The sequence below is a fragment of the Musca domestica genome, unplaced genomic scaffold (assembly GCF_030504385.1).
Source record: "Musca domestica strain aabys unplaced genomic scaffold, Musca_domestica.polishedcontigs.V.1.1 5, whole genome shotgun sequence".
Lineage (NCBI taxonomy): Eukaryota > Metazoa > Arthropoda > Insecta > Diptera > Muscidae > Musca > Musca domestica.
Window position 1 is genome coordinate 14,098,406 of NW_026712346.1, and position 72,089 is coordinate 14,170,494.

General features: G+C 32.7%; 1 protein-coding gene across 4 annotated transcripts; it reads left to right on the forward strand.

Annotated features, from left to right (window-relative positions):
- The first annotated feature begins 2,861 nt into the window (after positions 1–2,861).
- On the forward strand, positions 2,862–38,189 carry LOC101901406 (peroxisomal acyl-coenzyme A oxidase 3). Of its 4 annotated transcripts, none has more exons than XM_020035262.2 (6): positions 2,862–3,117; positions 33,153–33,331; positions 33,394–34,317; positions 34,382–34,507; positions 36,779–37,121; positions 37,181–38,189. In XM_020035262.2, exons 2-6 carry the CDS (start codon positions 33,197–33,199, stop codon positions 37,729–37,731), a joined length of 2,079 nt encoding a protein of 692 aa, XP_019890821.1. In that variant the 5' UTR covers positions 2,862–3,117; positions 33,153–33,196; the 3' UTR covers positions 37,732–38,189. The 4 variants fall into 4 exon arrangements, with proteins under 4 accessions (XP_019890821.1, XP_019890820.1, XP_005179163.1 ...); XM_020035261.2 differs by having other exon boundaries at positions 2,862–3,113; XM_005179106.4 differs by having other exon boundaries at positions 2,862–3,109.
- The last annotated feature ends 33,900 nt before the right edge of the window (positions 38,190–72,089 follow it).

Below are 72,089 nucleotides of genomic sequence, written 5' to 3' on the forward strand. Positions count from 1 at the left end.
CGTGGTTTTCCGTCAAGCAAAGGCGTCAGATGTTTTAAAAATGATTTTATCGCAATTTAACGATGTGTATTTCCTTTGGTTACATTGTAGCTACATTGTATTTTATAAAAAAAATATTCTATAGTCGCATTTTCCGCAAATCTAATCTTACATTTTTATGCATAAAAATAATTTTGATTAACTTATATTTCTTCGATTTAAATGGCGATAGCTGTGATCGAAAAAGCACGTATGTACTTTACTCATGTATTTCACAGCTTAAATGCCGTCCATGTATTACATCATATGTTCAACTTCTACATATAGAAAATTTGACCATAAAAATGTAAAAAAAAAAACATTGAGTCTGATAGAGCCTTAAATGATGATTTAATTATGATTAAGATTCACATTTAGCCCGCCAAATGTTATTTACTGCTTTAAGTTTTAGCTTGACAATTATCTGCTAATTTTTCACTGAATTAATCACCACATTTTCCTTAGAAGTACTGCAAGTTGTAAGCATGGCACAATTACAGAAATACAGTTTTTTCCCCTAAATACAGTTTTTTCTTTTGGTGCCCTTATTCTGTCAAAACATATAGACATTTTTATACCCTCCACCTTGGAAAGGAGGGTATATTAACTTTGTCATTCCGTTTGTAACATCCTTAAATATTCGTCGTAGACCCCATAAAGTATATATATTCATAATCAGCATAAAATTCTAAGTCGATTTAACCATGTCCGCCTGTCTGTTGAAATCACGATACAGCCCACATTATTTGACGTAGAGCGCCAAAATTTAGCAGAGCAATTGGTATTATGTCTAGGATGGTTGGTATTGAAAATGGAATATATCGGTCCACGTTCTGGTATAGTCCCCATATAACGGTATCTCCCGATATTCGGTATTTTGATGTTTTATGCCACATTTTTTCACGGATTTGTCTGAAAATTTGTATTTGTAGGTCATAACAGGTCCCTGTACGTGTGGAAAAACAATGCATGTATAGGTCCACGTTTTGGTATAGCCCCCATATAAAGGTACCTCCCGATATTCGGTATTTTGATTATTTTTGCCACATTTTTTTCACGGATTTCTCTAAAAATTGGTATTTGTTGGTCATAATGGGTTCCAGCTCCGGTAGCGAAACATTGCATTTATGGGTCTATGATTTGGTATAACCCCCATATAACGGTACCTCCCGATATTCGGTATTTTTATGGTTTTTGACACATTTTTTTCACGAATTTCTATGAAAATTGGTAGTTGTAGATCATAATGGGTCCCAGTTCACGTGGTGAGTCATTGTAATTATAGGTCTACGTTTTGGTATAGCCCCCATATAACTCCCGATATTCGGTAATTTGACGATTTTTGCCACATTTGCCACAAATTGGTATTTGTTGGTCGTAATGGGTTCTAGCTCCGTTGGCGAAACGTTGCATGTGTAGGTCCACGATTTGGTATAGCCCCCATATAACGATACCTCCCGATATTCGGCATTTTAATGGTTTTTGCCACATTTCTTCTAATGTTTCCTTTACCCTAAGGTGGAGGGTATTAAAAGTTTAGCCCGGCCGAACTTAATGTTTTTTAGTTGTTTATATGTGTGTGTATGGTTTGGAAAAAAAAAATACAATAATTTTAAATTATTTCAAATTGATTGACTGTTTTGTTAATCCATCCAAAATTCCATTCTTGTTTTGCCGGTTTTCCCCAATATACGAACTTTAAAAAAAACCCACTGTTTCATATTTAAAAGTCTATTTGACACTATAAGATTCCAGAACAGAGTTGCATTTTCTAGTTTCTTTGAAGTTGAGCAACCTTTCTTATTGAGCCTTGGTTGTATGTATTCTTTCCAAGTTCTACATGTTTCCTATAGCTTTTTTTTAGATGTGATATGTTTAAACTTGCATAACTTGGTGAGATTTTAGCTGAAACGTGCTGGTAACTTGCAATATTTGGGAAAGCTAGAAGAGTGTGCGATTCTCATTTACTTAAGAATACTCCTTACAAAAAAAAATTGTTTTTCACCAGTCGTATCGAAAGGTTGAAAACACCAAGTGATCCTCTCCTTCACCGGGATGATAACATGAGTTTGCTAACGATTTTTTGGTGCCTCTATTCTGTCAAAACATATTCACAGTTTGTTTTGAATAATAAAGAAAATAACGTGATAATTCTATTGCAACTAAAATTCAAATTTTCGACCTTACTGTGCGTGTGTTTTTTACCAATATAAGTAAAATTGTTAAATTGACAAAACCAATTGTTGCATGTTTTAATAGTCTTTTTGACGCAATGAGACTTCAGCACAGAGTTGAATTTTTCCTATTTCGTTTTGAAGTTGAACTACCTTTCTGGTTTTGCCATAAGTTAAATTCAGGCTAATTCATTCAGACAAGTATGAAAAACATAAAATACAGCGAATTTATTTCATATTCGAGTTAACATCCCCACTTTCATGTGTTCCAAGACGGCATAAATAGTTACCTTTAGTTTTAACATAGTAACATACATCGTCTCGTTCGTGCTAGAGGGCTTTCATAGACAAAACGTAAATTATAATGGAATAAATAATTTTCTTAGCGAAATTTTATAAAAAGATAGCTGACGTTGTATTAGAAGGTAATATAAATTTCTTTTTACAATAGTGCCAATATGAATTGTGCACCCACGCTATGTACATTATTTAAAAATTCTGCTTTGGACCACTGTACTTCGACTTGTTCCTGTGTTAGTTGCGTGAGAGTATCTGTGTACGATGTGCGGAAGGTTGATTGGCATTGAAACATCGTAGTTGTGAATGTGTGTATCTGTGTGGCGTTCTGCCGAAGGTAGTGTTTTGTATTCTTCCAAGTTTGTTTTCATATCGACAAACTTCAGTTGTCTCAAATACATGCCAGATGTTAGAAGCATTTGCCGGTCGTTTTATCCGAAACTAAGGGAGAAACAAAATTGTGAATAATTTACAGCCAGTAGTGTCGGGTTTTGTGCGGGTGAATTGTAAAGAAAGAAGTCTCAAAATCACATCGCAAAAATAAAAGTGCACGGAGCTTTAACTCAGTCTTCACACACCCAATACCCACAGCTGATAAAATTTATTTCGAAAAGAAAAACGTGAGTGAGTGAGTGATGTGATTAATTTTCCTTCCTTCCGGAAAGGTGACTAAAACAATTTCGTGTGGCCCAAAAATGGTGTTTTTCCATGAATTTTCCTAGCAAAAACACAAGTGTTCGGTTAATATTGATTTATGTGAATGTGAATTTGTAAATATTTATGTCATGAAGTGTAGCGCAGAGATTCGTCATAGACACGTTGAACTCCACAAGTGACGTAGGCAAACCGACACCGCGAGAGATTCTTTTAATTTGTGTTTTCGCAAAAATAATTTATCTGAAGTGGCTTCTTTTTCCCTCGTCCATTTCCTCATTACGCCACTACCCGTATGTTGTTGTTGTTATTGTGAGTTTTGTTCATTTGGCTAACACAAAATTGTGGAAGGCAAACACTGGAGGCTACGAAAAACACAGATCTGTCTCCATAATCATAAAAAGTAGCGTGAACATAAACATACGTGAACCGCACACACAAACAAGCCCAAAATTTTTACTCTCGGACCTGGCAGGCAGGCAGACAGGCACATCATGTGTTTATGTTGAATTCTTTTTTGGCCATTTATTTCTGCACGATTTTGTGTATCTATATACATACGACGATACACATGTGTAGTCTGTCCGGACGATACAGACGAGTGCTCTCGGCAAAAGATTTCTGAAACTGAGTAGCAGTAGAACGTTCAAAATCCACCACTGTGGGCATGTACAGATGTTTGTGTACAAACTACATCTGTATGTCAGTAGGCATGTACGTAACTACAGTTAGAAAGTATGTACTACATTCTTACAATGTGGGCATTGAGACAGAGACTTGTTGCAGCTTCTCTTACCAGCACAATTAATGTAGTTTACAAAATTACACAGGCACATAGATACATACGCGTGTGTGTGTATATGTATATAAATACTCAGTAGATACATTCATCAATGCAACAACTAAAGATAAATAAACGACTCGTGCACGAAAGATAACATGGATTACTTTAAGGTTGTTCGGTGAGCACAGGCGAATTTAAACAATAACACGACATCCTCACGTTCCCTCCACGCACCCCCATAACCATACTCGTCCCTTTGAAATCCTGTTTGTTATTCTTTGGTGTTGTGTTTTCATTTTTCAATGAAACGACGAAGGCGGTGGCATCATTCTCCGTGGAACATCTAGGTGACTGGGGGATTGTTTGATTGCCTTCCCATTGAAGCGTGGTGATGTAATTCAGTAAAATTACAACGGTAAATAGTGTTGTTGTCAACCGAGAATAACGAAGAGAATTCGCAAATGTTTTGATTTTGGGATTTGCAGAATTTAAAACCGTTTAAATGTAGGGGAGAATATTTTGTTTGAACATCATGTTTTGTTTCTAATTTCTAATTGTGTTGTGTTCAAATAACCAATTCAAACTGTGGTGGTTTAATAGTTAAGCAGATGTGGAACTTAGCTTCAGGCAGGATATAGCTGCTAATAAATGTCTAGAAATCATTAATGAGTTGTATGCATCCATGTGTAATTATGTGTGTAGGTATGTAAGTACACCTGTAAAAAATTTGTAAGCACATGTATCACCTTTGGCACTGCAAGTAATGACAACTATATACCCTTTGCTTCATCAATGAACTGAAATATAAAGGGCAAACAAGCCAAAAAACACGAACAGTTTATCTATATATATAAATGTAAGTTGTGTTAGTTACTACGCTTATAACTTAAGAACCGCTGGATTAATTTTAACGATTCACACAAATTCGGAGTTGTCTACTCTCCGAAAAGGATAATATCCAAAAAAATCGCGTAAAAATGTGATATATTAACAATTTATTTTGACTTTTGAAATGTACAATAGTAATGTTTTATTTTGCATGATTTTTTTCCATTTTGACTTACTTTTTTCTAATGTACATTTGTAGTGTTTTTTTATATTTTATTTTTGAATTCGAATATTTATACCAATTTATAATTGACTTGATTTCTTGAGAACTGAAATTGATGGCGGGTTACATGGAAGTGTAGTAGCGAATTATGTGGTGGCGAAACGGAATAGATGATATCGAAATAATTTAACGCGGTCACACCAAAGTTAAAAGATAATTACTTTTTCTAAATCGCTGAAAAATCATGAAAAAGAGATCTCATTGCAAAAATCAAAAAAAACATTTTCAATGGAATCGAATTTTAAAGTAATAGTACATTCTATTGACAAACTTTGTAAGGAAGGATCTTAAAACATTTGCTGTAAAAAATCAGCGAAAAAGTTGAAGACTTTTTCAATTTGTTATTCTTTTTTTTGTCAATTTTTTTTTTCAATTTGTATTATCATATTGAATTCAGTGGATTTTTTGTGAACAAAATAAAGAATAATTTTTCACTAAAAAAATGAAATAAGTGCGAAATAGGATGTTAACTGACATCTACCTTTCAACTCCAGGGCCTACATCGTGGGTTAGCTGAAAGATGCGAACACATTTAAACAAACAAAAATGACCGAAAAAGCTTAATGGGGCTCATTTCAAAGCGTGACAATGATCCGTCCAATGAGAGCTCAAAATGCAAAATTCTTTGGGAGAATAATAAGTAATATACCAATATTGAAATAAAAGGTGCAAAATAGTAGAGCGAATGGGACTTTTAGTAAGAAAAGGTTTTATATCCTTCCAGAAATTCTTCCCAAACATTCAAAATACCTAAAATCACTTTTGCAGGTCTTTATATCGATCATAACTCATGGATAAGGGAACAACCCGATTTCATATTTATATAACCATCTATGATTTAAGTTATTTTTGGGGTCTTGGCCGGCCACTTTTTTCATTTTTTGGCCCTTATTTGACATTTTTGTTTCTAAGGGGGTAGATAACCTCTTCGCATAAAATTTGAAATTTTCAGAGTAGGGCCCATATTGGTATTGACCAAATTCATCAATTGATTTGGCTAAAAAATTTTATTTATGCCACCCTGGGGTAGGGAACCATCATACAGATAATTGCCACATAGGAATTAATTTAAGTAAAGTCCCCACATTGGAGTATCCCCAAGTCCACTTTCACATCTAATGTGTGGTCAGAAAAGAAAATTTTGTATTCTATTCAATTTTTAACCCCCAAGAGAATATTGGTTGGGAACGTAGATTTGGGATGTGCATCCATATGAAATAAATTGTGGAAACATGAACAAATTACAAATATAAGAAAGTAGCACGGGACCGAATATTTGTTTAATCATCATTGAATTATCCTATGATGAAAATATGGACTTTAAGGGGTCTCCAACTTACAATTTAAATGACAAATAAAATTAATTCCCATCTTATCATTCTGCCCTCAATTATGAGGTGGATAAAACTATTTTTACTTATTTAAATCACGCGAAATGCTATGACATGCTATATTGTTCTGCTATATTTTTGATTTGGCCTCTATTTGTCATCTTGGATTATAAGGGGTAGAAGAAAGTTTTCAATGTAGGTCGATGTTTCGGAGTAGTGCCCATATAAAGAAGGTACCTCCTAATTTAACCACATTTCAAAGAATTTGGCTAATAATGCGTATTAGGGGGGTGAAAATCTTACACTAAAATTTCAACATATCTACAAATTTTAGAATTTTTATCCATGTTATAATACCCTCTCAAGTCCACCTTTTGGCGGACAAACAGACTGACATGGTTAGGGGGACTTATGAGGACTCTAATGCACAATCTAAGTCGCTAATGGGTTTAAAAAAGTAATTAACTTTGGCTATTCTTAAATCATTCAGCCCTCAATTATGTAGTATACAAAATACATCAAATTCCAAATTACTGCTCATTTGACTGGAAGATTTTGCTACGATTTTTACCATATTAAAAATAAATTTGATCCCTTATATGGCGATAAGATTGATATATACTTTTTAATAGATTTGTATAGCACATCCACACAGTTGAAGCCCACGGTTTAAATATTGAAGCCCACTGGTTAAAAATGGGTACAGGTATTTTAAAACACTTTAAATCGACCTGTACGTGAATAATTATGCTTGGGAATATATGCATAATAGACAAAAACTACGGGCCGGCAACGCGGACCGGGCCAGCTAGTATTATATATTTATTTTGTAAGAAGTAACAGGATACAACATGTACTTAAAACAAGTAAAAAACATCAAGCTCGGCCGGAACCAACTCTTAATAACCTCCACCATTCGGTAAAGAAAGCATTATCTAAAAGTATCTGAATTCAAACGTGTTCCACTTTAAACTAAATGTACCAATAAGACCGTTAGAATGAAATGTGTGAAAAAAATGTGGCAAAAATCATGAAAATACCGAATAGGTGGAGGTATTGTTATATGGGGGCTATACCAAAACGTGGACCAATATATCTCATTTTCAATACCAACCATCTTAGACACAATACAAATTGTTCTTCTAAATTTAGAAGCTCTACGTCACATACTGTATGGATTTAGAATTTTATGCTGATCATGAACATATATATTTACTTTACGGTGTCAACGACGAATATTTAGGGATGTTCCAAACGGTATGAGAAAGTTAATATATTTAAAAGGTGGAGGGTATAACAATACATAATTTAGTAATGGGCTTTTTGGTTGGATAGGCAAATATGGTGACATCATTTTAGGGCAAAACTAGTAACGAAAGACAAAAATCGGGCGGTGCCGACTTTTTGATACCCAACACGACTATGATTATTTAGAAGAGTAACCTTTGGAAAATAAACATTTAAACTAAAAATATAAGTATTAATTGCCTAGTAAGTAGGTGAGCGATCTATATTTGAATTCGGTTGATTATAAAAAATGAAATCTATACTCTCATCGATTTCCTCCAAACTTGAGCGAGTTAACTTTTTGTTGTATATGAACTCTCGAACCTCATCACTCATTTGGAAAGCATTATGCGGTCTATCACATACTCTCCGGTCTGCATCAATATCAACAGTTTGACCTTATATTTTGGTTTACAATCAACATAAACAAAAAGTACTAGTCATATGGATATGCGTAAGTACGGTTGGAGAGAATTTTTCATACCCTGAGCGTTTCTATTTAACCATTAAGTGCACCTTTTAACCATTGTTGGAAAGCTAGCTAAGTTTTGAAATAACAAAATGAAAAATGTGCTGAAAACCTTCTAGGCACCTACAATCAAGAGGTTCAATTATATGTAGGCCATATCAATAATAATTGGAATAATTGTACAAAAAATACAAAGTACATAAAAAAAAACATTTAAAAAATCCTGAAATAGGGCTTTCTTTTGTATTTATTTATGTTTTCATACGTTTAATCCACAACAGCATACATTTTGATAATACTGATGAAATCTTCTGGTCTTATCGGATGAAATAATAGATGGTACTAACATGATGCAACGGTGTAGATCAGACAAAATGTCAAAATTTACGTAATTTTTTTACCCTCCACCATAGTATGGAGGGTATATTAAGTTTGTCATTCCGTTTGTAACACCTTAAAATATACATTTTAGACCCCACAAAGTATATGTATTCTTTATCAGGATAAAATTCTATGTCGATGTCCGTCCGTCTATCAGTCTGTGGAATCACTCCAGCTTCCGAACGAATTGAAGTAGATTGATAAAATTTTACTCAAATGTATATTGTCTGCAGGACTTTTGGTATTGAAAATGAGACATGTAGGTCCACGTTTTGGTATAGCCCCCATATAATGGTACCTCCCGATATTCGGAATTGTTTCAAAATTGGCATTTGAAGTTCGAAATGGATACTACAGGCTAAAACAGAAAATTGTATGTGCAGGTCCACGTCTTCGTGTAGCCTCTGATACCTCCTGACATTCGGTATTTTGATGATTATAGCGACATTATTCACCGATTTTTTTAAGTTTCGCATTTGAATATTGCAATGGCTTATGACAAAAGTTACTATGTAGGTCGTATAGACCCTAATATAACAGCTACATTCGGTATTTTTAAGATTTTAACAGAATTTTTAACGGCACGGCAGAACTTACAGCTGTTTTACTTGTTCTATCTGTTTATTTACCTTTCTGTTTGACACACCATACACTCACATACTGCGCAGTGGTCCCAACTAGTATCAAAAATCGAAAGCAACAATTGCACTGTGTCACAACCGATAAATTTTGAGCATAATTTTTCACAATTAATATTTTTCTGCATATTAACAAGGTAAATTACAGAGAATACAGAGATGGACATATTTACTTGATGCTACAATGCTTCCATTCCTGCAGCTGTATTATTTGATACCGATTACTCTCGAAAGAAGTTTTAGATTTAATCCAAGACTTGTACATCGTAATATTCTTAGCAAAAAAAAGAAACAATTTTTTGCGAAAAATACAAATTTCATATTGAGCGATGTGAGTAACAGATATATTTCAAACTTGACTAATCGTAATATTTAGGTAATAAAACTAAGGTCAGGTGCGAAAACTGGCAATAATAATAATAAACCTCGTTAAATGTGTAATCAGTGCCTTATATTCGACATACTTGACACATCCAAATATTTCTGGCTATATTAAAGCAAGTTTGGTCTACCCTTTCTGGTACCTCTCATCTAGAAAGTTCAAAAATATGTCATAGATAAATCTCATATAGGATGATTTTAATACACGGTGTAGCCCAAACTTGATCCATGGTAATATTAATGTCAAACTTAGGTCAAAGCGATCATGGAAAATATTGGTTGTAAAAACAACCACTCCACTCGGAGACCTTTTGGTCCTTTGTGTTACCCAAAGGTAAACCCTATGTCTAAGATTAAAATCAATTTCCGATTTTCTTCAAATTTCGTCTACGCAATTATTTCTCGCGTGAATATAACAAATAATAATTATAACCTTCATAAAATGAGAACTTATTTCCCAGTTCTTAGTTCTAATGTAAGTTGGAATATTTAGATTTGATCTTTTGGTTCCTTCCCGAAAAGAGGTATGCATAAACAAGTGACCAAATGCTAAGCGCATATATCTGGCGAAACATCGACTGAAACTTTCTAAATTGTTTTATTACACATCCCCTGTTTTTACAGACGGTACCCCTTACCAAACAACACCAGCGGAGCTTTAATGTAAACTGTGTTTCAGTTTATTTTCATTTAATTATTTTTTATTAAATTAATCTTATGGTGTCCACTTGTTTTAATATTTATGAGGAATAATTTTTATTGATAAATAAAAAAAAATTGCAAAATACAGAAAACATATATTTTAAAACCCCTTTTTTTAGCAGTTCACCCCAATAAAAAATTTCGTTAAAAAGCCAGGGAAAACTGAAATATTAACTGGTTTTTTAGGGTTATAAAATTTATGAAAAACTTACTTATTGATTAAGGATAGAGGTTATACAATAAATTCATTTCCTATAATGTTTTAAAGTGTAGAAAAGCTCAGAAAACAAATTAGATTTGACCCAAAGCCAAACCATTTATGTTAAGAATATAATTAAATCGTGAATTTCAAAACTTATTCCCGATTAAATTATTTTAAATTCCGACTTTTTCAAATATTACTATCGTGTATACCAATTTCCTAGGAAGAGTTTATAATCGCAAGTTCATTACGATTTGTCGCCATATTATTGTTCCAACACCTCTGAGTTTCAGGTATTCGTTCATAGTACTTCATTCCGGAAGTACAGATAGATAACTTCCATGATAATTATATGCAACATTTTGTTCCGACAACGTAAGGCCAGACAAAGCGGTGGGCAATGAATTGAAATTCTCTTCAATTAAACAAACACCAAGAACAGCATTTAATTATGGGTGGGGTTTTTTTTTAATGAGCGGAGAGGGATTATGCAGTAAACCAAACAGAACGGCTTGCCACAGTACACCAGAATTTTTATTCAAACGCGTATGGAACTACTAGCACACATGTTGACCGTCACCAATACAATTAAAAGATCGCAATAATAATTTTAAAACAAATTACAAAAAAAAAACCCAGAAAACTTCTCAAAAACACGCACTTCCCCCACCAGCCAGTCGCACAATCACACATTTCATTTGACTGGAGTGTATATGTGTATAGTGCGCACATTCAAACAAACATATGTACCTATGTATATACAATGGATTTCATAATATGTAGGTATCCCTTTTTGGTTGTTGTTTCAATTTTTAATTCTATTAACATTCCACTCGTTTTGCCACAAACACACAGCCATACAAATAACGAACAGAACATGCCACATCCAAAGTGAGCGTCATCATTATAGGGTGTGCCGTACACTTCCCAATTAGTAATGGTCGTTGGAGTTGGGGTTTGTGACAAACATCCATGCAATTGTTGTACCCTACGCAACGGTATGGTGGTGGTAACGTTTGTAACTTCTCGAAATGGCACTTTAGAGTCCACAAATAATACATTTTTCAATCAGCATGGAAATCTAAGTCGTGGACGTCTATCTGTATGTCGTAGTAAATCTATCTTCCACGAATTTGAGAAATGAGGTTAATATGTTAAAGCAAGTCAAGTTCAGTATATCGCCCTCCATTATGGCAGCCTCCCAATCATAAGTATTTTGAAAGTTCTAACCACATATTGCAATTGAGTGAACTACAATTTAATTTTCCTACAGGTGTTGACATACATATGAACCAAATTTTGTAGAGTTTTATACAACAAATTTCAAAATAATTTAAGTTTAATGTCAAAATGTCTGTATTTGTTTTTTTATTTTTTGGGTGTAGGAAAACTGCTGGATCTATTGCTGTATAATATGCATAATTTAGAAAATAAACGTCTACCGCAACAGCATATCTTTAAAGCAACAACAATCGAGTGAACCATGAAGGCCGACTTTTGCCGAGTAGAGCCATCACTTGAATGAAAAAAACATTTTTTTTCATTTAACCACTTTTTTGGGATGTTTGCTTTGTGGATTTATTTCGCCATACAAGTTGTAGTTGTTGTTGCGTTCACATTTTTCAGTTTCATTATCGTCACAAATATTCTGATCATTTTGGACTCCCTATGAAGTCATAAGCTTATTTTTTCTCCATTTATGTCGACAGCGTAAAAGTGTTGCCAATGTTTGCAGCTCGCGCAATAATAGTTTTATTCGCCATTGACAAAAGCATTTCGAATGTTGGCATTTTTGTTGTATTTTGACGGTGTCGAAAAAGCAAGAGTATGATTATCTTGACTAAATAAATTTAAAGTTTAACCATGTTGTCGCTTAGTAAAGGGAAGATCGCGAACCAGTGTTCATAGTGAATTTGTATACCCTTCACTATAATGTGAAGGGGATTATTAAGTTTGGTATTTGTAGATCCGAGGAATTATTGGTATTGACAATGCGTCATATAAGTCTATATTTTTCAACCGAATTTACTGAAGACCTGCAGCTTGTGTCCCCAATGGGAACTTCCCAGTGAACGGAAAGCATCCTTGTGCATCCTTTCCCACGGAATAAAATTCTGCAGCGAAGTCTTATTTTGTCAAATAGAGGTTTAAAACATGCAACAATTGTTTTATTTTATTTTTTTTTCTGTTTTATTCTATACTAGCTGGCCCGGTCCGCGTTGCCGGCCCGTAGTTTTTGTCTATTATGCATATATTCCCAAGCATAATTATTCACAGATATGACTGATATAAGTGTTCACGTACAGGTCGATTTAAAGTGTTTTAAAATACCTGTACCCATTTTTAACCAGTGGGCTTCAATATTTAAACCGTGGGCTTCAACTGTGTGGATGTGCTATACAAATCTATTAAAAAGTATATATCAATCTTATCGCCATATAAGGGATCAAATTAATTTTTAATATGGTAAAAATCGTAGCAAAATCTTCCAGTCAAATGAGCAGTAATTTGGAATTTGCTGTATTTTGTATACTACATAATTGAGGGCTGAATGATTTAAGAATAGCCAAAGTTAATTACTTTTTTAAACCCATTAGCAACTTAGATTGTGCATTAGAGTCCTCATAAGTCCCCCTAACCATGTCAGTCTGTTTGTCCGCCAAAAGGTGGACTTGAGAGGGTATTATAACATGGATAAAAATTCTAAAATTTGTAGATATGTAGAAATTTTAGTGTAAGATTTTCACCCCCCTAATACGCATTATTAGCCAAATTCTTTGAAATGAGCCCCATTAAGCTTTTTCGGTCATTTTTCGGTCATGTGTTCGCATCTTTCAGCTAACCCACGATGTAGGCCCTGGAGTTGAAAGGTAGATGTCAGTTAACATCCTATTTCGCACTTATTTTATTTTTTTAGTGAAAAATTATTTTTTATTTTGTTCACAAAAAATCCACTGAATTCAATATGATAATACAAATTGAAAAAAAAAATTGACAAAAAAAAGAATAACAAATTGAAAAAGTCTTCAACTTTTTCGCTGATTTTTTACAGCAAATGTTTTAAGATCCTTCCTTACAAAGTTTGTCAATAGAATGTACTATTACTTTAAAATTCGATTCCACTGAAAATGTTTTTTTGATTTTTGCAATGAGATCTCTTTTTCATGATTTTTCAGCGATTTAGAAAAAGTAATTATCATTTAACTTTGGTGTGACCGCGTTAAATTATTTCGATATCATCTATTCCGTTTCGCCACCACATAATTCGCTACTACACTTCCATGTAACCCGCCATCAATTTCAGTTCTCAAGAAATCAAGTCAATTAAATAAATTGGTATAAATATTCGAATTCAAAAATAAAATATAAAAAAACACTACAAATGTACATTAGAAAAAAGTAAGTCAAAATGGAAAAAAATCATGCAAAATAAAACATTACTATTGTACATTTGAAAAGTCAAAATGAAAATGTTAACATATCACATTTTTACGCGATTTTTTTGGATATTATCCTTTTCGGAGAGTAGACAACTCCGAATTTGTGTGAATCGTTAAAATTAATCCAGCGGTTCTTAAGTTATAAGCGTAGTAACTAACACAACTTACATTTATATATGAAGGGCTCACAGCTATACCGAACTAAGTCATAAAAACATAATTCGAAGATATTTAGAGGTAAAGTAAATGCACTGCCATTAATTTCTAGAAGGAATATTTTAGTCTACCAAAAGAAAATCTAAAAGTCTATATTCAAAATTAACTAATGATACTAATTTAAAATAAAAATAATTTAAATATATAACTAAAAAAATATTCAAAAATAAAAAAATCTACTTTGGTTCATTATTACTCGGAATAAAATTTCATGGTTTCACAGCTAAAGCGAACCAAGTCAAAAAAATTAAATAAAATGTTCGTTATATGACTAAATATAGTTAACTTAAGCGATTAATTTCCCACTAGTTTCGGAGTTTTATTTTAAGTCATGTCTTGGTTTGGCGGCTGGCAGCTGCGGGTGCTTCTATTGTAATTGACAATCATTGTGATATTTAGGAAAATAAAATAAATTCATTTTTTTTTAAATAAATTAATGTTAACAGGGATAAAGGAAAATTTAAGGTTTCAACTATGGTAGAAATAAGAAGGTAAAGTCATGCAATTATATGTTTACATTTTTATACCCTTCACCATAGTATGGAGGGTATATTGAATTTGTAATTCCGTTTGCAACACCTCGAAATATACATTTTAGAACCCATAATATATTCTTGATCAGCATAAAATTCTGTGTCGATTTAGCGAGGTAAGTCAGGCTGTCCATCTGTTCGTCTGTGGAAATCACTCTAGCACCCGAACGAAATGAAGTAAGTTGATAAAAATTTACTCAAGTGTTTATTATGTCTGCAGAACTTTTGGTATTGAAAATGGGCCATTTAGGTCCACGACTTCGTATAGCCCAAATATAACGGTACCTCCCGATATGCGGTACTATTACCGGAACTATTTCAAATTTAGTATTTGAAGTTCGTAATGAATACTACAGCCTATGATTGCAAATTGTCTGTGCAGGTCCACGTCTTCGTATAGCCCCTAATATACGATATTTTTTTTACATTCGGTATTTTTAAGATTTTAACAGAATTTTTAATGGATTTTAATTTTTTGAAAATTGCCAAATTTGTACCAAATGGTGGAAGGTATTCAAAGCTCGGCCCGGCCTTACTTACAGCTTTTTTACTTTTTTTTTTTTTTTCAAAGTTATGCATTTGACAACATCTCATTGTCAAAATGTATATTTATAAATTCATTGTACGTACAAATCAGAGATGGGAACCTGCTTTCTAGGCGGGGAAATTTGACAGAGTAAATTACACAGAATGCAGAGATGGATATGCTTATTTGAAATGTCTTTACCTTCTTAATTTTACCATGGTTTCAACAAATATTTACACATAAAAAATTCGTCATTTCCGTCTTCATCATTTTTGGGGCTGGCAAATATTCCTCATCTTCATTGCTGGAAAAATCACAAGCACTGCTATTATTACTATCCATTTATAGAAAACACTGATTTTTTTTAATATTGCTGAAAACTTAACGACAATAAACACGTGCTCACTAATAGTACTGATTCAAAGTGAAACACACTGACTTGGTTCATTTTTGCTTTGAAAAAAGTCGAAAATGACAGTCGTTGACTTAGGTTTTTTACCGTCATCTTTGGAACGAAACACTTTTTGACATTGTGCTTTACAGGGTAAACAGAGTTTCCATATACGGGGACATTGGCACTAATTTCAGAATTTTTTATATTTCATGACTTGGTTCGGTATAGCAGTGAGCCGTCCATATATAGATTACAAAATTTATTCCCCATTAGAATATTGTAATTATTTTAAAATCAGAATCAAGTTCTAGGCCGATTTCAGAATTTGCCTGAATATTAAATGTCAGAATGAGTTCACATTTATTTATATAGAGTTTTTGGTTTGGTTTCGCCTCCATATAAACTCAAGTACTCAATTTTCGATTTTTTAACCAAGTGAATGGTTATATACCATGGAATTCGAAGATTTACTTTTAAGAACATATTTTTTCTAAACTTGAAATAACTATGGATATTCAAAAGTATTTTCATTTTTTTTGTTATAAAATTGGCAACACTTACAATATTTCTATAGAAGAAAATGACGTAAAACTGAATGTCAAGATCGATATAAATAGCTACATTATGGAGGCGTGTACACATCGGCTTCCCAGACACCATAGCTTTTCTTTTCATTCGATAATAAAACCAAAAGATTATTGTTTTGATGCTTTCGTTCTCTTTTATGCAGGCTGCGTATCCAATGTTTTGCATTGTTTATCTGTGTGCGGTTTGCTAAAAGTGTGACAAAAAAGCCGGTTTGCTTCTTTTTTCGACCTTGGCCATCTGTTGAGATACCGTTTTGTATATGAGTGTGTATTTTCGAAAGAGTGTGGCCTTAGGTTTACAGTGGGTATCAATGGGAAAATCATGTCATGTTAAGAAAAATATTATATATATATATATATATATATATATATATATATATATATATATATATATATATATATATATATATATATATATATATATATATATATATATATATATATAAGAAATTTCTTCATTGTTAAAGTCGAGAACATTTTCGAATTGCGGCAACGCATTGTAAATATCTACAATGTCCAAACTATGGGGGAGGAGGGGAAAACCGCAAAAGTTCACATTTATTCATGCATAAAAATAACGTTGAAATGTACAGAAATTTCTTCGCCATATTGAAATCTAAAAGATTTACAATAAAGTGTGTGCACTTTATCAAGTACTTAAAATGCATTGTTAATTTTATAAAAAAGTCCACTTGTAGGAAATTATTTAAAATTATCTTTATTTATTTATTCATTTTTTTATATCATTACGTCTGCACTCTTATAATATTTGCATGTTCAATCGAGATCTAATTAGACTACGGTCACAAAAAGCGGTACAAAAAAGCTATTTTTAATAGATTTAAGAAATTTAACAAAGAAATAATCTTCTCCACAAATTTAAGAGAAGGGGTCGAATAACTCTCGACGTTACTACACACACCTAATCTGTTACTTATTCTAGATTAAAAATATAAGAATAATATAAAATAATTAGTTGCTTAAAAAAATATTAGATTAAAATTGGCTTTAACAATATTCTTAATTTATGAATGTCGAAATTGACCCTCGTTAAAATCGTCAGACTGGTCGATTAAAAGTATGCGGAGAATTGAGTCAGACAATTTGCAATTTACGTATTATATAGATAATAGGACAATTATTGCTCTAAAAAGCTTGAAATGTTGAATAATCGCCAGTCCTTTAAAATCGTATTTTTCGATGATAATTTTTTTTCTTAAAATTTCTACAATGAAATGCTTAGGTCAATGCATACTCGAAACGATTTTATTAACAAATTCTTTTTTACAATAAATGTAATGCGAAAATGTTTAAAATCATAATTCTTACAAATTGACAATTTAAATAATGTTATTTTTATTATGTTATTTTATGTTATTTTATTTACTAGGGGATAATAAAAATCGTTTTTCCTAAATCAAACAAATGACTTAGATTAAAAGTCTAACACGTTGAAAATGGTTTTTATTATTACCTAGAAAGTCGTTTTTATTTTCCGCTCATGGGCCAGGAATGGGCCATGTAGACCGATTTGCCACAGTATCTGCTGTCACGATTCTAATTTTTAGTTCTCTCTTAATTTGTACGGACCCATCGGATATTGCTGAATCGACATAACTTTTTTCGTTAATTAAGACCACGCCGTGTGGTATCAAATGAATGATAAGGAATAACAAACGCAATATCCAATTAAATTTGCCCACTAAACTTTGGCGGAGGGCATTAAAAGAGACCAATTTTAATAATCTTCAAAATCATATAATTCAACATTTCGATTTTAAAGTTAAAAACTGTCTTAAGACATTTAAGAATTTGCAAGATGACTCAAATATTGAAAGTATTTTATTCAAATGCAAGCGTTCTGATATTGATCTTTCATTGAACATTGTGTTTTTTGTGATTGTAATTTTTAAACAAAAATATTTTGAACAAAATCGTGTTCACATTTTTTCTACGTACCTATGCATTTGTAATATTATTCCCACACGCTCTCAGATAATGTCGCAAAGCGTTGTATGACGAAAGAAATCCCCTACCAGTGTAAGTAAATAGAATGTTGGTTTTGTATTTGCCGTTCTCTTCGAATCTATGTCACATGAGTAATGACATGTTTTCAAGATAATTTAACACAAAAACCAAAAGTAGAGGATGAAAACGTATTATCTAGACAGATGCTATAAAAATATGGGCGTCTAAACCGACAAAATAAAAACGAGTGGAAACAAAAGCCACATTAGAAACCACCCTGCAATTTATCACAATTTAACATGCAATTTCGAATAATGCCAGACCATTAAATGGTTATGATTTTTACCTAACGCCATTTATAATCGCTTGAATTGTTCTTACATACGTGTCTGTGTGCCGCAGCAAAAAAGTTAAAAAATCTTAAAACAAGTGTCACGCATACATATCGTATGCAATGACAAAGAAGACGGATGTCTAATATACGTCATTAAAACGATATTTGTTGGGGTTAGAACTTTCTCAATTTGAGCACATCTTCTCATGTCATTTGCAATTACGATAGAGGCTGAAAGAAAGCGAGATCAACGTTGAGCTTAACCTATTGAGCGAAACCAAAGCTTGTTATAATGTTTCACAATGCTTCCCTCAAAATCCCTAAAATTTGCTTAAATTGGGGTACTGAATATTTTTGTCATGAGTTCTATGACAATTTAAAAATGTGATTAGGACCTTCAAACAGTAACAATAATTAGGGATAAATTTTATATGGATATGCGTTGAACAAAGGTAAGATGAAATTATGAAATTTCAGCCACTTCTGCTGAAAAATCAAAAGATCTTGAAAGTTCTTCAAAACCCTTAAGATCGGTTATTAACACTATATGAGTCTTATGTCAAAATGAGAAGCGATATTGAAAATGTCTCGTTGGTCGAAGGTCATTAAATGAGAACCGAGTTCACCAAATAATCATCAAATCTCTTGATAATTGAAATAATTGAAACCTAATAATTCGGAATACCAAATATCAAGAGATATCGCTACATTGGTCTGTACCGAATAAAGCTGGTCCGCGTTGCTGACCCGTACTTTTAGTATTTAAAGCATATTTTTGAAGCACAGATCTGACTATAAGTCACCATTTTATAATAAGTAATGACTCCATAGTAATTTCTAAATAGAAAAAATATTCAATGCAAAAATTATGATAGATGTTCGCCCATTCCTATATGATAGAGAACGTCTATAATAGGCACATTTAAATTAGCTGTAATTTGGAATTTGTATTTCCAACGTTTAAAATACCGTGCTGCGTGGTATTTACCTTTGTCCATGATTTCGGAATAGTCAAAGATAATTACTCTTTCACACCATTGCCGTAAGATGGGAATTAAATTTTTTGTCATTTAAATTGTGCGTTGGACACATGATTAAACAAATGTTCGGCTTCTGCCACAATTCCCGACTGAATGAGTCCCATCCCAAATCTACGTTCGCAACCAATATTCTCTTGGGAGTTACAAATTCAATAGGATACAAAATGTTCTTTGCAGACCATTCAATGGTTAGGAAAATGGACTTGGGTGTACACATAATGGGGATTATACTTTAATAAATGCCTACGTGGACAGTTATCTGTAAGATGGTTCTCTACCCCAGAATAGCTTAAATACAATGTTTTATCCAAATCAATTGATAAATGTAGTCAAAACCAAGATGGACCCTACTCCGAAAATTGAAAATTGTATGCGAAGAGGTTTTCGACCCCCTTAGAAACACAGATGCCAAATAAGGGCCAACTAATTTGTAAAAAAGTGGATAAGACCCCGAAAATAGCTTAAATCATATGATGGTTATACAAAACGTGATCAGTTTGCAAGGATGGTTTATTCCCAAATTATCAACATTTGCCGAAATTTGTATGAAAATATGGTTAAAACGTAAAATATACTTGAAATCGGATGGTACCCTTATACGGGGGTTATGACCCATATCATGACCTGCAAAAGCGATTTAAGGTATGTTGAAAGTTTAGGAAGAATTTCTGAAAGGATACAAATCATTTTCTTACTTCTGTTTTGCGCCCTTTATATCCGTATTTCACTGATTACAGTCTCAATGAATTTTGCATTTTGAGTTCTCTTTGGACGGATTATTGTCATGTAAAAGAAGTAGGTCCACGTTTTGAAATGAGCCCCATAACGCTTGCTCTTTTTGTCTGTTTAAATATCTTCGCATCTTTCAGCGGAAGAACGTGTGGATCCTGGAGTTGAAAGCTAAATGTCAGTTTTAGACATTAAAGATTGCCATTATTGATATTATTAATTCAGAATTCAAAATATTTAAAAAGGACACTTCTATATAGTTCGTAATTGAAAAAATTTAACTCCAAAAAGATTTTTTTAATACATATTTTTATATATGATAAGCTAAAAAGAAAACAATCGTTTATTATATAGAATTACCAGAAAGGAATAACAAAATGAGAAAAGAAAAAAAATCTCCAACTTGTTCGCCGATTTTTTTACAGCAAATTTTTTAAGGTTCTTACGAAGTTTGGTCTTTACTATTATTTTAAAATTCGATTCCATTGAAAAAAAATTCTCTCTTTGTTTCGATTTTAGAATTTTTGTAATGCGATTTTGAAAAAGTAGTTATCCTTTAACTTTGGTTTGACCGCGTTAAATTATTTTGACATCATCTATTCAGGTTGGCTACCCCATAATTGTCGTCGCTTCATAGTCCCCAAAAAGAATAACATTATATTAGAATTCAAAAAGAAAGAACACTACAAATGTACATTCGAAAATAGTAATGCAAGATGGAAAAAATCATGCGAAATAAAACATTACTATTGTACATTTCAAGAGTCAAAATGAAAAATTTGAAATCTTTAATTTGTACACTTTTTTTTTGGATTTTATCCTTTTGTGCCAAGAGACAATTCCGAATTTGTCTGAATCGTTAAAATCAGATCAGCGGTTAAAATCAGATCAGTAACTAACACAACTTCCTTTTATGTATATAGATAGATTTTGTTGAAAATTGTGGCTGAAGCATTCAATATTTTTTTTTTTTTTGTAAAATTTCAAATCTCAAAAATTTTAAATGACTGAAAAGTGAACATAGCTAAATCTAATACATATTTTATAACGACCAAGACGGTCAAAGAACATTTAGAATATTTCAAGGTGGTGCAAACGGAATGGCATTTAATATATGTGCAGGGTATAATAAGAGAGAGGATAAAAATGCTTCGTTTTTTGGTATTTTGATTTAATGAAGATTTAGAAGATTTTATGAATAACAGAAATATGAAATAGAAAATCTGTTATATTGACATCAAAATGTGGACATATTGAAACACTTATCATATTGATTCCACTCTACACTTATGTAGTTCTTTATAACCTCCATCATAGTATGGAGGGTATATTAAGTTTGTCATTCCTTTAGTAACACCTCGAAATATACATCTTAGACCCCACAAAGTATATAAATTCTTGACCAGCACAATATTCTATGTCGATTTAACGATGTCCGTCTGTCTTTGAAAATAACTCTAGCTTCCGAACGAAATGAAGTGGGTTGATAAAAATTACTTAGATGTATCTTATTTTTGCACGATTTTTGGTATTAAAAATGGGCTAAGTTGGTCCTCGTTTTGGTATAGCCCCTCTATAACTGTACCGCCAGATTTAAGGTGTTTTGGAATTTTAACTCCAATTTGCTGTAAATAAGCAGTGTGTATTCCCATCATTTAAGAAACTTCCTTGGACAGAACGATCTATGTAAGTCCAAGTTTTGGGTATAGTCCCCATAGGACTCTACCTCCCGATATTCAGTATTTCTATAATATTTGATAAATTTGTCAAAAGAATTATAATTAAACTTGGGGTTTGAATTTCGTAAAAAGAACCACCTTCTCTGGCAAAAAAAAAAATGGATGTAGAGGTCCCATTTTTATATAGCCCCGTATAACTGTAACACCTTAGAAGAATTTAGAATTTTCAAACATTAAGCGGAATTTTTAATAGATTTTTTAGTTGGTTAAGTTTTTTTCTACACCCTATATATATTTACTTTGTCATTCCGTTTGTAACAGCCCTAATTATTCGTTGTAGACCCCACATTTTTCCACGGATTTGTCTAAAAATTGGTATTTGTCGGTCATAGTGGGTTCTAGCTCGTGTGGCGGAATTAAAGTAACGGTATCTCCCGATATTCGGTATTTTGACAATCCTAGTCACATTTACCCACGAAATTGTTTCAAATTTGGTATTTAAGAAGATTTGGTAGATGCCAATACTTGAAGTGTAAAATTGTCTATAGAGGTTCCCGTTTTGGTATGGCCCCCATATAACGGCCTAACCCACATTATGGTTCTTAAAAGGTTTAACAGTATTATCCAAACGGTCTTACTGGTATTTGGAGTATAAAGTGGAACACTTTTGAAGTCAGATACTTTTATATAAAAAAACTTTTCTTTACCCAATGGTAGAGGGTATTAAATGTTTGTCTCGGCCGAACTTTTTTTACTTGTTTAACAATGTTTTTGAAATCAGTACATGGAGAAATACTCTCGACCTATTCGTCCCTAATCTCTTGGTACTTTACACACATACTCGTTCATAAGCGGAGGGCCCTTTTTGTCGAAATATTTAATCCTTTCTATGTCTATAAAGTCAGGGCGGTTAGGAGAGTTGCATTTGGATAAATGTCTGTTTTTAGTTAATAAACAAAATTAATTAAGACATCAACGTTAAATAAACACATTTATTACTGTGTTGTTAAAATACATAATTATTATACATGCTATTCGTTACTCATCTAGCTGCGTTCCAAGCGTCGGTAACTGTTGCCGTTTGACACATGACGTGATAACCGGTTGGTGTTTACACATCAAATTCTCGGATGTGTGCACAGAAGTTGCCATAAATTAACAGGTGGTAGATATACAAATGGGAGTCGTTTAATGTCAAATCGTATCGAATAAAATATACATGAAACGTTTTACACATTGAGAGCCAAATAACTGTTAAAAATTCAAGTAAAAATAATTGAAACGTGTGACGTTTAGTGAGTTCTGAATGACTATTAATTTTATTCAAAGTTGACTATTAATTTTATTCAATTTTTTATTATTTAAAAGAAGACACACACATAAGCAAATGAAGTTGACATATTAAGCCAGAAAAATAAAAAAATTAAATCATATGGTAGTTTTGCCCTACCTTGAATTCGTTGTACCATGGTACAATGAATTTAAGGTAGGGCAGAACTACCATATGATTTTAATTTTTATATTTTTCTGGCTTAATATGTCAACTTCATTTGTTTATGTGTGTGTATTCTTTTCAATAATAAAAAATGTTCAGAAAATATTCAAATTCGGGTGTTTTCAAAATGCTTATTGCGACTTATGCATCGACAAAATCTACAGTTTTTGTCGCGAAATAAACCATAAGAGATATATAGAACATGATTTTGAAAAGAAATTTTGACCTTTCATTCAGTTTTCGCTGTTTTGAATTATTTATTCAAAATCAATGCAACAAGTTGTTTGCTTTTTTATTGTTTTGATAGTAATTCTGACATACAAACCAAACAGGTAGACCTCTATACTTGTAATTTTTTCAAAGTTAGCCTACCTTGTATTCATTGTACCATGGTCTAGCCTATCGGAATGTGAGATTTTCGAATCTGTCAATCGAATTTCGAATCTACACTTCCTTTCCGATTATACATTAGTGGTAGGTACTTAATGTGCATGTCTACGTATAGAGTGGAAATAAATACCCATTTGATTTAGTTTTTTTTTTTTTAATTTTGCAATGAATTACATCCAGTCGTTGTAATGAATCACATTCCAAGAACTTTTTTTCAGCTTTGTCGCCATGTAAACGTGTCTGTAAAATATGAACACATTTATTGACAGAAATCCCCACAAGTGCCCACTTATTACGAAAAGAATACGTGAAATTATAAATAATTTCGTTTCAAGATTAGATATGAATGGGCGACGTTCTCTTATCAGCATTGTGACATTCATTGGTTACAGATGTCAGTTGCAGTGATGTGTAATTGCATAGAAATCGCGCAACGTGATGAAATAAGATAAATCAAAAGACTACATAAGGAAAATATCAAGTGTATTAGCACCTTTTATTTCCTTCACGCAACAAATTACATGAAATTTGTGTATTTTAAATGATTTTAATTGAGATGATAAGGATAAGACAGGGAAACCCATGGTTTGGAAAGGTTCAAATAGTTGCTTGTGTTGATATATTCAACCCAGGAGATACTGAAAAAACTTTAAGATTCCAATGCATTAAATTTAAGTCACTTCTGGGGACCTTTAAAATACCTGGAAACGGTCGATACCGGTATACCGCTCCTATGTCAAAATTTAGATCCATATTAGATATACTTATTGCTGGGCTGGGCAAATTTCTATCAACTCAAATTATTAGGAACTTGGATTTGGCTGAGATTTTCATTAGGCTTTACATCAGATTATACTGTCATAGGAGTTTTTTTGCCGTTATACATAGGATTAAAATCGATGTCTCCGTAAAATTGCAAGGCCCTAGCTTTAACATCGATTGATTTTCTCTCATATGATAGAATCTGCTTACACGTTCTACGAAGATTCGTTATTTGTTTGAGGTAAAATCAATGAAAACAAGACATGTTCGATGTAAATAAGGCTCAATGGTTATTAAAGTTAACCACATAGGTCCACGCTTTGTTATTGTAGGCACAAAAACTACTATACCCTCAGCATTGTGGTTGCGGAGGGTATTTGATAAGTCCTGGCACATTAAAAAAATTGACCTAAACTCTCTTTTGACGAAATTCGTGTCAGGACATTTTGGGAGTTGATCTTAAGTGCTCTAAAGTATTGAGGAGAAATCATTTATACATTTTGGATATTGTAATATTTTTACCTAACTTAGATCGAGTTCGAAGATGGTAATATCGGTCCACATCTTTTGGTACTACGTCCAAAAACGGCCAGAAGAATTAAACAAAACAAATAGGAGAGAAAAGGAAGAAGCATATGATTAATTTAACACACCGTACTTCGTAAAATTTTTATGAGACTTAGTTGAACAATATTGGACAACTATCTTGGGTACTTCTAATAAAATGAGAAATTGTTACTCGACAACAATTAAAAATAAGAAAAAGACAAGCAAAGGCTTTTCTTACTACTATATTTTAATTTGAAGCTCGCAAATCTGAATTAGAATGAAAGAACATCTCAGGTATGTCAAACATAAAATTGCTTTTGCTTTCATATGCATCGAGTTATCCCGGGTAATTGATTCAAGGCACGATTCCATAAAAAAAATTTGTATATATATGACCATACGCAATCAATGAGCAGAGAATATATTCGCATTTGAATGAAAATTTCTGAATTTTTCAAGTTATGATAGTCTTGTTCTCCGATCAAAACTCTAAGCTTTTACACAATGTCTTGCATATAGGTCCATAATTGTGACCTGTTGGGGCAAGAGCATGGTCCATTTAATCCCCCAATTTATTGGGATTATCTCCAAAATGTATAGACTTTAATTCTGACACTCAGTTTCTTGAAGATCAGGTCATAATTGCAAATATAATGGCGTTAAGATCAGCTGAGCCGAAGTGTCTATATCCTCCACGATAATGTAAAGAGAACCTTTAAAAATAAAAGCATCAGGATTGAATATTGGGTCTACTTCCAGTCTTCAAAATACCAATAAATTAGAGGTGAACAAAATCGTCAAAAAACCGAAAATCAGGAGGTAAAGTTATATGGGGGATATACAAAAACGCATAACCATTTACGAACTTAAACCGCCTACTTACAAAATGCACACATGTGCCCTCTATCTCAATTCGTCCGAAAGATAGCTTTATTACAACAGACAGACAGATTTAGAATTTTACGCTAATCAAAAATATATATAATTTATATATCAGGGGTAGTTCAATGAGTTACAAACGCAATGACAAAATTTATATATATGCAGCGTAGTTTGGTGGAGGGTATACAATTGAAATTGGAATACTACATGCAGGGTGTAGGGCCAATCTTTCGATGTTTTACAATGTGTTACAATTTATTCCAAACTTCGCACATCGTTATATTTGTATCACGCCAAGAAAACATGCGAAAATGGTCAATAGCAGTACATTCCTTCCTTTCGAAAAGTCATGGATCTGCTAAACTGCGGGCGGGCCTTTTACAATATAATCTATATATATAAAAGAAAGTTGTGTTAGTTAATACATTTATAACTCAACAACCGCTGGTCTGATTTTAACGATTCAGACAAATTCAGAATTGTCTCTTGGCATAAAAGGATAAAATCCAAAAAATCGCTTAGAAATGTAAAATTTGAACATTTTCATTGACTTTTGGAATGTACAATAATAATGTTTTATTTTGCATGATTTTTTAATTTTGACTTACTTTTTACTTTTTTTACGAATGTACGTTTGTAGTGTTTTTTGTTTTCTTTTGAATTCCAATATGATGTGTATTATTTTTGGGGAGTTAAAAGCCGCAACGGACAAAACTGGTATTTATAGATTTTATGTATTTTTGGGTAAGTGAAACCAAAGGCATATAATATAATAAGATGGGACATTACATTGTTACTTTTCTTCAATAGATGGCACTGGTAGTGGAATAAATATGTTATGTCACGATATCGTGACACAGCATTATGTTATACTTTAACAGAGCTGACACAACTAAAGTATATGGTAGAAAAATAAGATCAGCCTATTGAAATATGCAAATGGTGCCGCTTACATAAGTCAGATCTGTGATTTATTATGCTTTAAATTTTATTAAATGTTAATATGCATTAAAGATTAAAAGTACGGTCCGGCAACGCGGACCGGGCCAGCTAGTAATTATTATAAAGCTTAGATTGTACTCGTTGCTGGACTGCATTTGTTCTATCTTCTAAACGGTATAGGGTAAGTGCGCCTAAGTTCGGCATGTCCCAGTAGTCGGCAGTTTTCAAATGTAAACTTAAATAACTAAGAATAAAATTCACCAAATAATAAAACTAATTGCAAAAAAAAAAAAAAAACTTTAACAGTGTCCTCTGCTCTCTTTCTGTAAAAAAAAACAATGGGCTCAGATCATTTATTATGAGAGAATAACGGGTTTCGACGCGTGCGATAGTGCTTGTTTGTAAAGAAAAAAATAGTGGTGGCGTCAACTTAATAATCGACTTAAGTAAATTAAATTTAATACTTTTGGAATCAGAAATATTTTATAATAGTAAATAACAGTCCAAAGATCACTTTATAACTTAAAACACACACAAATCAAGCATTTTTCTGTTATATTATTTAATGCCGACATTAGGAACAGAAAAAAAGAGAATTGCCAGGGGATGCCGATTACTAGAAAAATATCATGTTTGATATTTTCAATTTCACCAAAACTTGAGAAAAGTATTAAAAAATAATCCAAAAACTACTCAAATAAAAAATGGTTTTGAGTCGGCAGTTGCTTTTATTTGTGCTTTTTGACCAACTTTTCTAAATTAAGTAGGTTTTTTAAATCAGTTATTTGACGTTTTACATAGCGGTGGCATTTTTGAATAAAAATGTTGGCTATCTAAAGGAGAAAGATTGATTCACAAATTCCAAATATGAGAAAGGCCCTTTTTTCTTTTTTTATTTAATCTCATCTTTATTTAAATTGAAAATCCATACGTTACTGAAGGTAACCGTACTATTCTTGATTTTCTACCTATATTTGGTTTAGAATGATAATTAAATAAAATGCCCGTGAAGATAAATTTTAAAATATAAATGCAATGTGTTGGTGCGCAAGGGGTTAATTGAAAAATAGTTTTTTTTAATATTAATGATTTTTACCATTTTTTTGGATAAATCAACGTATTTTTAAATTAATTTAAATTAAATTAATTAATTAAATTAATTTAACAGGAAAATGACACAATTTCCCGACGAGGACGAATAACCAGAGTGGTGTTGGCGGTAGGGAAACTGCATGGACAATGCTGAATTGCACAAAAACTATGCTAGCTGCGTCATTGAGGCGGGTCTTAAATGAAAGGTCTCGAGGAGTACTTTCTGGCTATATATGCCTTATATTCCCAACTGATTTCAGATAATCGATTTTTATCGATTTTCTAACCAAAGTGGCGGTTTCGGTAGGTATATATATATATATATATATATATATATATATATATATATATATATATATATATATATACAATTCAGCATTTTCCATGCAGTTTCCCTACCGCCAACACCACTCTGGTTATTCGTCCTCGTCGGGAAATTGTGTCATTTTCCTGTTAAATTAATTTAATTAATTAATTTAATTTAAATTAATTTAAAAATACGTTGATTTATCCAAAAAAAATGGTAAAAATCATTAATATGAAAAAAACTATTTTTCAATTAACCCCTTGCGCACCAACACATTGAATTTATATATTCTAAAATTTATCTTCACGGGCATTTAAATAAAACACTATTTAAAACGAAAATAATTTCAAATTCTGGATTAAACTGTGAATTCGTAATATAGCATTGTTTATACTATTTGAAATAAAAAAATATACAAAATAATATTTTTTTTACTGAAATACCATATGCCAACTACTGGCAAATAGACATGCCGAGCATTGGAAAATGGTGTCGACTACTGGAAAAAAAACTACTATTTTAGTAAAATTGCAAATTTAATAAAAATAAATTCAATTTTTGTTTATTATTTCGAAAACTAAACAAAAATTGGAATCTGAGCAACTTTATTTTTCTGCATTTGAAAGATTTCACTCAGAATGTTGAAAGATTGAAAAATCGAAAATCTTAAAAGTGCCGACTACTGGTACACTTCCGTATTGTTTTTATACTCTCCACCATACATAGTATGGAGGGTATATTAAGTTCGTCATTCCGTTTGTAACTAATCGAAATAATCATTTTATCATTCTAAGACGATTTAGCCCTGACCGTCCGTCTGTTGTAATCACGCTACAGTCTAAACAAATTAAGATAGGAAGCTAAAATTTTGCACAGATCTCTCTTTTGGCTGCAGGCAGGTCAAGTTGGGCTATATAATATAAGATGTGCTATATCGGTCCACGATATCGTATAGCCCCCATATAACGGTACCCTCCGATATTCGGTATTTTGAAGATTTTAGCCACATTTTTCAATGGAATTGTCTGAAAATTCACACAAGTAGTTCCTTGTGAATACTTTACCCCCTAAGAGAGAATTGTCTATATAGGTCCACGATATCGTATATCCCCCATATAACGGTATCCCCGATATTCGGTATTTTGATAACTTTTTCAACGGAATTGTCTGAAAATCCACACAAGGAGTTCCTTGTGGGTACTTTATACCTCGGCAGAGAATTATCTATATAGGCCCACGATATCGTATAGGCCCCATATAACGGACCCATGACTCTTTGGGCCCATTCCAATCGACGAGGCTTGTCCGCAAGCAACATTTTTGCGTCAATTGAATTTTGTACGGGAACAAATGCAAATCAATGCGAATAATCCGTTGTTAAGTGGACCGAGCCATGCCCAACTGCTGAGAACGGCGTTTTTGGGATGTTCTTGGGGACCTCTCAACACTGGCTCGTACGGCAGCGATATTCTTGGCCGATCGCCTTGGACGACTTTTATATGGCCTCTTCGGATTAGAAAGAGCCTTACCAGTCGAAAATTTTTCGTATAAACGTATAATGGTGTTCTTAGAAGGCGCACTTCTCACATTTTTTAATGTTTTAAAAGCACGTTGAGTTTTCACAATTGACTTCTTCTGTTGAATGTAAATTTCAACTATTTCTCGTGGCGTGTATTGGTTCATTGTAAAAATCTGCTTTCACGGTCGCTTCAAACGCGGTATGTCATTAAGCGATGTGACATCTCTGTCAAAAGTTATGGTAAAGAAATGAAGATAGAGAGAGAGAGAAACCCTATGTCAGAAGGATGTATCCACGAAGAATTTATCGTGTTGTCTTTGGCCACTTTAGTCATAGACAAATGAAAATATAGACAACGAAATGCTCTCACCGTTTATCTTCGAAAAAAATCGGAACAGCAGATGTCGTCCATATCGTTTCAGGGGTTTGAGTGGGAATTTTGAAGTCACTCAATTCAAAAATGTTAAAAATAACAAAAACTGTAGGATATTTGTCAGCTGAAAATTATTTCATAATAAAAGAAATGTGAAAAGTACGTGATGACATCGAAAAATATGGGAATATTCCAGTGAAATTCTTGAAAAACGATAAAATGTGTTTTCGAAGTCGAGTGGCTTGAACGCGTAAATCAGCATGTTGACTATGCAAAACATGATGAGAGCCATCTGGAAAAAAAGACAAAACTAACTTTTAGTTGTCTATATCTTCATTTGTCTATGCTTTAGTCTTCTACTTAACTGAAGAATTATTGACGGCTCAGTATTGGAGAGTGAAGACAGATTATGCAGAGTTTGCTTACCTGTGAGCCTCAGTCCGACTCTAAAAAGAGTTGGACTTTGACAAAGAAGGTGTTCCGTTTCTATCTCTTCCTCGTCTTGACAAAGCCTGCAATACTCAGTATCTTCACCCCCCACATGGAAGTCATGACCTAAATATTATAGTGACCTGTGATTAAGCCTACTACAAGTTTTCACGGTCCATCCAGTTCAACTGTTTGATTCATCAGCAATTCTACGGGTTTCCTAAGAGAAAAGATCTCTGCCTGGAATACTTTAAATCTTTATTGAGTTTGAATGAATTCCGGATATTCAGGCTTTCACAGAAAACACCTGCACCCGTTCCACTTTCCATTTTAGAGGCGTCGGTATAGATAGCTATACCGCTGAAAGGTAGAGTGTTCTGGGTCCAGTGTTTCGAAGTTTAGCGTAGGTGATATATAGTGACTAGTTAAAATCCGACTACCTAGGTTCTCCACATAATTCATAATGACCGAATGTCCGAAAGATTGACTGCGTCATTGATCAAGTTCCTTGAGTCTCATCTCGCCGCTTGTTTCTCTACAAATAAAATTAAGGGTTTCAAGTTGAGTAGGGTGTCGAAGAAGACTGAGGTGTGCTTCTGAGTGCGCCTGTAATTAATAGTGATGCTGCTCTTTGTACTTTGCCAATGTTTTTAATGAGGGAGAGTGCCACCAAACTAAAACACCATAAGTCAAGCGATTGACTCATATAACCATTTGATGATATACAGTTTCAGTTCCCAGCTTTTTCCTATGGAGTTTGTGCAGGAGTAGAGTTCTACCAAGCCTCGTTTAGCGCATTCCTCGATGTTTCTCGTCCAGTTCAGACGGTGGTTGAGGATCGTGCTGAGATACTTGGCTTCAGACGAAAGACTCAATGTGACGCCATCCAGCGATGGTGGTAAAAATTCCGTGAGCTTCCGCTTCCTCGTAAAGAGAACAAGTTCTGTTTTAGATGGGTTGACGCCAAGCCCATTGCAACGCGGCCATCTCGATAGTCTCACAAGAGCTCCCTGCATTAGGTCTGAAATTGTTTGCAGGAATTTCCCAGAAATCAACAGAAATACGTCGTCAGAATAAGCAAAGAATTCAGTTTCATTACGTTCCAGATCTATTAGTACATTATTTATGACCAGAAGCCATAGGAGTGATGATAAGACATCCTTGATGAGTGCACTGATTTCCTGACGAAGCACTCCCCTATGCTTGAGTTGATGATTAGGATATACATTCAATAATTTGTATAATCTTTATTTTGTATTCCTACTCTCTGGTCTATGGAACTATAAAGATTTTGCAAAATGCTTGAACAACATTGTATTCATCGCATAAATAGTAGGTGTAAAAAAGACACCTACAAACTTTTCTATGAAAATAATTATGGTACAGTTCTTGAATTGACTTTACAGAAAAAAGATTAAAGCAGAGGCATAATTAAAAATGAAACAGCATTTATTCGGAAAAGTAGTTACAACTAAAATAGAAAGTAGCCATTAGGCGGCATAAAACTAGTTATGAATTTAAAAATCGAGTAAAATTAAATAAAATGTAACAATCATTGTTGCTTAACAAGTCTTCCAAACCAATGACATTGAATTCTTTCTACAATAAGTTTGCGCAAGAAATCTATTGAAATTTATATTTTGATTTCAACATGATTTTTTCACCACAGTAAATTAGTGCCAAAAGAATTTTGACTTCAATTCTTTGAAGACAAAAAAAAATGATTGTCATAGGAGTTATTTTAAATAATTCCTATAGAGAATATCCCCAGACCAAAGCTAATAAATAAACGTTGTTTTTTATAGGGACAACAATTATGGGCTTATTCCTTTTGCAAATACAAAATAACTACGGTATCCGAAACTGTTCTGTTTAATACTAAAAAACATCATAAACTACATTTCCAAATAAAAGTAGGCATTTCCCATTTAATAAATACAACCGTGATATTTATTCAATAATTAAAGGCTGCCCCCAACACCCGCACTTTATTAAACATTCTATAGGCATGGCGAGCAGCGAAGTGAGACATTTGGAGTAGCACCGATAAGTTTATAACAGTTATAAAAATGACGTATAGCAGAGAACGTGTAATTAAATTTACGATGACAATGACAGCAATTAAGTGACGTTGCATTGTTTGTTTTGATTAAATCGGCACGGCATTAAATTAAACATTTACAAATGACAGAGAGAATCAGTAAACATTCAGTTGTTTGGCAATGTGTGATAAGCCTCCCACGAAGATTAGTTGCCAAGTAATGCAGTGTGGGGTCTATTAATAGTTAAAAAGGTACATTGTCATAAAGCTAATTTTATGTTCTTTTAACAATTAACTAGACTGGAACCAAAAACAAGTAAATGTTCAGCGAATTCAAGTCAATCAAAATATACGGAAGAAGTTATAAGGCTTCCCAAGAATGAGTACATCGACTTTGGTAGTCGAAGTTGTAGCATTACACATTGAGACGATTTCATTTGACCGCAATTCCAAGCGCACTAAAACTTATTTACACACATTTTTGTATTCTTTGCAGATTTAAAACACAACCACAGTGTCCGCAATTAGAAACTCAAGAAGATGACTCAAAGTGTGGATACATCATTTATACCAGACCTTCCCAAAGGGCCTTTGTGTATTTACCGGAAAAGGGCCAACTTTGATTGGAAACGTTTGAGGCTTATCTTTGAAAAGGAACAAGTTTTGCGGCTCAAGGTATGTTTTCGAAATTGCACACATGTGGTCGATTATTAAAAGATACATTTGTCTTTTTTCAGTACAAAGTCTGGAAAATACTGGAGAATGATCCCCTTTTTTCACAGCCCATATCAACACTACCCACCGATCAACAGAAACGCATTTGCGCAATGCAAATGAATCGCATGAAACAACTAGACTTAGTTCCTAAAGAGATCGAACAGCGTTCGTTCAGTGAGAAAACCAAATATTTAATGGGCATCAATGAGGCCCTGCATGCCTACTGTCCCAGTTTGTCGGTGAAGATTGCCTTGGGTGTGGGTCTATTCAATAACGCCATTCGGGCTATGGGCACTGAAAGACATATGAAATACTATGAGGCTGCCTGGAATCGTGAGATTGTCACATGTCTAGCCATTACGGAACTCTCGCATGGCAGCAACACAAAATGTATTCGCACAACGGCAACCTATGATCCGACTACGCAAGAATTCATCATCAACACACCAGACTTTGAAGCGGCAAAATGTTGGGTTGGCAATTTGGGCAAAACGGCCACCGTGGCCATGACCTTCGCCAACCTGTATACTCCGGATGGTGCAAATCAGGGTTTACATGGTTTCCTTATTCCCATCAGGGACCCAAAGACACTTCAAGCTTATCCTGGAGTTTTAGTTGGAGATATTGGCGAAAAGATAGGTTTAAATGGCATAGACAATGGATTTGTTATGTTTTCGAACTATCGTATACCCCGTGAGAATTTACTAAATCGCACAGGCGATGTAACTCCTGAAGGCGTGTACGAGAGTGTGTTTACAGAGCCGGGAAAAGTATTGGGATCTGCATTGGAATCATTTTCGGCTGGTCGAATTGGTATCATGCAGGAATCTGTGAATACATTGTCCACTGCTTCCATAATAGCTGTACGTTATGCTGCCTTGCGAAAACAATTCGGACCGGAAAAATCTGGACCTGAAGTAGCTATAATCGAATATCAACTCCATGTGAGTATTTTGTGTGTTTGAAACGACCAAATTCGAAGTAAACATATATGTTTTGTTTTTGTAGCAATGGAGAATATTCCCGTATTTGGCAGCTTCCTGCGTTTTGAAAATTGCTGTTATGGAACTAACAGATATCTATTTGGGTATTATTGAAAAATCACAGGCCGATTCGAATGGTTTTGAATTGCTGGTATGTAAAGGAAATATTATGCAGCTGAACAATTTAACTCTTTAATCCAATTTTGGTAGAACAGTTTTTTGGTTTTTATTTCACTGGACGAATGATAATATGCAATCTCTTTCTATGTTGTCTTCCAAGTGGTTGGGATTAAAGTCTGACATTGTTAGTTATGTTATTATTTTTATTTTTCTTCTTCCAATTAATATCTAATTCATAGAGCTTTAATAAGTTGGTGATCGTGGAACAGTGTTGCATTAAACTATACGGACAAGAATCACTAAACGATAGTAAAGTTTTCATTTTAAGCCAGAAGACTATGCCTAACTAGCTGACCCGGACTGCGTTGCTGGCTCATAGTTTTAGAGTTTAACGCTTCCTTTTAAGAACATGGTAATCAAGATATTAATTGTAAACTTATAGTTTTTCTATTTTAAAAAGCCTAAACTTTGCGGAAATATTGGCTTTCACCTGCAGTCAATCTACCAATCACATATTTTTTTTGTCATTTTCGTCCGCAGCAAAGACATAGAAGTATAAAGATAGGACAAGACAGAGTAAAATATGGCAACCCTGTGAAAAATACCTCTGTTGTTATGATATCGTAACAACATAGTTAGCAATGTTAAGCAATTTAAACCGCTAAGGCAGTATGCAATTATTTGGGAAGGTATATGGAATAAAATTTTGAATCCAATATTTTGGATTATCCAAACTTTTATTTTTCATTCTTTCCTATAATTGTGTTTTTTATATTAGCATGCCTTTGTCATATGCTGTTATTCAAAGTAGTATAGCCTCAAACCATTTGCTAAGAATGCATTTTGTCTAGTCATTACCATTTTAGGTCTTTGTCCGCAGAGTCGATAGTGATTTCTAATTCGAATTAAACACTTTCTACAAAAATGTCAATGTAACAGTGTTTTTAAGAGTTTGAAATGTTCTGTCCGCAAGGCTTTAATTTAACTATCAAAACCTAGGTATCAGTTAGGGAGCCTATAAATTATTTCCGTGAGCCCCTGTGTCCGTCATTTGCAATTACGATAGAGGTCGCAATATTTAAGATGTGTTTTTGAAACTGTACAGGTTTTTATATTATTGATTGATGATATTACATAAGGAATATATTGGTACTCATTCAGATATAGCTCCCATATAAAATTATCTCATAATGTTTATCGACCAAATATATCCTGATTTTACATTTGATGTTTTCATTATACTTAAATCTAGTCCTTGAAAACTGGTTCCTCCCATATAACTGACCGATTTGAGACATTTTGATGGTTTCAAACGTATTTCGAGGATATAAATCCTTTGTCACAAAATGAAAGTCACATCAATGAAAGTCCATTACAGGATTTATTCCCTACCTCTTGATATCCGTATATAATCTTAATTAATGACATGTTCAAACCTTAATCATTAGTATTGCAGTTCATCTGAATAAACCTAATACACCACAATAATTCATATTATTGTGATAATAGGGCTACCGGAAAATTTCTTTTATAATTCTTGACAGGCCATTTCAGACAATCATGACCATTTATCATTGTGTTTTATACATATCAATAAAAAGTAAAAAATGGAATATTAATTTGGTCATTTCCGCAATATATTCGTGAGATATACCGAAAATTCTTGAGCAAATCAAGCTTTGTGTCACATTTCGTCACAGAAATAGCTCTAATTTCCATTTCCGTTAAACACATTATTATTGTTAACGTATTTCGTATATTTATTTTTACGTTCATTTTGAAGGTCTCCTTTTCTTACCATTTTGAAGGTTTATTCAACAGTTTCCCAACAAATTGGCCGGCATTTCCGAACTTTTTCTGATTAGATCGAACTAAAGTGGTTGTACTTCTTGCAAAACAATTTAAAATTGAATAACTTGCATGTAACTTAATTTTCTTACTGAGAGGTCTATTATTGTGAGTTCGTAAAAAATAGTAGACTATCTCGCAATAATATTCAGGTTTTGATAGATCCTCCACATTACGGCAACTCTACGAATATAAGACACTTTGAATTCCTCATAAAACCGACTTGGCTCATGAAATAGGGTAGTGAAAACTCAGTCCCATCAAGTTGTTTTTTATATTTAATTTAATTAAATTTTTTATATAGATTAACAAACCAAAATTATTTTGATTGCGATTATTATGAATGCGATTTCCAAATATGTCCTTTATTTCTATAGATATTTTTATTTAATTTTTTTTTACAATAGAGAACATGATAATTTATAATTTACGTACTTCTTATTTTATGTGGCAGACTCAAGCCGTGTCGGAAATCCATGCTGTTATATCATCATCGAAGCCCATGATAACATGGACGGCACGAGACGCTATTCAAGAAGCTAGAGAGGCTTGTGGTGGCCATGGATATCTAAAAGCCTCCAAATTGGGTGATTTACGCAACGATCACGATCCTAGTCTTACATACGAGGGCGACAACAATGTTCTTGGACAACAAGCATCGAATTGGTTACTTCGTCAGTGGAATGAAGGCATAGAAAGTCCAGTGGGCACTGCGAATTTTTTGAAAGATAGAGACAATATTTTAAAACAAAATTGGGAATCGGTACTGAAACAAGCACCAATTGACTCCTTCGAATGTATGTTATCTTTAATGATTACCGTTTTAGAAATGTAAATGATCGATTTTTTATTTCAGTTGTCTTGAAATGTTACGAATGGATGCTGTGTCATTTACTAGAAGTCACATCATCGAAAATAACCAAAGACATGAATGGTGGCAGTCATAGATTTGATGCCCGCAATAATTCCCAAGTGTATGGAGCCCGTGAAATGTCCATTATATATTCAGAATATTTCTGTTTGTCACGTTTTATTGAGAGATTCAATCGGCCAGATGTAGCTGGAGAGTATTCCAAAGTTCTAAAGTTGGCGTTTGATATTTATGCGATGAGATGCTTCGATAGACACATGACTACCTTCTACGTTGGTGGCTTTGCTCATGGCTCCACATTTGCAGATCTGATTAGAACACGCCTTCTGCAGAAATGTGCAGAGTTTAAGGATTCCGCTGTTGCTGTTGCCGATGCGCTAGCACCTCCAGATTTCGCATTAAATTCGATCATAGGAAAATCTGATGGCTTGTTGTATGAAAATTTGCAGAACGAATTTATGACAAATCCAGGTGCCTTTGAAAGGCCACCATGGTGGCGTGATATCATCATTCCACAAGTGAAATCCAAACTCTAAATGAGATGCCTTTTTGAAAGAAAACAAACAAAAAACTAAGTTACCCCTCCAACGAGTTTCTTCTGTCAAAATCTAATTACCTAAGATGTAAATTACAACAACACAAGAGCAATCTTCTCCTCAATCTATTTACTTATTATTTACTCATATAGTAAAAAATCCTTAAACATTATATATACTAATATGTTGTAAGTTGATATTCATTGTGTATGTATTAGATTTCGAAAAAAATCCGAATCAGTACTGTTTTAAGAATTGTAATCTCTTAGATTGGTTCTTAACGTATCTTCTCGTATTTAACTTAATTTGTCGTAATCGATTGAAACATATATTTGTTAAATTGTTATTATTGCAGTTTTTTGTGCATTTTATAAGAACCAACAAATAATAGGTATTGAAGTATTTTTGTTAAATTAAGTGTCTAAAATTTCCATTAAAAATGTAACTTTTAAATGTGAGTGAAACACGTTGTAATTAATGGGGTGGGATTTGTTTTGATGCTAATGAATATTTTATTGGGAACGATTTTCAACGATTTAATCGATTGGCCTGTCAAATACTGTTCGATCCATACACCATGGTTGGACCAGAGACCAAATTTTCGAAAATAATTCAAATTTTCACACCACCAAAAGGACGTTTTGTATGGTACTCTCTTCTTCATTCACACATAATCTTCGGATCAGTATATTGGCTAAAATTCTCCCCCGACAGTTAATCAGCCATTTCATTCGCCGGTGATCCAACAAAACTTGATTTAGTATGGTAAATCACTAAAGTGAATCAAGTTTTGTTGGATCACCGGCGAATGAAATGGCTGATTAACTGTCGGGGGAGAATTTTAGCCAATATACTGATCCGAAGATTATGTGTGAATGAAGAAGAGAGTACCATACAGAACGTCCTTTTGGTGGTGTGAAAATTTGAATTATTTTCGAAAATTTGGTCTCTGGTCCAACCATGGTGTATGGATCGGATTCATATGGATTCAGTATGGTAAATCACTAAAGTGCCCTTCACGAATTGATGAAGATGTGCGTGACGCCTGCCCGGCGTGTGATACAGGCCCGCACAATACGCTACACCTTTTTAATTGCTCAGCCAAACCTACTCAACTCACTCCAGAGGATCTCTGGCTACAGCCCGTTAAAGTAGCCGAATTTCTAAACCTGGAGCTGGAACCAGATTAGCAGAACACAAACACACACATGTACTACTGCTACAACAACAACTAAAGTGCCCTTAGGCTCCTTGACTTTAGCCAAACATAGCAACAGGTCAATACTATTTACAACATCTTAAACCATTTCTTTACTCGTCGAATATCAGCTTTAAAACCAGACACCTTTATCTGTTCAAAAGGTGAAGAACGTCAGATCCAATTTAATCAGCTTTTAAAATTCTTCTGCACTTGCAGTAACTCAACTAGTTCTGTGTCATCAAACACTTTTCTGGGACATCATGTAACAAAGAAACTATTATCAAAATTGGTGCAAGCTCCATAAAATTGGTGCAAGCTCCATATTTTATTGCAAAGGGAGATATTTAAAATAGCTTTGTATCTAGTTAAGAGTTAGAGTATGAGCTTTATGATATAATATGGCATTTTCAGATTAAATGAAACCTTTTGCAATTGAAATGAAACTTTTTGCAGTGGAAATTAAACCTTTTGCAGTGGAAATGAAACCTTTTGCAGCGGAAATTAAACCTTTTGCAACCGAAATGAAACCATTTTTATAGAAGGAAAAAATATAAAATATTTTAATTTTTAGTAGGTTTCAAATTAAATCAACGAATTATAAATAATATATAGTTAAAGAAGCATTTTTATTGATTATTAATGTCTATGTTTTTATAATATTATTTCTTAAATTTTCAGCTTCCATAAAACGTAAGTGTAGATGCAGAATGATTAAAAAACGTTTTTTAAGGTCTTTTTTCCAAAAGACCCGAATTAGATACCTTTTTATAACTTCCTCCATGGAAAGGAGGGTATATTAAATTCGATTTGTAACACCTCCAAATATTCGTCGTACACCCTATAAAGTATATACAATCATGATTAAAGCGGATTTAATGATGTCCACCTGTCTGTCTGTCTATTGAAATCACGATATTAAGATAAATTTGATGAAGAGCTTTGAAATTTTGCACAACATTGTATTGTGTCTAGGATGTTTGGTATTGAAAATGATACCGGGATGTTTCAATAAGGCATTACATTGTGTATGCGATAGAGCAAACCATTCAATAGCCCAAATAGGAAGACTGCCCTTTCTGCATAATCAATAAAGTTGCGAAGCGGGAATCCTTTATTGGGTAAGATTAATATTAAACTATAACTATAAAACATTGTAGTAAAGTTTAATTTCACATTTCATTTCTGCCCATACCTATAAAGGCCAAAATTTGTTGAAATTTAAAATATATGGAAATATTTTATATCAATTCAATAAAGGACCATTTGCTATTACAATAATTTAAAATTTAAGAAATAACATAAAAATGTAGATATTAATAATCAAAAAAATTCTCTTTAACTATATATTAGTTATAATTAGTTGATTTAATTTTAAACCTGCTAAAAATAAAATTGTTTTGTTTTTTTTTCCATCTATAAATCTGAAAGTTTCATTTGATTTGCAAAAAGATTAATTTCGGTTGCAAAAAATTTCATTTCGGTTGTAAAAGGTTTCATTTTCGCTGCAAAGGTTTCATTTCCACTGCAAAAGGTTTCATTTCCGCTGCAAAAAGTTTCATTTCAATTGCAAAGGGTTTCATGAAAATGCTATACCTATCATAATCATGTTTTATTTTTTTTTTTGACTCATCTTATTCACTTATTACATAGACAAATGAAAATATAGACAACGAAATGCTCTCACCGTTTATCTTCGAAAAAATCGAATCAGCAGATGTCGTTCATATCGTTTCAGGGGTTTGAGTGGGAATATTGAAGTCACTCAATTCTAAAACGTTAAAAATAACAAAAACTGTAGGATATTTGTCAGTTGAAAATTGTTCCATAATAAAATAAATAAGAAAATTACGTGATGACATCGAAAAATATGGGAATATTCCAGTGAAATTCTTGAAAAAGGATAAAATGTGTTTTCGAAGTCGAGTGGCTTGAACGCGTAAATCAGCATGTTGACTATGCAAAACATGATGAGAGCCACCTGAAAAAAAAAGACAAAACTAACTTTTCGTTGTCTATATTTTCATTTGTCTATGCTTATTAGCGCAAGATCCGTAAAGTATGCTATACAGAATATCATTTTGTTAATGTCGATTAAGGCGAATTGAAGTGTTCCCACTTTGTATGCTCTTTCCCGTTATTAAACGAACGAAATAGTAATTTGTGATCTTGATCTGATTGATTGATCTGAATAAATGTCTAAGTCGATGTAATAATAATAATAATAATAATAATAATAATAATAATAATAATAATAATAATAATAATAATAATAATAATAATAATAATAATAATAATAATAATAATAATAATAATAATAATAATAATAATAATAATAATAATAATAATAATAATAATAATAATAATAATAATAATAATAATAATAATAATAATAATAATAATAATAATAATAATAATAATAATAATAATAATAATAATAATAATAATAATAATAATAATAATAATAATAATAATAATAATAATAATAATAATAATAATAATAATAATAATAATAATAATAATAATAATAATAATAATAATAATAATAATAATAATAATAATAATAATAATAATAATAATAGTAATAATAATAATAATAATAATAATAATAATAATAATAATAATAATAATAATAATAATAATAATAATAATAATAATAATAATAATAATAATAATAATAATAATAATAATAATAATAATAATAATAATAATAATAATAATAATAATAATAATAATAATAATAATAATAATAATAATAATAATTTGTAAACGTAAAGTTGACATTTTGAATATTTGTGTTTGCACTCAAAGATCTAATATGGGCAATATTGGTCCACGTTTACGTATATCTCCCATACAAATTGCCTCTCGATTTAAGAAATTAACATTTCAAGTTATTAGTGTGAACTAAACATTTTACAATATATATCTATATATATATATATATATATATATATATATATATATATATATAGATATATATATATATGTATATATATATATATATATATATATATATATATATATATATATATATATATATACATACATATATATATATATATATATATATATATATATATATATATATATATATATATATATATATATATATATATATACATATATATATATATCTATATATATATATATATATGTATATATATATATATATATATATATATATATATATATATATATATATATATATATATATATATATATATATATATACGATTACATGGAGAAAATCCTAAAATTTGTAGATATGTTGAAATCCAAGATGACAAATAGAGGCCAAATCAAAAATCTAGCAGAAAAACATAGCATTACACAGTAAAAAAAAGTAGAGTGATTTAAATAGCTTTATCCACCTCATAATTGAGGGCAGAATGATTTCAGAATTGTCAAATATAATAACTATTTTACACCCATTACCGTAAGATGGGAATTAAATTTATTTGCAATTTAAATTGTAAGTTGGAGACCCCATAAAGTCCATATTTTTCGTCATAGTATAAATCAATGACGATTCCACAAATATTCGGCCCCGTGCTACTTTCTTATATTTGTAATTTGTTCATGTTTCCACAATTTATTTCATGTACATCTACATCCCAAATCTACGTTCACAACCAATATTCTCTTGGGGGTTACAAATTAAATAGAATACAAAATTTTCTTTTCTGACCACACATTAGATGTGAATGTGGACTTGGGGATACTCCAATGTGGGGACGAATATTAATACAAATTTATTTAATTGACTTAATTTCTTGAGAACTGAAATTAATGGCGGGTTACATGGAAGTGTATTACCGAATTATGTGGTGGCGAAACGGAATAGATGATATCGAAATAATTTAATGCGGTCATCACAAAGTTAAAAGATAATTACTTTTTCAAAATCACTATAAAATCACGAAATGGGTGTAAAATAGTAATTATATTTGACTATTCTGAAATCATTCTGCCCTCAATTATGAGGTGGATAAAACTGTTTAGATCACGCGATTTTTTTCAGTTTGAAATGCTATGTTTTTCTGCTAAATTTTTGATTTGGCCTCTATTTGTCATCTTGGATTATAAGGGGTAGGAGAAAGTTTTCAATGTAGGTCAATTTTTCGGATTAGTGCTCATATAAAGGTATCTCCTGATTTTACCATTTCGAAGGCTACATTTTTGGCTAAAAATGTGTATTTAGGCTGCTTTGGGTTAAAAATCTTACTTACTAGGTACAAATTTTAAGTATTTTCACCATATAACAGTATCCTTTCCCAGTTCCACCGATCTATAACCCTTTGTCGAGCAAACAGACGGACATTGTTAGGGGAACTAATGGGGACTCCCTAACGCACAATTTGAGGTGCTATGGTATGGGTGTTAAAGGGTAATTAACCTTTGCTATTCTTAAATCATTCTGCCCCCAATGCTTATTTGACTGGTAAATTTTGCTAAGATTTTCACAATACTAAAATATAAGTTGAGACCTTACCTTAGGGGTGAAGTTTGATATATACTTTTTAATGGATTTGTATAGCACATCTACACATTTAGGGCCCTAACTCTAACATCGAAGCCTACAGCTTAAAACTATTTTGATTACTTTCGCCATATTTGTAACGGAAATGATTTTTCTCAGCATGTAAAGGGTGTCCCAACTAAAACGAAATTATTAAATTTGGCGTCATTCAAGGTGTCATTGTTTAATTTGAACAATTGTTATTGTTTGCCAGTAGAAGGTGATTTTGCGATAAAATCATCTTCAGTGACAAGGCCTATTTCAATCTTGATGCCTTCATCAAAATGCAGAATTGTATCATTTGGGGTGACGAAAATCCCCGAGTGATTCAGGAGAAGCAAATGCATCCTTATAGTGTCACTGAGTGGTGTGTTTTTTGGGCTGGAGGAATCATTGGATTTTTTTTTATAAAAATGAGGCAAGTCAAGCGCAAATAGTCAATTTTCTTCGGTATCGTGAAATGATAACCAGCTTCTTCTCGTCTAGAATTGAAGAAATTAATATGGAAGTCATGTGGTTTCAACAAGATGGCGGCACATGTCATATAGCCAGAGAAACAATTCAAGTGCTGCATTAGTCATTCCGGGTCGAGTTTTTTCGCGTTTCGTAGACCAGAATTGGCTGCCTAGATCGTGCGAGACTTTTTCTGTATGTTTTTTTTTAAGTCGGTGGTTTACGCAAATAAGCCAACGATGGATGACTCATGCCTTAAAAGAGCACATTCGACGCTGCAATAGTGAAATACTTACAAATAATTTCCTTTACAGATTTACCCAATTTTTTCTTAGTTTAAGTGCATTGGGATTATTATAGCTAATGAAGCCTACTACAGACAAAAGAGAAGACCACTAATTATTGAATTTGTAACAACTGATAACTTTTAATGTACCAACGCCGAAGGCGAATTAAAGAGTTTCTACTGTACATAAAACGAAACTATTAGCAAATTTTGAGGTAACGCAGCAACCAAATAAAATAGCTGTGCTGATTTACTCACTTGATTTTTAATATTATACAATTCGCCATAGCCGAAATCGGTCACCATTTCAAATTAAAATGCAGAGAACTTAATTAATGTTAATTTTTGAAAATGTATAATGTTTATACACACTCCACCATATTATGGAAAAAAATGTTGCAGATTTTACTTAGACGTGCTATTCAATGAAATGGTGACCATTGATTTTTTTCTGGTCGTTGGGTTTTCGACATTCATATTCGACATTCATATTGATTTTCTTAAATAACACTTCAGTCGAAAATGTATGAAAATTGATCAACAATTTAATCTTAACATACATTTACATTGCCAAAATAGCACAGTTTCATAAATTGAAGTTGGCTCTAGACAGATGAACAAGCCTTGACCAGGGCCTGGATTAATGTTCTATGAAAACCAAATGCCAATTTACTAGAAATGGTACATTCTTAATCATTTAATATACTTATATATGGAGGGCTCACTGCTATACCGAACCAAGTCATGAAAAATAAAAAATGCCGAAACTAGTGCCAATGTCCCCGCATATGGCAACTCTGTTTACTCTGTAAAGCACAATGTCAACCAGTAAAGAAAGTCCTAAAGTCAGGCGGGGCCGATTTTATGATACCCTACACCACTTTGCTAATTTAGTTGAGCTCCACTTAATAATTAAAAGTTTTTTTATGGGAGAATTCAATCATACACGCTTTGATTATAATTATAATTTAAAATTCAAAGGACTAAATATGCCGAACCATTTGTATCTTTTAAATTCGGACTTATATTGCCCATTTGGTGCCAAATTAATTTGAAATCAGATAAAGATATATATGGGAACTATATCCAAATCTGAACCGATCTCGATAAAATTTGGCAAAGATATTTCTGAGCTGTATTTGATATATTTCCCTGAATATCGTTGTTACGGAGTGCATATTACGGCTGTAGGTAACAAATACAACAAATCTTATGAACAATATATATGGGAGCTATAGCTATATCTGAACAGATTTCGATAAAATTTGGCATACTTATTTTCAGGCCTAATTTGGTTGTATGTGCAAAATTCCATACTATTCGGACTGATATTACACGTTTGGTGCACAATAAAATACAAATCGGACGAAGATATATATCTAAATTTTTACCGATTATCTCCAATTTCAATAGGGTTCGTCCTTGGGCCAAACAAATGTTGTTTGGAAAATTTCATCTCAATCGGATAATAAATGCAACCTGCATTTTGTTCACAAGAATACATGGACAGACGGACGGACGGACGGACAGACGGACTGACATGCATAAATCAACTCAGAAAGTGATTCTATGCAGAACATCAAAAGGAACTATGGATCTATCTCGTTTCCTTTTGCCTGTTTCAAACAAATGCACAAAGACATAATACCCTGACCACCTTGTGGTGTAGGGTATAAAAACCTAAGTCAACGACTGTCATTTTCATTTTTATTCAAAGCAAAAATGAACCAAGTCAGTGTGTTTCACTTTGAAAATAGCTGATTTAAAAAACATACTTTATTTAGAAAAGTTGGTCAAAAGGCACAAATAAAAATATCTGCCGACACAAAAATATTTTCTTATTTGGTAGTTTTTGGATAATTTTTTAATAGTTTTCTCAAGTTTTGGTGAAATGGGTCAAAAATAATATTTTTCTAGTAATCGGCACCCCCTGCCGACTACTGGCAAATCTCTTTTTTCTGTTCCTAATGTCGGCATTAAATAATATAACAGAAAAATGCTTGATTTGTAAATTTTTTAAGTTTTAAAATGATTGTTAGACTCTTATTTACTTTAATAACATATTTCTGATTCCAAAAGTATTAAATTTAATTTACTTAAATCGATTATTAAGTTGACACCACCACTAATTTTTTCTTTACAAACAAGCACTATCGCATGCGTTGGAAGACACTCACTGACGAAAACCGTTATTCTTCGGTTTCTGTTTTTTTACAGAAAGAGAGCAGAGAACACTGTTGACGTTTTTTTGCAATTATTTCATTATTTGGTCAATTCTATTGTTAGTTATTTAAGTTTAAATTTCAAAACTGCCGACTACTGGAACATGCCGACCTTAGGCGCACTTATCCTACACATACAATATTAGTATGGGCACAATTAAAAGAAAATCGTACATTATTCCTTATTCATCTCATGTTTCTGGTTGAGAGAAATATTTAGATATAGCAAGTTGTAAAGAATCACCGACTTGTTTTGCAAGTTATGACAGATAAAGGTATTGAAAATTGTGACCCCTTGTGGGTGATGTACCGGAAGGGGTTCGCAGATATATACCATTTTCACAACAAATATTGAGTTAGCGAAAATGTTTGTATGTGTGAAATCTAAAGAGAGTTGGATGATTATTTCGCTTTCTTTCAGTTTTGTTTTTCAAAATCTTGAACCCTGTGTGGGGAGGTACCAGAAGAAATGGTCCGATCTTTACCATATTTATAACAGATCTTGTGTTGAAGGAAATTTTGAAATGTACACAATCTGAATGGAATCGAATAATTTCGCGTCTTATGAGCTTCATGGATATTTATAATGTTGACCCTTTGTGGGGATGGTACCAGAGGTAGTTGAGCGATATATTCCATATTCACAGCAGAATATAAATATAAAATATAAATATAATAAAAATATTCTGATCTGTGTAATTTGAACAAAATCGCAAATTTTCATCACATTTTATACATTCAAAATTATAATTATCATAAAAATTATAATTATTCAAAATTTTTACCCTTTGTGGGGGAAATACTTGATGGAATGGACCACTGGAGCACTGATGCAAATATTAGCATGTTCAAAGTTGGAGCACAATCGCGTTGTCCACTTTCTTTCTGTGCAGTAAAATATTTTCTTTGGAAGACGAATGAACCCGGCAAAGTGGAAGCACAATGTGCGTAAGCTTCGCTGCAACAGTGGAAAAGCATACACAAATCAGAAGGGTCTTACGACTTCCGCAAAATGAAATTGAACTTACATTTTAAGTCTCCGAATAAGGATACCTTTCGAATATGTTATGAACTTAACATGAAAATAAAATTCGATGAAGCATTGCCTTTTCCAAAGCTATCAACATCAGTTGCTTATTACAAGCGGAACATCAACTATATTTAGTGATATAATGAACAATTTATTTATCTTTTTGACTTGGTTCGCTTTAGCTGTAAAACCTTCAAATTTTATTCAGAGTAATAATGAACCAAAGCAAGTTTTTTTGTTTTTGAATATTTTTTTTAGTAATATATTTAAATTATTTTTCTTTTAAATTTATATCATTAGTTAATTTTAAATATAGACTTTTATATTTTCTTTTGTTAGACTGAAATATTGCTTCCAGAAATTAATTGCAGTGCATTTACTTTACCTCTAAATATCTTGGAATTATGTTTTAGCTGTGAGCCCTTCATATAATATCGACCTAATTTGATATTAAAGGTAGATTGATGACCATTATGGAGGCTAGGAATAGGATATAGTGTCCTGCCGAAAACTATTTCTTTTATATAGAGATCAAACTTGAAATATTTCGGGAGAATGTCTTTACGTCATGAAAACACTTCCTACAATCCAAAAATATGAACATTTCTGTTGAAATTTGACAATATTTTTTATATTTTATGAGAATGTACTTTAAGGGACCAAATATGCTCTATATATAATAAATCCGGTCAACTTCAAGTCTTTATTCCACTTTAAACAAAAGCCAGGAATTTTTTAGCTTTTACTTATAACGGAAGGAAGTGGCAATTAAAATCCACTGGAATTATTACACGTAAACATGCTTATAAAAATATAAATAACATAAAGGGGAAAATTCATAAGAGAATTTTTTCTGACCCAAGCCACGTCGTACTTTTAATACTCTCCACCATTTGGAAAGAACTTCAAAATTGTAAAAAAATACAATTTAAATGAAACCTGTTATTCCTAACGGAGACAGAAACGAAATTTAAAACTTTCCGGTGAAAATGCGGTTTATATTATCAAAATAGCGAATAAAGGGAGGTACTGTTATATGTAGGCTATACGAAGTCGTGGACCTGCATAGACAATTTTCTGTCTAATGTTGAAGTATCCATTACGAACTTCAAATACAACATTTGAAACAATTCCTGTGAATAATGTCGCTGAAATCATAAACATAACGCGTGGATCTGCATAGACAATTTTTGCCATAGGCTGTAGTACCCATTACGAGCTTTAAATACCAAATTTCAGACAATATCTCTAAATCATAAAAATATCAAATATTGGAAGGTACCGTTATATAGGGGCTATATGCATAAGTATTTTTTTGTCAGAGGTAGGTAGTACCCATTAAGATTTTCAAATATGAAATTTTAAACAATTCCGGTAAATAATGTAGCTAAAAGCATAAAAATACGGAATATTGCGTTATATGTGGGATATACGAAAACGTGGACCTACTGGCAAAATACACATGTGTGTACAATTTTAGCCTTTTCTCTCAATTTGTTCAAAAGATAGCGCGAAAACAACAGATGGATGGTAGAGGGTATAAAAATGAGCACATTTTGAAGTACGTCACCCTAAATTTCTTTATTTTTACCACCAGAAAAATTTGTCCATTTTTACTTCATTTCTTTCAAAGTAAATATATTTTAATTCTGTTCTTATTTTATTTGAAGTTAAAAATATTAGCAGCAAATTTGCACCTTTTGCAACTTTGAGTTGAGTTTTGCTTTGCTTCTAATAATTTTTGTTATAGCTCGTTTAGATTAAACCACATTATCATTATTTATTTCTTAATACGGATTTATTTAACCAGGTTTACCATACAAAAATAGCTCTTCTCACGACCGGATTTATGTATTATAAATCCGGTGCGGTACATACTATAATAATACATAGGAAGATGCATAATTTTCCTTGCAGGCGGTCACAAATGTTATAAATATTTATTTTTTTTTAAGATCAATTGTCTCCATATCAGCTTTTTCGCTGCATAATTTTTGGCATTTACTTTTGGTTGTGTATGTATACGTAAACAAACTTCAGCTGAGCGCATGGTTGAAGAACACAGGTAGATGCATTAACACTTGGTAGCATTGATATGTCAAATTTTTTTGATGTTTCTTCAAAAATACGTAGAGGAGGTTGTTATGATATGCATGTTTAACCATTTTTACAAATTAAATTAATTTTTCATTCAAAAATTTATATTCCAAAATTGGTTTGACAGTTCATTGCTCCAGCAGCTGTGTCGATGCGACTACCTGTATTCTTCTACCATGGCTGAGCGGCAGGATAAGCCACTAGGTTAATCTTCAATAGTATTAACGCGCTTTAAATACTTTGGTTCGGAGTGGTGTCCAAATTTGACTCAAACGGAGAGTAATTGTATGTACAGTTACAAAGACTTTCGTCCAATCTCAAAGCAACACAAGATCACAAATTGTTTGCAGAAAATAGATTGAAAGAAGTGTTCGACTTGCTTGAAGCTTGAATTATGTTTGCAATCCCTATGAAAAATTTGACGGGTTTATCGACGGGTTTTTTTGTGAAATCAGGTTTTATTTTTGACAAATTAAATACGATTAACAAACAATATTGTTTGGAATATTTCCAATAATGTTATTTTAATAGTATGACTGTCGTTATTGATTCGGTTTGATTTGATCAAAGTAAAATATAGAAATTTAAAAGCAGAACTCTTTAAGGCGTAATTTGCAATGAACAATTAATAGATTGTTATGGTGGAATTGTATGATGACAAGCTTTTTGGCTCTGGAACGTAAAAAATGGTGCACACTTCGTCGAAAGTATTTAAAAATAAAAATGTTTTTGTGAAACTTTTGTTTTATGGCCTTTACCATTAAACGGAAAATATTTTCGTTTTGCCATTCCGTTGGGAACAATTAAACATTCTCATGAGAACTAATATAATGCATTCATTGTTGACAAGCTTTTGAATTTGATGCCGTTTTTTAGAAGCTCTGCCGAATACCCGTAGATTGGCACACAATTTGTTAGTAGAAAACACATAAAAAGGATATACTCAGAAAGTGCGAAAAGAGTAGATAATTTGGCAGAATAAAACTACACCACTATGCTTATTTAGTAGAGCTCCCGTAACAAAAGAATTTATTTGAAGTAGATCTTACCACCTACCAACATTTGGCTTTAGAGCAGTTATACTTTGGTTTCAGACGGAGCTAACATAGTGGAAGCATATCCAATTCTAAATCAATTTTCACTAAATTTGACGGAGTACATTATATCACTTCGAGAAGGATTATATTAAAAAAATATATATCGGAGCCCAGTTCCACAAAATGGAAACGTACGTCCAAAAATTCACTCTATTTGGGCTGATACTAGCCATTATTTGCACAACAATCCTGAAATCAGATTAAGGATAAATATGGGAGCTAAATCCAAATCTGATGTATTTCCGAGCTCTAAAACATATAGGGTACCAAATATCATTACTGTCAAATGCATATTACGAATGTGAGGGACTTAAACACAAAATCGGATGAAACATATGTATGGGAATTAAAAGTACTTACTTCTTAACTGAATTCGGTAGGTCATCTGGCCATTTGGTGCACAATTAACCCGAAATCGGTTGAAGATATATGGGAGCTATATCTAAGTCTGATCCGATTATCACCAATTTCAATAGGATTCGTCCTTGGCCCAAACAAATAGTGTGTGCAAAATTTCATCTCAATCGGATAATAAATGCGAACTGCATTTTGTTCATTAGAATATATGGACGAACAGACGAACTGGCATGCATAAATCGACTCAGAGAGTGATTTTATCTCGCATCCTTCTCCATGTTACATACAAATGCACAAAGACATAATACCCTTACCACTATGTGGTGTAGGGTATAATGACAGCTTAAATTTAGATGACTTATTGAATGTTACCATTCTACATAAGGTATGTCTGTTTTGATTTTAGATCTACACACTAAGATTGATTAGATTAACACACTAAGTTCTTGCGGAATATTATGAATGTATTCTCTTTTGTACAAAAATAGGGGGGAAGATAAAAAGACAACATTTACTCATCACCAGCTGAAAAGGTTAAATGCCAATGTGTCCATATCATGGCATGTTTTTGTGGCAAAAAAATCATTTTTTAAAGTTAGTCGTTTGAACGTTAGGCGGCAGTTAATATTTTATATTTGGGTAAAAATGTACGATTGCAACAAATTTTGTAATATATTGCTCCTATCATCGATAAAAGGAAAACAAATTCACACTAAAAATCAAAATTATCTTAGTATTTTATGAATTGATACATATTTATGACTGAATACCAGGTTTTTTTTTTTTAAAAAGACTCCTTATATTTCTTGTGTCCCGATTTTTTTTTTTTTTGATTGTATAACTCTACATTGTGAACTTCGAAATCACTGCAGCTTCCGTTCGAAATCAAGCAGTTTGATATAATTTTCATCAGAATCTTTCTATTTTTTTTGTTTTGAAAATTTGCAAATTCCTTTCAAATGGTGGAGGGCATTCCAAGTTCTAAGAACATACTGCTTTTTATTTTTTTTTATTATTTTGCCCATGGCCATATTCACTCAGATTCAGATTTCTCCACATACCACATTGGGTACATTAAATGCTATAAGAATATTCTTTGACAGCAGAAATCAAACAATGTAATAATTAAATACAAATCTGAATTAATTTGCTTAAAAAAAAACTTTAATTATTAAAGAAACACCGATCTTTAAATTAACTTATGCGAAATCATACTATTCAGGACTAAAACTATGACTCAAAACTACTATTTACATGTTTACAAAATTGACAAGAGACGAACCGTATGTATCACTGGGAAGTGTAATACACTACATCAGCGGTATCACACGAGTTGTATCGCCTAGGGTAGAATAGCATGCGATTATCAAAATATAATTATGCCTGATTTATAACATCGAAATACCAGCTAATAATGTGAATGTTTTTTGAGCACAAACGATTGGACATCATATGTGTATTTGAAACTGGCTTGGGCATATTGCACTAAAAATTTAGTGATAGTGAACAGTGGGGCTTGTTTGTTTGGGATTCCGTAGTATTTTGTTGTTGCAAACAACGTTTGTTTATTGTTGAAGAACGATGGTAATGTTTACTAGGGGGTAAGGCAGGCAATACCTATGTTTCGGAAAGAGCCACTAATCCTCATCAGTTCCCTTGTTTTATGTCTGAGATATTCTCCCCAGAAGTTATTTTAAAAATTACTTCTGTGACAATCAACTTTTTTACCCATTTGGTTAAAAGCTATGAACAAAAAATCAATTTGATTAACTTTATTTAATTGCATCGATTTTATGCGAACTGAAATTGCAGGCGGGTTACATTGAAGTGTAGTACCGTATTATGTGGTGGTGAACTGAATAGAAGATGTCGAAATAATTTAACGAGGTCACAACAAATTTAAAAGTTAAAATCGCTAAAAATTTACGAAACAAGAGACTATCTCATTGAAAAAATTCTAAAATCGGGAAAAACGAGATATACATATTTTTTAAAGCATAATAAAACCCTGATGGGAATTAATTTTTTTTTGTCATTTAAATTGTCCATATTTTTCATCATAGTATAATTCAATGAGGATTAAACAAAGGTTCGGACTTTCTCTACTTTCTCGACATTCTAATATTTGTAATTTTGTCATGTTTATCCCACAATTTCCAACTGAATGAGTTCCAGGTTGACATTTCGGAGTTTCTTTCATATATCTCATATCTATTACAAATCTATATATATAAAAGAAAGTTGTGTTAGTTACTACGCTGATAACTTAAGAACCACTGATTTTAACGATTCATACAAATTCGGAATTGTCTCTTTTCCGACTTTTGAAATGTACAATCGTATTTTGCATGTTTTTTTTTTCAATTTGACTTACTTTTTCCGAATGTACATTTGTAGTGTTTTTTATATATTATTTTTGAATTCGAATATTAATACCAATTTATTTAGTTGACTCGATTTCCTGAGAACTGAAATTGAAGGCGGGTTACATTGAAGTGTAGTACCGAATTATGTAGTGGCGAAATGGAATATATGATATCGAAATAATTTAACGTGGTCACACCAAAGTTAAGTCAAAATCGCTAAAAAATCACGAAAAAGAGATATCATTGCAAAAATTCTTATATCAGGAAAAAAATCGAAAAAAAAAATTCAATGGAATCAAATTTTAAAATAATTGTACATTCTATTGACAAACTTCTTTACCTTTAAACTTTTCCTTTAAAAAATATTTGAACATGTTGAAGATATTTCCTTTTTTGTCAATTTTATATAATGTACGAATTTTTTCAAATTGGATAGTCATGTTGAATTCAATCGATGTTTTGTTATGTTTTTCAAAATAAAGAACTATTTTCACAATATAAAAGAAAGTTATGTAAGGTACTACCTTTATAACTAAAGAACGGATTGACAATTCATACATTTTTGAATAGTATCCAATAAAAATATGAATAAAAAAATCTTTTTGGTGTGATTTTTTTTCCAATTTGACATACTATATTGAAGTGAACCTTTTTTATTGCCTTGAAATCTGACTGAATAATATTTAAAATGAAATGAGTGACCTACGTGGACCTACTTCTTTCATATGCAAATAATCCATCCAAAGTCAACTCAAAATATAATTCATTGGAACTGCAACCAGTGAAATACAGAATATAAAGGGTGCAAAATGGTAGAGCGAATTGGACATTTATAAAAAAAAGCAAAAAGAAAGAAATTCTTCCTAAACTTGCAAGATACCTTCAATCGCTTTTGCAGGATATGATATATGATCCCCGGATAACGGTACAACCCTATTTCAAGTATAGTTTACATTTTAACCATATTTTGCATACTCATTTTACAAAAGTTGGTAATTTGAGAAGAAACCATCCTCGCATAAAATGATCACGTTTGAAACTCCCAAGAGAATATGGTTTGGGAACGTAGATGCGGGATGTTGGTCTACATGCCATAAACTCCGAAATATTAAATTGTGGCAGAAACGTCGTTCTTTCTTCGATCGTCATTGAATTATACTATGATGAAAAATATGGACTTTAGGCTATTCAAAATATCTACAACCGACGGTAGGTGAATATCTACTAAATTTTTTGCCATTAAGGTTTATTTCTATTTAGAAATTACTATGGAGTTATTTTACTTATAATAAAAATTGTGCCGCTTACATAATTTAGTTGTGTTCTATAATACTTTAAAAAATATGCATTAAAGATTAAAAGTAGGGGACGGCAACGCAGACCGGGCCAGCTAGTTCAATATAATACAAAATTTTCTTTTCTAACCACACATTAGTTGAGAAAGTGAACTTGCGGATACACTAATGTGGGGACTATTCTTAAATAAATGCCCTTATGGACAATTAAATGTAAGATGGTTCTGTACCTCAGGGTAGCTTATATACAATTTTTTAGCCAACTCAATTGATGAATGTGGTCAAGACAAAGATGGGTCCTATTTCGAAAATTGAACATTTTATGCGAAGAGGGGGTCCAAGACCCCGAAAATAGTTTAAATCATATGATGGTTATATCAATACGTCCGGTATTTGGGAAATGCTACCGAACACATTACATTACCATAGTGGAAAGGTGACTATTTTTGTACGCCACGACCGGTATCAAGTATATCCTATTATTCAATCTATATATATAAAAAACAATTGTTGTTCGTTGGTAATTGAATCAGTTGAGAATGGCTAGACCGGTTTGCATATTTTTTTTGACAAATGTTCGTCGTGCTCCGAGTTAGGTTTTTATGGAAAGTAATATTTACCACGCCCACTTTTACGTCTACTATTTCGCTATATCTAAAATCCTTATATTTGCCAAATTTTACTCAATTTTTTTGATTATTTGTAATAACAGTGGAATGGTTTTACGAGAGATATTTTTTTGAAAACACGCAGAAGGACGAATGAGACTAGACGTATATATTCCAATCATCCAAGGAATATTATTAAAGGTTTTAGAATACATGAGGTTGATAAAACTAAACGCATTACAACATGGTCTTCTAAAAGTTACGAATTTAAAATTACTTCTGTTTTGGAAAATGTTGCTAAGACCTTTTAATAATTCTAATAAAAAAGGTTTGAACATTTTATTAAATACTATGATATAACCAAAATAAAGAGGTACGGGTCGATAGGAAATAAGTCATAAAGTGGACTTTTGTTGCAATTTTTCGACAAAGAATTTATAGCCTCAAAGTGCTACTGAAATCTTCAAAATATCTCAAATCTTCAGGTTATATGGGTGAAACCAGGTTGGACTGATATTGGCCATTTGGTGCAGAATTAAACCGAAATCGGTTGAAGATATATATATGGGAGCTATTTCAAACAAATATTGTTTAGAAAATTTCTTCTCAATCGGATAATAAATGCGACCTGCATTTTGTTCACAAAAATACATGGACAGACGCACGGACGGACAGACATGCATACATCGACTCAGAAAGTGATTCTTTGAAGATCCCCAAAAGTGGCTATGGTCTATTCGCTTCTTTACTTTGTTACAAATGAATGCACGAAATCGTTTACATACCCTGTTTGAGTCACATGAAACAGGGTTTTCTTCACATTATATATAGATTTTCTATAGCATACTTTTAGGTCTTCACTAAATTTTGGATTTTTTTCAATTGATATTACAGCAAAGTTGATCAAATTCTGACGAATAAAATAGTTAAATCAATTTCAAATTATTTTCAATGCGAACTATCATTGTATTGGAATTCGATCAATAATTTCCAATGAACACGATATTAAATACATTTGTGACATATGTTTCCCCAAATGTGCGACGTAAAATTACAATAAAGACATTCTAAATGTGAAGTGATGCAATATTGCAAGTTGCCTCACGTTAACAGACCTGTCTCTAATTTAGATATTGTCAAATAAAAAACAATTAATCGTTATTTATTTTTGAAGAGTCTGTCTGTCGATTGTGGAGGCCATAGAAGTGAAGGACGTCGAAAATTTTACGCGTGTAGGTTTAAACGTGTTTAACGGAATTTTGAAATATAGAATTATTTTTATTAGTCGAGTGGTTTGCGTTCTTATTTGTGCGTAATTAATTGTTGAACTAGTTTTCATGTTTTGCAATTATTTTCACAATCGTCTAATATTAAATTTTATTTTTCAAATCATTAAAATAATATATATATATCTTTATATCATTTGATCTGTTAGTCATCATAAATCTAATGCCAATGGTAGTTAGAATACACACAACCTAGTGCCCATGGTAGAACTAACAAGTAAAAAAAATTAAGTTCGGCCGGGACAAACTTTAAATACCCTCCACCTTAGGGTAATGGAAACATTAGAACCAAACATGACCCACAAATACCAATTTTTAGACATATTCGTGGGAAAATGTGGCAAAAATCATCAAAATACCGAATATCGGGGTGTACCGCTATATAGGGCTATACAAAAACGTGGAACTATACATACAATGTTTCGCCAACGGATCTAGAACCTATTATGACCAACTAATTCCAATTTTGAGACAAATCCGTGAAAAATGTGACAAAAACCATCAAAATACCGAATATCGGGGGCTATACCAGAGCGTGGACCTATACATACAATATTTCGCCACACGAACTAGGACCCATTATGACCTACAAATACCAATTCTCAGACATATCCATGAAAAATCATAGTTTTTGTCTATTATGCATATTTGTCAAATCATAATTATTCACAGATATGACTGATATAAGTGTTCACGTACTGGTCGATTAAAAGTGTTTTAAAATACCTGTACCCATATTTATATGTTGTTACGATTACATGGAGAAAATTCTAAAATTTGTAGATATGTTGAAATTTATGTGTAAGATTTTCACATTTTTAGCCAAATCCTTTGAAATATGGTAAAATCAGGAGGTACCTTTATATGGGAACTACTCCGAAACATTGACCTACATTGAAAACTTTCTCCTACCCCTTATAATCCAAGATGACAAATAGAGGCCAAATCAAAAATCTAGCAGAAAAACATAGCATTTCAAACTGAAAAAAAAATCGCGTGATTTAAATAGTTTCAGAATAGTCAAGTATAATTAATATTTTACACCCACTACCGTAAGATGGGAATTCATTTTATTTGCCATTTAAATTGTAAGTTGGAGACCCCATAAAGTCCATATTTATACCCTACACCACAAGGTGGTCAGGGTATTATGTCTTTGTACATTTGTTTGTAACAGGCAAAAGGAAACGAGATAGATCCCTAGTTCCTTTTGATGATCTGCATAGAATCACTTTCTGAGTTGATTTATGCATGTCAGTCCGTCTGTCCGTCCGTCTGTATATGTATTCTTGTGAACAAAATGCAGGTCGCATTTATTATCCGACTGAGATGAAATTTTGCAAACAACATTTGTTTGGCCCAAGGACGAACCCTATTGAAATTGGAGAAAATCGGTAAAAGTTTAGATATAGCTCCAATATATATCTTCGTCCGATTTGCCTTTTATTGTGCACCAAACGTGTAATATCAGTCCGAATAGTATGGAATTTTGCACATACAACCAAATTAGGCCTGAAAATAAGTGTGCCAAATTTTATCGAAATCGGTTCAGATATAGCTATTGCTCCCATATATATTGTTCATCCGATTTGTTATTTTTGTCCTCCGTAGCCGTAATATGCACTCTGTAACAACAATATTTGGGGAAATATATCAAATGCAGCTCAGAAATACCTTTGCTAAATTTTATCGAGATCGGTTCAGATTTGGATATAGCTCCCATATATAACTTCGTCCGATTTACCATTTATTGTGCACCAAACGTCTAATATTTGTCCAAAAGGGATGGAATTTGACACATATGACTGAATTTAGTCTAGAAGGTAGTATGCCAAATTTGGTGAAGATCGGTTCAGATATAGTTATAGCTCCCATATATATTGTTCATCCGATTTATTGTATTTGTTACCCACAGCCGTAATATGCACTCCGTAACACCGATATTCAGGGAAATATATGAAATACAGCTCAGAAATATCTTTCCCAAATTTTATCGAGATCGGTTCAGATTTGGATATAGTACCCATATATATTTTTATCCGATTTCAAATTAATTTCGCACCAAATGGGCATAATTCAATGTCGATTCAACAAATATTCGGTCCCGTGCTACTTTCTTATATTTGTAATTTGTTCATGTTTTCACAATTTATTTCATATAGATGTACATCCCAAATCTACGTTCCCAACCAATATTCTCTTGGGGGTTACAAATTAAATAGAATACAAAATTTTCTTTGCTGACCACACATTAGATGTGAAAGTGGACTTGGGGATACTCCAATGTGGGAACTTTACTTAAATAAATTCCTATGTGGCAATTAGCTGTGTGATGGTTCCCTACACCAGAGTAGAATAAATACAATTTTTTAGCCAAATCAATTGATGAATGTGGTCATTGTATTGGTGAAAAATTGTATATAGTGAAAAATTATTCTTTATTTTGTTCACAAAAAATCCACTGAATTCAATATGATAATTCAAATTGAATAAAAATGTCAAAAGATGAATAACAAATTGAAAAAATCTTCAACTTGTTCGCTGATTTTTACAGCAAATGTTTAAAGATCCTTACAAAATTTGTCAATAGAATGTACTATTATTTTAAAATTTGATTGAATTGAATTTTTGTTTTCGACTTTTTTTCCCGATTTGAGAATTTTTGCAATGAGATCTCTTTTTCGTAATTTTTTAGCGATTTTGAAAAAGTAATTATCTTTTAACTTTGGTGTGACCGCATTATTTTATTTCGATATCATCTATTCCGTTTCGCCACCACATAATTCGGTACTACACTTCCATGTAACCCGCCATCAATTTCAGTTCTCAAGAAATTAAGTCAATTAAATAAATTGGTATTAATATTCGAATTCAAAAATAAAATATAAACAAGTTAAAAAGCAGTAAGTTCGGCCGGGCCGAACTTTTAATACCCTCCACCATTTGCAACGAATTTGGAAATTTTTAAAAAATAAAATCCTTAAAAAATTCTTTTAAAATTTTAAAAATACCGAATATAGCCGTTATATTGGGGTCTATACGACGTGGACATACATAGGCATTGTTTGTCATAAGCCATTACCATATTCAAATTCGAAACTTGAAATAAACAGTGAATAATGTAGCTAAAATCATCAAAATATCGTATATAAGGAGGTGCCGTTATATCGGAGCTGTGCGAAGACCTGGGCCAGCATAGACAATTTTTTGTAACAGGCTGTAGCATCCATTACTAACTTCAAATACCACATCTCAAACAATTTCGGTGGGTATTGTACCTAAAATCGTCAAAATACCGAATATAGGGAGGTACTGATATATGGGGCCTATGCGAAGACCTGGACCCGCACAGACAATTTTCTGTCACAGACTGTAGTTCCCATAACGAACTTCGAATACCAATTTTGAAACAATTCCGGTGAATAATGTTGCTAAAATCATCAAAATATCGAATATATGGAGGTACCGTTATATGGGGCTATATGAAGACGTGGACCTGCACAGAAAATTTTCTGTCTTATGGTGTAGTATCCATTTTGAACTTCGAATGCCAAATTTGAAACAATTCCCGTGAATAATGTCGCTAAAATCATCAAAATACCGAATATAGGGAGGTACCGTTATATGGGGGCTATATGAAAACGTGGACCTACATGGCCCATTTACGAACTTAACCTGCCTACTGGAAAAATAAACATGTGTGCAAAATTTTAGCCATATATCTCAATTCATTCGAAAGATAGCGTGATTACAACAGACAGACAGACGGACAGACAGACAGACAGACAGACAGACGGACATAGCTAAATCGACTTAGAATTTTACGCTGATCAAGAATATATATACTTTGTTGGGTCTGATATGAGTATTTCGAGGAGTTACAAACGGAATGACAAAGTTAATATACCCTCCATAGTATGGTGGAGGGTATAAAAACACTACAAATGTACATTAAAACAAGTAAGCAAAGGCTACAGTCGAGCGGGGCCGACCGTTGAATACCCTACAACACTATAATAAACGATACAGTTTATATAGGCGAGATACTCGAAAGAATTCCACAAGATATTGTGACAAATAATAAAAGAAACCCATAAGGTTTTGTTCTCTAATTTTCGAATAATAGCAACTTAAACTCATTTCCTCATTTCCAATTTATTGGTAAATGTTGGACTTAAATGGTCTTCCTAGATCTGGAACCCATGTTTCCTAAAGACCTATAATCCCTCAGAAGTGGCAAAAGATTAACATTTATTATTGGTTTTTGACATTTGACTATATTCTTCATCGAAATCAGCCTTAACGAAATAGTCAGAAGTGCGCCTTTCCTGTATCTGTGAATTCTCCAAAAAGTCACTGGAATGGATATTTTCGTATTTTGTCTACAAAAGTTGGCAAACTATTTCACACATTGAATATTTTTGGATGGCCATCCAAAACTATTTGGCTTTTGCAATGTCCGGTAACGTCCATTCAAATGCGCGTGAGGATCGGGCGATAATTACGACTTGCTGACAATTTTGCAGTTTAGAACAGTGTTTGGCTTGCTTGTTTGGGATACCATAGTATTTTGTTGTTGCAAAATCGTCAGGCAAAATCCCATTATTGTTGTTTTTATAAAAACAACGTTTGTTTATGAGTGGAGAACGATGGTAATGTCTACCAGGGGGTAAGGCAGGGAATACCTCATCAGTTCCCTTGTTTCTTGTCTGGGATATTCTCCCCAGAAGTTATTTTAAAAAATAACTTCTATGACAAAAAACATTTTTTTTTTTTTTTACCCAAGTGACGAGATCGTAAGCTCAATAGAAGAGGAACAAAAGAATTACATAAAACTAAAATTCTTTTGGAAAATCTTCTAAATCTTACAACCGCACTTATAAACATTTACATCTTTCTCCACTTGTTATGCTTTCGTTCAACCTGAACGAAGTAACATAACCATGTAAGTTTGTTTTGTCTGTTACAACAAAAACCCCTTCGTCGACCGTGCCTGTGTCAATTAATAGAACAGTGTTTGGCTTGCTTGTTTGGGATACCATAGTATTTTGTTGTTGCAAAATCGTCAGGCAAAATCCCATTATTGTTGTTTTTATAAAAACAACGTTTGTTTATGATGTCCATTTCAACCCCTAAATATATGGCGATTATTTCCAAAAAGAGTAGACTTCTATTCTGACCCTCATCTTATCCCCATGCAATATTTCATAAGGATCGGGCCATAAATGCGATCTGTCTGATATCCTAACTACTTAGTTTTGTTAGCTGTAGAAATATTACCAAATGTTTATTAAAAATGAAAATATGCCAAAAATATGACAAAATTGAAAAAATATGAGAAAATGTTACAAAATCAATATTTTCATCTTTAGAGAGATATTTTTATGCGATTTTTTTAGACGTTTTTTCTTTCCTGCCAAGAGGCCATTTTGAATTAATGAGAACTGTCGAAATCAGTTCAGCCGTTCTCGACATATAAGAGATCTTTCAAGCATATCTTCTTTGATAGACATATATATCGCACATATTTTGCTATATATCCGATTTGTTGGATCTTAACATCAATGTAAAGATCAGAAGTAATCTTGTCATGGCTTTGTGATTTCGCCGGCATTTAAAATATTCGCGGTTTAATGAATAAATGTGAATTTTTTCAACACAAAAGATATGGTATATTTTACCCGCTAAATATTATCCGATGACCACCCAAATCGGTAGACTTCTTCCACGCCCTAAATTCTGGCCACGTGCGAAATTCCGCGTCGATTGGTCTATAAATGCGACCTATATAGCTACTGCAAAATCCGACATTTTTTCAGTATTTGGTCCATTTCAACCCCTAAACATTTGGCGATCATCTCCAAAAGAAATAGGGTTCTATTCTGACCTTAACCCCACCTACATTCTAAATTTCGTGAAGATCGGGCCATAATTGCGACCTGTAGAGTGATTACAAATTAACATGGACAGACGGACAGACGGACGGACGGACATACATAGCTAGATCGACTCAGCTCGGCGAGCTAGGAAGATCCATATATACTTTCCTATATGGGAAGCCAATATTTCGAGGTGTTACATAAATTCTGGCCCAATCAAACTTATAATACCCCCAACACATAGTGTTGTAGGGTATAAAAAGCAAGTCAAAATGGAAAAAATCATGCAAAATAAAACATTACTATTGTACATTTTAAAAGTCAAAGTATAGATTATTGAGTCTACGACGAATATTTAGACATGTTACAAACGAAATGACAAAGTTAATATACCCTCCTTTCCAAGGTGGAGGGTATAAAAAGATAAAGTCATGCAGTCATATGTTTACAATTTTTTTTTTCAAATTGTTTACCTTTGACAACATCTCATTGTCAAAATCTATATTCACCAATCCATAGTATACATACAAAATCAGAGATGGGAACTGTTCGCATGTAGTGAAATTTGACAGGCTAAATTACAGAAAATGCAGAGCTGGGAAGGCTTATTTGAAATGATGTTACCTTTATTTCACCATGCTACTTCGATTCGTTTGTTTTATTTGTCTGTCTACGCCTTCTAAAAATGACCCTGTATTATATAAGAAAACTGCATGAATTTTAAATGGCAACACATTTTGGCTGCCTTGTGTGAATATGAATTGATATTCGATTTTGTATCACAGATGGTTTTTTTCGGCTAACAAATCGCAACATATCGAATTACATCACTCTCATATTTTTATTTATCAGTTAAAAGGTCATATTGTTGTTTTGCAATTGAATTTATAGTTCTGATTTTTTAACTGGGAACGGTTTTTTCGTATTTATTCCAAAATCGTGTATAATTATCTTTAAATTCAGGTTTTATGTACATTAAGTCATGTCTATGTCTTGGCGAAAATATATTCATATTTTTCCAGTTTTTACACAACAAATTCGAATGACATAAAATTCAAGTTAGTCAAGATTTGTGTAATAATCGCACAATTAATGATAAATAACAAACATTTTTTGTGTGTTTACTTTAAGAAAAAGAGCAAAATATACAGAACATATCAAGTACCTGAAATGTGCCAGTAGGTATCTTGAATAAGTTTCTACAGAAATCGATGATTGTTTTGATGAAAGCTCAAAATAAAAACAAAAAACCTTATTGAAACATTGTACTTAAATATGATTGATTTCTTGTTTTGACTCTGAGGGTTGAGATGGAAAAACCTTTAACGGTGGCATGTGACACGACTCAGGGAGAGAAACTGCATCGGGTCGAAACGACAGTTGTACGCCCTATCGATTACGACATCTCACACTTTAGTTATACCATGCACGGTTTGAACATGTACGTCGATTAACGTATCGCTCGGTCCATCATCAAATCTTATCTATGTTTGTTAAGAAATGAGTGTTTCATATATCGGGAAACCCTCTTCACATTTGTTAATTCATTCACGTTGTGGCCTGATCCTGATGTGTTCGGAAATGCAACAGAGTCTACCATTTGTCTTCATTCAAGCGAAGCATTTACAGGGTGAGATGAAAAAACTGCAACCAACTTCAGACTGCTGTCATTTCTAAGCCACTTGTCCGACAGCTGTTAAAATTATTCCAGTGACAGCTCATTATATTTTTTACAAGCGTACAAAAGCATTTTGGTGAGAATTTTCCAAAAAAAAAGTTTTTCGTGTTGGAATTCAAGCGTGATAGTGTTTAACCACAAGTGGCTATCGTTAAAGCACTCCAGCATTTAAATGTGAAAAAATCTTTTGTGTCTCGTACCATCGCTCGTTACCGTGATATCGGTAGTGTAGCCCGACGTCAAGGTAGTGGACGGAAGAAAACAGCAACATCAGCAGAAATGGTTTGAGAAGTAAAGAAGCGACTTGATCGAAACCCGCGTCGCAGTGGCCGAAAAAAGCCTCGTGAGATGAACATATTGTCCAATTCGTTGGACTTTTGTGTCTGGATTATTTTGGAAAGCAAGGCTGGCACTAAAAATACAAAAGTGTCGATCACCTCAAGCATTCGCCGGGAATGGGCCAAAATGCCACAGAGCAACATTCGGGCAGCTTGTGACGGTTTCATTGGCCGTTCGGAGGCCATAATTCATGTTTAAGGTGACCAATCCGAACAAATCTAAACTTATTCTAAAATTTCATGCTATTTCCGACATATTTTGCTTTCATTCAAAAAAAAAAATACCTTTAAAATTACCCCTTACGTGCGTCTATGTACTCCCTCGTGCTGTTGTGGTTCAGTTACATAAATAAATTCCGTGTCGATTGATTTTTTGTTTTATTTTGGTTTATTTGAACCCCTAAATATTTTGCGATCATCTCCAAATGCAAAAGGGCCTCTGTATCTCTGTATTTAGTTTAATTTATATAATTTTTTTGTCTATTATATTAGGCTATATGACCATCGGATATCGTCTGTAAGTAATGTTGGTATTTTTTTCACACAAAAGTAGTGGTCCATTCTACCCGCAGTCCTAAACTCTAACTTCATGCGAGATTTCCTGTCCTTTGGTTCCTATTTGTGACCTTTGTAACGGCTGCAAAATCAGGAACATTTTTAGTTGTTGGTCCATTTCAACCCCTGAATGTATTGCGGACATCCTTGAAAACAATAGGCCTAGCCCGTCTGAGCCTAACCCTACTCTTGTGAAAAATTTCGTGAGGATCGGACGATAATTAGTTGCCAGCCTGTGTTGTAAGGTGAAAAAAAAATTACAAAGTATACACAACGCTACAAATTAAAAAAATCGCATGCGATATAAAAAATTAAAAAGTAAAATATGTCACAAAATACTATAAAATCTATGCTAACATCATTATTGCCATCTTTTTAGGCGATGTTTTTAGATTTTATACTTTTATGCCAAAACGGGATTCAAAATCGGCCCAGTCATTCTTGAGATATAAGCATTCTAGCTAACATCCTTCCTTTGTATATACACATTGTATATATATCCGATATATTTATTATCGGCATCTACGAAACGGTCAGAATTGACCTTTTCGTCTATTTGTGTTTTCGTCGGGATTAAAAATATTTGCTGTTAAATGGAAAATATGACTTTTATTAAACACAAATGTCTATAATGGATATATTTCACGCACTAAATTTTACCCGCTGTCCATCAAAATTGGAAGGCTTCTGCCCAGCCCTAAGCTCTAGCCCCATGCTAACATCCGCTTCGATTAGTCTATAATTGCGACCTGTAGAGCAACTGCAAAATCAGGAGATTTTTCAGTTTTTGGTCCATTTCAACCCCTAAAGATTATATGTATATTATCTCCAAAAGCAATAGGATTCTATTCTGGCCCTAGCCCCACTTCTATACTAAATTTCGTGAAGATCGGGTCATAATTGCGACCTGTAGAGTGATTACATATTAACATGGACAGACGGACGGACGGAGATACATAGCTAGTTCGACTCAGTTCGGCGAGATAAGAAGATCCATATATACTTTATACTATACTATGTGGGAAACCAATATTTCGAGGTGTTACATAATTTTTGGCCCAATCAAACTTATAATACCACCAACACATTGTATTAAAAATGTAAAAATTATGGCGTTTTGGCAGTTTTTTTTATCTCACCCTAGCATTTTGTTTTTCCCTCAAAATTCACCTCTGCACATTGATCGAGATCGTATGGGAACAGCTGCCAAAAATACTTTCAGTGCAGATAACAATATGAATATTTGGTTATGGTACCTTGATGGATAAAAATAAAAAATGTGACAAAATGGATATGGTCGGTGCATGCTTTGGCATGGTCCACTTACAACGTACCTCCAGAATAAGAGTTATTTGCCCAATTCGTGTAACATTTCCACAACAGATTGTTTAGTTATTTGACATTTTACGTTCTAAAGAGTCATCGAATAATCTTACTGACATTTTTTTGGAACGGCTCGCCTTCAGGTAGAGTTCCTCTGTAAAGGTACCTCCGAAAATAGAAGTATTTTTTTATACAAAACAATATCAAATGTTATTGTTTTCACATTTTTTGTAAACAAAATAAAATAACAATTCAATATTAAATTAAATTAAAGTTATTAATGGATATTTATACATTTCAGTGTTATTCAAGTAAATCAAATACAGGTTTTAATAAAATAAATTTTTTATTGTTTGGTAACGTTCGCTGTCCCGTTATAAAAGGGTCAGAGCTCATAAGAAGACGGTTATTATGACCTGTATTTGTTGAAACACGAGATTTTTTCGAGTATGATTTAGTCTAAGCTTTTGTATATCTTTGTTTCTAGACTCCGTGGCCCCTCCGATAATTCTCTAATCGATACCATGGCATGTTTTATAAAGTCGGGTGCATGTATTAAAATTTTAAGTACTGTGGGTGGAAGATAGTAACATGGATACCTACTTGTTAACTTTTAGCAGTTTCCAGAGCAAAGACCTTAACTTCTTGAACTTCTCGAACACCTCTCAATTACATCTTTATCAATACCTGTCATTCCCGCAGATAAGCTCACATTTTTGAAAAATCCTCTCGCAGTATTCCCGGCACTAGCACCAGAAAAGAGACAAAGTTGTAGCGAAGTCACTTCAGTATTTTGGGCTGACAAAATCTGCTGGTTAAATTAGAATTTTTTCCTTTTCAATAATTATGCCAAGATTTATCATTTTGAAATGTATTTATTTTTGTAATACAGTTCTATTTTCACTCCACTTTTGCACTGATCCCACTGAAAAAAGCAACTAACTACATTTTTTTTTCTTTTTTATGCTATTCTCGAAGTGGGCCGTTAATTTGAAGCCATGATTATTAAGTTTTCTAAAAAGCTTAACCCTCAAGAGTTCATGTGACAATAAATATCTGATTTTCATTTTTTGAATTTTGGCCAATGGCAGCGATCACTGTGCTCTGGTGAGTTACCATGTTTTTATTTTTACCTCATTTTTAAACTCTATTTTTTGCGGCATCGTAAATGCCCCAACATATTTACTCTTAACCTTCAAGAGACCTCGATATCCGTTTATATCCCCAATGCTAGAAGCTTTTAGTTTCCCTAAAAAACAGTAATTTGATTTTTAAAGTTCCATATAGTTTTCTATTCACAAATTGGCCACAGACGGAGCTACGCCCATAACTCTTTGCTAATCTTTTTTTTTGTCAAATTTAGATCTCTGTAAAAAGTAAATCAATTGCAATATTATTAACCAGTAAAGGAAGTCCTAAAGTCGGGCGGGGCCGATTTTATGATACCCTACACCACTTTGCTAATTTAGTTGAGCTCCACTTAATAATTAAAAGTTTTTATGGGAGAATTCAATCATGCACGCTATGATTATAATTATAATTTAAAATTCAAAGGACTAAATATGCCGAAGCATTTGTATCTTTTATTTATTCTGACTTGTATTGCCCATTTGGTGCGAAATTAATTTGAAATCGGATAAAAATATATATGGGTAATATATCCAAATCTGAACCGATCTCGATAAAATTTGGCAAAGATATTTCTGAGCTGTATTTGATATATTTCCCTGAATATCGTTGTTACGGAGTGCATATTACGGCTGTAGGTAACAAATACAACAAATCGGATGAACAATATATATGGGAGCTATAACTATATCTGAACCGATCTTCACCAAATTTGGCATACTACCTTCTAGACTAAATTCCATCCCATTTGGGCAAATATTAGACGTTTGGTGCACAATAAATGGTACATCGGACGAAGTTATATATGTGAGCTATATCCAAATCCGAACCGATCTCGATAAAATTTAGCAAAGGTATTTTTGAGCTGCATTTGATATATTTCCCCAAATATTGTTGTTACAGAGATATGCACGGCTGCGGAGGACAAAAATAACAAATCAGATGAACAATATATATGAGAGCTATAGCTATATCTGAACCGATTTCGATAAAAATTATTTTCAGGCCTAATTTGGTTGTATGTGCAAAATTCCATACTATTCGGGCTGATATTACACGTTTGGTGCACAATAAAAGGCAAATCGGACGAAGATATATATTGGAGCTATATCTAAATTTTTACCGATTATCTCCAATTTCAATAGGGTTCGTCCTTGGGCCAAACAAATGTTGTTTGCAAAGTTTCATCTCAATCGGATAATAAATGCGACCTGCATTTTGTTCACAAGAATACATGGACAGACGGACTGACATGCATAAATCAACTCAGGAAGTGATTCTATGCAGATCATCAAAAGGAACTATGGGTCTATCTCGTTTCCTTTTGCCTGTTACAAACAAATGCACAAAGACATAATACCCTGACCACCTTGTGGTGTAGGGTATAAAAAGGAAGCACCTCACAGAAAGTTAATGGAGTAATCGATTTCGTTCAAACATGGCACAGCGTTGGCTAGGTTGAAATAATGACAATCTATATATATAAAAGGAAGTTGAGTTAGCTATTACGCTTATAACTTAAGAACCGCTGGACTGATTTTATCGATTCATACAAATTCGGAATTGTCACTTTTCCGACTTTTGAAATGTACAATAGTAATGTTTTATTTTTCATGTTTTTTTTCCATTTTGACTTACTTTTTTCTAATGTACATTTGTAGTGTTTTTTATATATTATTTTTGAATTTGAATATTAATACCAATTTATTTAATTGACTTGATTTCTTGAGAACTGAAATTGATGGCGGGTTACATGGAAGTGTAGTACCGAATTATGTGGTGGCGATACGGAATAGATGATATCGAAATAATTTAATGCGGTCACACCAAAGTTAAAAGATAATTACTTTTTCAAAATCGCTAAAAAATCTAAAAAATCTCATTGCAAAAATTCTCAAATCGGGAAAAAAATAGAAAAAAAATTTCAATGGAATCGAATTTTAAAATTGACAAACTTTGTAAGGATCTTTAAACATTTGCTGTAAAAATCAGCGAACAAGTTGAAGATTTTTTCAATTTGTTATTCTTCTTTTGTCAATTTTATTCAATTTGTATTATCATATTGGATTCAGTGGATTTTTTGTGAACAAAATAAAGAATAATTTTTCACTATATAAAATTTTTCACAAAAAAAAAAAAAAAAAAAAAAAATGAAATAAGTGCGAAATACGATGTTAACTGATATCTACCTTTCAATTCCAGGGCCGACGTCGTGGTTCAGCTGGAAGATGCGAACACATTTAAACGAACAAAAATGACAGACAAAGCTAATGGGGCTCATTTCAAATCGTGGACCTACTTCTTTCATGTGACAAAAATCCGTGCAATGAAAGCTCAAAATGCAACATTCTTTGGGAGTACAATCAGTAAAATACCAAATTTAAATGGTTCAAAATTGTAGAGCGAATGAGACTTTTAGTAAAAAAAAGGATTTCTATCCATCCAGAAATTCCTCCCAAACATTCAAGATACCTTAAATCGCTTTTGCAGATTTAAACCATCGTATGATTTAAGCTATTTTTGGGGTATTGACCGCTTTTTTCATTTTTCGGCCCTTATTTGGCATCTTTGTTTCTTAGTGGGTAGAGAGCCTCTTCGCATAAAATATGAAATTTTCGGGGTAGGGCCCATATTGGTCATGACCACATTCATCAATTGATTTGGCTAAAAAATTGTATTTATTCTACCCTGGTGTAGGGAACCATCACACAGCTAATTGCCACATAGGAATTTATTTAAGTAAAGTCCCCACATTGGAGTATCCCCAAGTCCACTTTCAAATCTAATGTGTGGTCAGCAAAGAAAATTTTGTATTCTATTTAATTTGTAACCCCCAAGAGAATATTGGTTGGGAACGTAGATTTGGGATGTACATCTATATGAAATAAATTGTAAAAAAATGAACAAATTACAAATATAAGAAAGTAGCACGGGACCGAATATTTGTTGAATCGTCATTGAATTATGCTATGATAAAAAATATGGACTTTATGGGGTCTCCAACTTACAATTTAATTTTTTTTTTAATTTATTTGGCCTCTATTTGTCATCTTGGATTATAAGGGGTAGGAGAAAGTTTTCAATGTAGGTCAATGTTTCGGAGTAGTGCCTATATAAAGGTACCTCCTGATTTTACCATATTTCAAAGTATTTGGCTAAAAATGTGTATTTGGGGGGTTAAAATCTTACACATAAATTTCAACATATCTACAAATTTTAGAATTTTCAACATGTAATCGTAACAAGTGAATTAAAAGTTTTTATTGGATTGTACATTTGATTTGACCCAAGGTCGAATCATATTGAATTTGGTTTTAATCAGTCCAGATTTAGATATAGCTCACATACATATATATTTGCCCGATTTCAGATAGCCTCCATATATATTTCATCCGATTTTATATACAAAACCCCAAAAACCGTCAAGAACCCTCCAAAATTAATGATTTTCAGTACAAGATATCAGAGAAATACTGAAATACCTTTGCAACGTTTTGCCGAGATCGGTTCAGATTTGGATATATCTCCCACATAAATATTTCCCTCTAATTTGATGTAAATGATACATCATCTATGTTACGTTTGTCCAATCAAGTTGTTTAATCCGATTTTATATTTAAACCTTCTTAAAGTCATAACACGCGCTCTATGGCAATGATATTTGGTCACATACAACATACATTTACCCCATTCAAGTATAGTGCGAAACGATTGAGGTATATACTCGTATGTTAGTTCCATTCGATTTTAAATTTAAAGCGATCGAAAGTCGTATGTATGCTGTTGGGTATGATGAAGTCGGCCCCACCCGACTTTTGCCTTTCCTTACTATTTCTTTTTCTTCCCAAACCCAAAGCAAATTTTATTTTGAACTTACTTCTCTATGTTGTCTTTATATAGATGCTTACTGTTGCGGCCAGATGTGTTATGGTTTCATGTGATATAATAGTAATTAAGTACTCAAAAATGCTAATCCCTATTGGAATAAACAACTAAACGAACACACACGCACATACATGTATTTCTTCTCTTCGAAACCACAAAAGACAACCGCTATAATTAGTGATTAATAATTATGGCAACTCTAAACGTGGGTGATTCCCAATTTTAAATTGGAGAAACTTGTTACTCGACAGCTTAAGAGTGTTTGTTTTTAGCTTTTTTTGACATGAGTTCACGTTTCGGTAGGTGATTTGCATTTTATTGATAGCACAATTTCCCCACATTTATCGCACAACTTTGGCACAGTGGGTACTTTATATTTTCATGGAGTAATCAGAATTTCCGAATATATATATATATATATATATATATATATATATATATATATATATATATATATATATATATATATATATATATATATATATATATAATATATATTTTAAATATACCTTAAGTGTTTATGATTGACTTTTCGTTAATACGTAACTTCAATTTTATATTGAAAAATTGGAAATCTTTCCAAATCTCTGACAAAAACAATTTTAAAGGCAGCTTCACAACAGAGAAGCATCCGACAAATTTAATTTAATTTGAAATGTATAATTAAACATAGATATATTGCAGTATGAATACCAGTGAAAAACAATTTATTGAATTCTTATCTTAATAACATTAATTAAAAAGTGTAAACAGGT

What these genes read in the sequence shown, in the direction of transcription:
- LOC101901406 (XM_020035262.2), top strand. Translation starts at nt 33,197, where the DNA reads ATGACTCAAAGTGTGGATACATCATTTATACCAGACCTTCCCAAAGGG. An exon ending in AACAAGTTTTGCGGCTCAAG is followed by an intron (nt 33,332 to 33,393) that starts GTATGTTTTCGA and finishes GTCTTTTTTCAG; the next exon opens with TACAAAGTCTGGAAAATACT. An exon ending in CGAATGGTTTTGAATTGCTG is followed by an intron (nt 34,508 to 36,778) that starts GTATGTAAAGGA and finishes TTTATGTGGCAG; the next exon opens with ACTCAAGCCGTGTCGGAAAT.